Here is a 72089-nt window from a genome sequence, read left to right as displayed (position 1 = left end):
AAATGAATTAGCCAACAGTCTGAAATTTGTTTCAAATAGAGTGAAATATAGGGGGGGGCTGCTCCTCCATTAAAGGTAGAGAAGCGCTGTGATGTAAATTTAATTTAACCAAAGTAAAAATATTGCTTGGAAATTATAGCTCAAAAGTACATATAAATGGATAGATATAGTAGATCTAGATCTAGATCTACAATGCATGTAAAAATGCGTTTTTTGCATTGGCTAGCCGGTTAAGGGGGGCCCTGTGTTATATTCTTTCTGGGGGCCCATAATCCCTAGCTACCCCCCTGCACAGACGCATTATGCATTATGATGCATTCAAGATCATCATTATGTGTTCCACTGGCAAAACACTTGAATAATTGTCTTTTAAAGGAGAAAAATTCTTGAGATACTGTACAAGTTTTTGTTACAAACATTGTGTTATGTTTCCACTAAATACTTTAAATGTAGACCAATCAATCTTTTTCATTAATTAAAGTACTCATAGTGCAATAATATGAGAGTTTTATGGTTATATCACCTTATAATATGGCAAATTTTTTAGTTCAAAGAGAGATGAACCGATAAAGACAAACACTATAAAGGTTCTTAACTAAAACTGGATTCAAACTAAAGGCAGTTCATCTAAAGACTTAAACTGAGATTAATATATATTAGCTGCCAAAATTAACACTGGTGTGTGAATAAATGTGCACAGAATTTTGGAAGCTTTAAAAGCCCAAAAAATGCATGATGCATTTAAGTATTGAGCATGCACGCTTCAACAGGAAATCCATCATAAAGTCTGGATGAATCCCACATTGGGCCTTATAAGTTAGGGCTGCTCTTTGAATGTGAGGCTGAAGTGCCACAAAAACAAACTTCAGTCTGCCTTTGAAAGAGTTCAGACACTCAAAGATCCCCCCTCCTCCAAGAGGGAGGATAGCTTCAGGCCATTAGAGCGAAGGGCCGAGGTAAGATGGCTTACTGCAGGAAACAGCAGTTTTAAACCTCTGTGAACAACTAAATCCACAACTTTCTGTGTGTGTTTTAAGGCCTGAACTTGGATGATTATTGAAAGCCAAAAAATGGTAGCCATCATGATGCCATCATATTGATTGATTTTAGCAGACAGTGATGTTATAAGTCTGTCTGGTTTCTTTATGCTGAATGTAAAACCCAAATAAACGCGTTTCTTTTGCATGAAATGTGATAAATGTGGGACAAAATCACATTTCTTACTCATGGGCAGGCTACATTTTCTCTTTGGCATCGTAGTAAACTGAAATTACTGTACAGCTACAGGATCCATGTAGAGAAAATGTCTCAAAGCTGTGTTTATGAGTGCTGAGGAGTTTTCTCTGATGTGCTGTTTTGCCCCCTGCTGAGTCGGGTTTGTCTGATCTAAAATCTATAGGCCTGCTGCAGAGAGCTGCAGAGCTAGCTCCAGAGACTGCACCAGTTACTCCCCTGTGGATCATTTCAAATCAGATCTTAATGGGACATGAGTAGGATGTACTTATGAGGACCTCAACAAAGCAAGAATGTTATGAAGGCTACCCACGATGCATTGGGTTGAGTCTAACAGCCAATCTGAGGCTGTTTTCTAAACAGTCGACCAACCAGAGGCTCTGCTGATGTCTGTTTGTCAGACAGCCATACAACTTCTTGTATTTATGTTTTAATACATAGACTGTGTTTAATAAGTGTGTCTAAACCTTTTTCACTGAGGGCCACATACAGAAAATATCAGGATGACTGGGCTGCTTTGACATCCCTCACCTTTAATGTATTAAAGTTAAAAAAAAATCAGCCATCATCACAGCTTTCCATTAATGGCTGAAAAGACAAATAGCCAATCATTACTTAAAGATTTTAGAGTGGCCTGTCGGATTCTAGGGGGGTTCCAAGGGGCACGACATATCAGCTATGCCACCAATAAAAGAACCCCCCTAGTGAGTGCCCATAAAGACATGATGCATTCCAGGCTTTAAAGATGTTTATTAGCTGTAAAAATTGACATTTTATTACAGGCAGGTGTGCTGTACACAGCTGCAAAGCATCTGGGTGTGCAGTGCAGAGGTCTGTCCTATTTCCCACCAGACACAGCGGACGTTTTTACACCCAGTACTCATGTTTTCTAAACTGCATAGGTAGAAATGTTGAATCATTGTGTGAGTCATTTGAGTTATGGAGACTAGACTGAGTGTTTGCAGAAAGGTTTTATTCAGTTTGTACAGCAAATATTAATAGACAGAGAAGATGCCTAACCCATGGTCAACCTATGTGTAGCTGTCTAATCCTCTTTGTAAACTTTGCCTGGCTTTTTGCCCTGAATATGTGCCAGGAAGTAAGCAAAACATGGACGGACACGCCACAAATGGCTTTGCACCATACGCTGTCCCAATTTCATCCAATTCGCCCACTTATTTTAAGTTTCATAACTCACTTAGAGGCAGACTTTCGGTTGGATCAAGCATCATTTATCATGCTGTGTACAAAGGGTTATGACAGTCTGACCAGCTGCTCCAGACTGGTAAGATGGATTTCAGAAATGCTTTTAATTTTCTTTGAGCCCTGACACTTCCACAGTGAGAGCAGAGCCACAAGCAGAATCCTCAACTTTGAGGTATTTCTTTCCTTTGTACACAGTCAGACACCATCTTAAATTGGTCATGCTGTTTGTGTGTGCATGTGATCGAGGGAGAGAGAGAGAGCGAGAGTGTGTGTGGGACTTTTTCACTCGTAGTGTGAGTACTCAGGTGGTGCAGGGCCATCGGAAGGGGTTGTGTGAGCATATAAATCATGCACAATGCTCATGCGTCGTAAAGAATTCAGTTGCACAGTATGGGCTGATAATCCGCCAAGGCTTTCAAAGAGTCGGCTTGAAATTGTAGTGTGCCTGGCTTTAGGCATAGTCCACATTTAAATGGGTATTTTTGAAAATAGACGTTTTACTCCTTTATTTTAAATAATAATCATGTACACACCAAATGCATCCTCTTAAACATCTTTCTACCTTAAAATGTAGTGTTATGTGCTGTAAAAACCATGTCATATTAATAGTAGTGCTGGAACACGTGACCTGACCAGAACTAGGATAATAAATCACATTACTCCTGTTTTAGCCTGCACTGGCTCACTATATTATAAATTAAAATAGAAAAAAAAATTCTTCCTCTCACTTATAAAGCTCTTTATGGTAGATAATAAAAAGATAATAACTTATCTTTCAGAGCTCAAAGTGCCTTAACACCTTTTCCTAAACTTAGGGTCGGGACCCAAAATGAGTTGTGGACCAGTTTTTATTTGGTTGCAAAGTAGCAGAGTAAATTGTATCAAATTGACAAAATTCATAACATTTCATACAGTCTTTCTCCTAATGAAAATACTGCTAGAAATGGTGTTCTTTTTGCTCCACATGCTGTATGAAGGGCTGTCATTGTCGCTCACTCTCCTTTCATATGTTTGGCCAAAGACCCCTGCACTAAGATGAGCAGCAGTGACCTCTTTAGTCCATTCAGATGTCTCTGTTCATCAACATAGTGGATGTAGCACAATTTTTGCTCCATCTGCTGTTGAAAACAATCCCCATCTACACATAAGCACTGTAAAAGTGTTTCAACAAATCCTGGAAGGAATTTTCCAAAAGGTGTTTCAGTGACCTAAATACCATTTGTATTGTAAAAAATGCCAAAACACAGAGAAAAATCTCATTTTTCCAAAATACTTGTTCACATGTCTACTTTGCCTCAAACAGCATGCTCGACACTATCAAAATTGGGCAAGGATGCGTATGTGACTGCTGATGTTTCTGCAGAATGCCTCTAGTGGACATTTGAGGAACGGCAGCTTGTAGCATGTCCATATTGGCTTCATTTTTCAACCACAGAGGTTGCTGCTTGGTTTCGATTCAGTGCTTTCGTTTGTCTCTATATCTCATCTCACCTCTTCATCACACACACTCAGACACACACTCCTCCTGCTCTTCTTCCCTCCTCTAAATAATGATGCCACAAACTTAAATCTCAGCAGCAGAATGAGAATGAATTTGTGTGTCCGTCCCTGGAGATGGAGCCTTTCAGCAGACCGTTCTATTTATGTTCCAATCCAATCCAGCCATGACTCATTCTCACCATTACTCTTATTCAGGATTATCATCATTGTCCCCGTCTGCTCTGAATGCACTTTATACCTGGCTGAAGTTTGAGACCCTCTCCTCCATGCTGAGCACACGCCACTGCAATCATTTAGCTTTTAAAAGGGAGAAATGCTGGTATTACAGAGGAGAGAACTACGTGCAGCCTCACATAGGCCTATATATTTCTCCCTGAAACACTTCGATCTGCTTTGAACCAGCATGGTAAAAGCCTGTGATGTTAGATAACAAGGTCCAGTACTGCTGTGGAACTACAGGAAGTAAATTAAGTAGGTTTCGCATGACACATGTTTTACATGCTTTTAGATGTGGAGACACCAGAAAATTGTTGGTCCAAATTTTGGGCCCGATGTACAGGACCAGCAATGAGGGGGCCTAATTTGAAGCTTAGCAACCGACTATTAGTCCAAATAATCCTGATGTGTTCTTGCCCATCAGCTAAACTGCTTTGAGGGACAAGTGTGAATAAGCACATTGTGAAATTTTCCAGACTGCACGAGAGAAAGGGGCTGAAAAAGAGGTGCTTTCCACATGATTAGAACCTCTGTTTGGTTGTGATTTATTATTTTGTCTGAGTAGTTTAGAGTCATAGACTGTAGAGAATACTGGACAAAGCCTGGTGACTTCAGCCATCTTGTTACTGAAGAGAGCTTTTGAGGCTTTTGAAGCTGTCACTTACACTCACTTTGCTAAAGCTAAGTTAGCTATAGATAATGGAACAACATAGCTTAAGTATCTAAATACAGTAGCTAAAAATAAGATGACAAAGCAGCTATGCAGGCCACGTAGCTATGTTATCTATGTAGCTACATTAGCTTTGCAACTTGCAACTTGCAAAAGCTAACTTGGCTACATTGGCTTAAGTAATGCTGATATTTTTGCCATCGTAGCTATGCTAGCTTTAGCTGAAGCCCACAGGTAAAGCAAGCCACCATTCATGTAAGATGTATGATCATCCTTAATGCATCCTTTTCTTGCTTATTAGGAAAACTCTCAGAAACTTTGTTGATGACAGATTTAAGAAAAACCGTGACCACTGTGTACAGATGCTACATCTCCATATAGTTTGTTTATAGTCATTTCACTACTAAATGCTCAGTGAGATGAAGAATGGTTCCAGCTCTCCTAAGACATTATGTGTTTTGTATAACTCTTCACAGCCCCGTGAAGTGTGATCACGCTTCCCCCAATTACATGTCAGCCATCAGACGGTAGACGATCCTGCAGACAGAGAAGTTTAGCCCGTAGATAAGTGAATGAGTTCAGCCCTCACTCTTCTCCATTGTTTAACATGTAAGTTTTCTTTTAAGTTAAAAATAAATGAAGAGCAAGAAAGTGGAGACTTTTTCCTCAACTTTGAGTTTGACTGCACTTTTAAAGTTCAAGGCATGCATAACAGGATGGAAGCAAAAGTTCCCTGTAACTAAAAGAGAATTAAAATGACCCTCTAAGAGCTTGATTCAGCCTGATTTCTTTGACCCCCTACTCCCTATTTTAAGTGCTCCCCCTTTTAAGCGGGTGCATATATGAAAAAAAAAAAACACCTAACCTTAAAAAAACTCTAACAAAAGGTTTCTCAGCCATTTTTTTGTAGTATTAGGTGTCTTTAATAACAGTAAAAGTTTACCAAAGTTTGACCACTAGAAAGGTGTAATTTTCAAGATGGCATCCAAGATGGGCAGGAAGTCCTTAAAACTGGTTAATGCGGGAGCCCTTAGAATATCCTAACTCCTTTATTATTTGACCTAGCCAATCTTGGTGTCTAACCCCATGTTTTCCAGGTCTATGAATCCATTGGACTTGTCTAAATTGCACTGACATGATTACATACTTATGGAATACATGATTTTGTGAGATTACTGTAAGGTTTTATCTTTGTTTGGGGTGAACCAGAGATAGCCATCTCATGTAACTCCTACTTAGTACATGTTTTTGGACACATACCCTTTTTTTTTTGCTAAAACACAGACTTGAGATTCAATGTAAAAGTTATTGCACCCAAAACTAACTTTAATTGGAGTTGTGTAACGTTTGATCTTAATCAACTCTGAATTAGCCTGAACAGAGGCCTGTGTGTGAACTCTCTAAAATGGTCACTAATTTCAATTTGAATAAGGTGATAGATGTGTAATGCATCCTCGATAGATGTTTTTGAGTATAAAGGTGGCATTATACCAAACCCAACAAAACTAAATTCACAATTTTCAGCAATTCAGAAGATGTTGGAAGAGAAAATGACATTTGAAATTGCTTGCCTCATTGAAATGTTGCTGGCAGCACAGTATATACCATTTTGCTCAAACAAATTTCATCCTTGACTACTTACAGACAGCATTCCAGAAACTTGTGAATGGTTAATCAACCATCCAGTCCTGTGCAAATGTGTTTCTGCTCCTACATCAAGCAAGGAATGTCAGAGAGAACCATGGGACTAAGGCAATGGCAGTGTTGTTTGGTGGTAGGAGTACAGATTCACTTGCCTCTTTGTGCTACAACCTTTTTAGCAAGAAAATCGTTACAGCCAAATCATTTGTTACCCCAGAATGTCTGCCTCCAACTGAGTCCTCAACCAAATACCACTGCCAAAGAGTTTACTTCCAGATCATGGTGTGGATTGGAAAGGAAAGTGACATGAACACAGTGGATTGGGGATGGAAACTGGAGGACAACTGGTTCCTGCCAGTTTTGACCAGTAAGACTGCTGCCCCAGAAAGCCTCCTGCGGTTGATCCACTGTAATTGTACGACTGTCTGTCAAACACAACGGTGCAGTTGCAGGGCATACGGACTACCATGCATACCTGCTTGTGGACCATGTCAAGTTGGGAATTGTGAGAATCACTATTATCAACCTCTATGGGAGGAAGAGTGTGAAGACTAAGGATAAATCTAGTGAGGGTCACAGTGCAAAATAGTTTTAAAAATAAACCAGAAGAAGAGGAAACAACTAAACAAAATAGAAAAGATATTTATAAATAAGAAAAATATTTGAAAAAAAAAAAAACAAAAGGCAAAAATAGCATCGTAAAAAATATCTAAAAAAATACAACACAAAAAAATAAAAGGGGTTAGCGGTACTGAGCCTTCACGTGGCAGCCCTGTTTTGACTAATTTTACATTGCTTTCCACATTATTAAGCAAATGGCATATTTTTCTTATTTTCCTAAATATTAATGCAAATGACAGAATATTTTTCGAGTCAGCCGTTAGAGCATAATTCAAATGTTTTTGAACAAACTTCAAAATGATAACCATTATTTTTTTTAAATAAAACTTAAAAATGCACTGTTCCACATTATTAAGCACAACAGAGTTTTAAAAGATTTTATTGGTTGTAATGAACTGAAAATGGTCATTTGTTGAATTTACAGCATTGGGAGGTCATATTTACTGAAATCAAAGCTATTTCAATTAAAAACATCTTAACAAGCCAAGTTCCATGTTAACATAGGAGCCCTTCTTTGATATCACCTTCACTATTCTTGCATCCATTGAACTTGTGAGTTTTTGGAGAGTTTCTGCTTGAATTTCTTTGCAGGATGTCAGAATATCCTCCCAGAGCTGCTGTTTTGATGTGAACTGCCTCCCACCCTCATAGATCTTTAGCTTGAGGATGCTCCAAAGGTTCTCAATAGGGTTGAGGTCAGGGGAGGATGGGGGCCACACCATGAGTTTCTCTCCTTTTATGCCCATAGCAGCCAATGACACAGAGCTATTCTTTGCAGCATGAGAAGGTACATTGTCATGCATGAAGATCATTTTGCTACAGAAGGCACGGCTCTTCTTTTTACCATGGCAGAAAGTGGTCAGTCAGAAACTCTATATATTGTGCTGAGGTCATTTTCACACCTTCAGGGACCCTAAATGGGCCTACCAGATCTCTCCTCATGAATCTGGCCCAGAACATGACTCCGCCCCCTCCTTGCTGACGTCACAGCCTTGTTGGGACATGGTGGCCATCCACCAATCATCCACTACTCCTCCATCTGGACCATCCAGGGTTGCACGGGACTCATCAGTAAACAAGACTGGACCCACTGCAACCATTTCTTCTTGTGAGCATTGGTTGGGGGGGCTGAATAGTAGGTTTATACATGACTGCAAGCCTCTGGAGGGTCCTACACCTTGAGGTTGGTGGGACTCCAGAGGCACCAGCAGCTTACAAATACCTGTTTGCTGCTTTGTAATGGCATTTTAGCAGCTGCTCACTTAATCTGATGAATTTGTCTGTCAGAAACCTTCCTCATTATGCCTTTATCTGCACAAACCCGTATTGCTGAAGCCTGTTGCCTGCATAATAATGTGGAACAGTGCATTTTGAGGTTTTATTTAAAAAAAATAATGGTTATCATTTTGAAGTTTGTTCAAAATATTTGAATTATGCTCTAATGGCTGATGACTTGAAAAACATTCTGACTGTCATTTGCATTAATATTTAGGAAAATTAGAGAAAAATGTCATTTGCATAATAATGTGGAAAGCGGTGTACAGTACCACACAGTTCTAATGAATTTATTCTTTATTGGAATCAAAAGAATTGTTATGAACCACAAAACCACCAACACTCAGCAAAATGAAATGAGAAAGGTGAAATATGCAGTTACTTAAGGGAAACTGTACTTATTTTTCACATACATATGCTTGTAACCAATTGCTTTAATATATCATTCTACTTGTAATCACTTATCTATCATGCAAATATGCTAATTAGAACATTACATGGCCAAACATGTATCAGGCACCAGTATTCCTGGTCTAGGAGGAATACAAAGGAGTAATGGTCATTTAATGGTCTTTTTAAGACCTGAAAAAGCATCTGATTTCAAAAGTGGGGCACTTCCACTAGTATTTTATTTCATAGGAAAAATTTCATCTTTTGTATTTGTTTCTACCACAAACCTTATAACAGGCAGACATCCATCCATCCATCCATCCATCCATCCATCCATTTGTCTATCAATCCATTGTCCATCTCTCTATTCAGACATCCATCCATCTATCAGTCAATCTGTGGCTTCTTTATTCTTTGATTTTTCCATCTTTTCCTCCATCCTTTTTTCTTTTTATTTAGGATTATTTTCTTATTAATCAATTGAGATTCACACATTATTTTGACAGCCCTAGTCAAATAATATGTTATGACATAAAATGAAATACTTTTGTGATACGCTATATTATAGTGCTCTCTCATTTTTGATAGTGAATCCTAATCTGATCCATAATCAGAGTCAAACATGCTGCAGTTTTTGAATCTTCCCTTGTTAAATTATTTTACAAACTCCTGGAACATGTTTGTATAACTCAGAGGTGTTTCTCTCAGAACATTTTTACCTTCATGTGAATTTTTGTTTCTCTCCAAACACCTGAACTTACCTAATGTGCTGATCCGTCTTGTGTGTTAATTGATGGCGTGCTCGTTAAGCTAACAGTACAGACGTGGAGCTGGTTTCAGACGCTCCCTGCTCTCTGCTCCCTGCAGCTCCTCAACACTTGATGATTACAAGCTGTTCCTCCCGCTCTAATTATCTGATGGGTGGGATTGCTTTAGGCCATCTTTTTTTAAACGCTCCACTGTTTTGTTTTGTTTTTTTTTTTTGTCTGTTTGCCTGCTCCATTGTGCTAGGAACTTTTGATGTGTGAGACAGCCATTATTTTTACCCAACAAAAGACAGCAATTACTATGTATGCGCTGTAATTTCAGGCCTAAAAAAACTTGGGAATAATTTGATGCCCATGTAAATCAGAGCAAGAGCTGCTGTATGTGTGTGTGTGGAAGAGCAGTGAAGTGCATGTGAAGAGATGAGCAAGCTATAATCTTATTTGTGTGGTTAAGTCAGTTATTGTTCATGACTGTGAATATGGTTTATGTATCAGCACTCACTCTAGATTATTGTTTGCATTTGCGCATGCATGCTCACAGAAACACACTGAGTAACCTTAGACACTGCAGATGTGAATTCAAGTCAGGCATAAGAATGAAAAAAGATTAAATGAGGAAGATTTTCTTTAATCATGAATATAAGAAACAATGTAAAAATTGTGATTATAAAAAAATATATATGCCAAGAATTACATCAAGTCTGAGACTGTATTTCAATTCAATGTTAAAAAATGTGTTTCCACTTAGAGCAGCAGCATTACAGAGGGCAAAGAGCAGAAATCTAAAAAAATCAATGGTGATTATAAAAATACTGAAATATAAAGAAGAGATAGGTTTAAATTATATACGCATAAAATGTATGTCTGTAAACAAAAAAGAACACTATGAACACATGATTTTAAGTAAAGATATCAGATATTGACTGTAACGGCAGATAAATATATGCCAAGCTGTGTGATTATACTAAAAGATTAAAGCCAAGAATGGTTGTAGTGCAGAGACACAAAGATTTTGACCAGAGATAAATATATAAACAGTATCATGTGAAAATCAAAGCTGCACACTCAAATATCCCCGATGAGTTTTCACTGTTTTTTTCTAATATGCGCTGTGACCAGAGGCGTATTAAAGCACAGGCTAGCTGGTAATATGGCCAAGGGTTTCTAACTCCATTACTGCCTCATACATGAGAGATGTAAAGTGTGGCTACCACATAATGCAACAGCTGACACACCGATGGCAAGGCCTGATATTGACAGCCGCCGAATGCAGTTGGATTCCAGCATTCGGTGGCTGTCATGTCTCTCTCTCTCAGAGACTGCAGACTGTTAGAATATCTTTTTATTAACATTCCACTTCTATATTTTATTATGACAATACACCCCAGTGATTAAACATCAGTATATGAGCTCATTATCAAAACATTTGATGCATATGACGTTGTAGGAAATGTTATAGATTTAATGTATATTGATAATAAACCAGTCATAAAATCTTTTAAACCGTTATAACTGATCAGCAGGGCAGAGAGAAACAGAGGCAGACAGAAGCCAAAAATAGAAAACTCCTACAAGAGTTAAAAAGACTTCGACTGAAGAGAGTAAAGCTGTAAACTTCTCTGTTTTTATCATTTTATTCATTACCATTTGAGTGATCATCAGAGTAACTCTGTGACTGTTGAGTGTCATCAGAGTGACTCTGTGACTGTTGAGAGGTCATCAGAGTAACTCTGTGACTGTTGAGTGTCATCAGAGTGACTTTGTGACTGTTGAGTGTCATCAGAGTGACTCTGCAACTGTTGAGTGTCATTGGAGTAACTCTGTGACTGTTGAGTGTCATTGTAGTAACTATGTGACTGTTGAGTGGTCATCAGGGTGACTCTGTGACTGTTGAGAGGTCATCAGAGTAACTCTGTGACTGTTGAGTGTCATCAGAGTGACTTTGTGACTGTTGAGTGTCATCAGAGTGACTCTGCAACTGTTGAGTGTCATTGGAGTAACTCTGTGACTGTTGAGTGTCATTGTAGTAACTATGTGACTGTTGAGTGGTCATCAGGGTGACTCTGACTGTTGAGTGATCATCAGAGTGACTCTGTGACTGTTGAGAGGTCATCAGAGTGACTCTGTGACTGTTGAGTGTCATCAGAGTGACTCTGTGACTGTTGAGTGGTCATCAGAGTAACTCTGTGAGTGTTGAGTGTCATCAGAGTGACTCTGTGACTGTTGAGTGGTCATCAGAGTGACTCTGTGACTGTTGAGTGTCATTGGAGTAACTCTGTGACTATTGAGTGTCATTGTAGTAACTCTTTGACTGTCGAGTGAGCATCAGAGTAACTCTGTGACTGTTGAGTGATCATCAGAATAACTGTGACTTTTGAGTGGTCATCATAGTGACTCTGTGACTGTTGAGTGCCACCAGTCTTGTGATTTTGGCCTTTACTTGTAATTTAGATTTTTGGTTCTGAACATTTCTCCCTTTCATTTCAACTTTTTCTTCTAAGTTGGTTATCTATCATTGGTGTTTTACATTAGACTTTATCAGTCTCATTTCAACTTTTTCATGTAATTTTAGCATTTTTTTTCTCAACTATTCTCTCTTTTTGTATCATCTTTGCCATGTTTTTTTGCCATCTTATGTCAGTTTTTTTTTGTAATTTCCTTCCATTTTTGGATCATTCAAGTTTTTACTTGCCATTTATTCTTGTTTTTGAACCTTTCTCTTACGATTTTCACTTTTTTGTGTGTCCCTCTTGCTTCAGTACATTGATATGCCATTTTGATTTTCTTTCCTTTATCCTTTTTTTTTGGTATTACCACATTTTTTGAAATTTGTCTCTTATCATTTGAAGTTTTTCTCAATACCTCTTTCATCATTTCAACTTTATCTTGTCATAACATTTTTTTAACTTTGCCCCTCAACATTCCTCTTGTCATTTTAGCTTTTTGTGTCCTTTTGAATTTTTCCTCAACATTTTGACTTTTTCATATTATTCAATCTTTTCTTCTGTATCTGACAAACATCTTCTTGCCATTATTAAAATGCCTTGCCTGATTCTCTTCCGTGTGTGGAGACACGAGTGAGCTATAATCTTATTTGTGTTGTTAAATCAGTTATTGTCCATGTCTGAGAATATGGTTTGTGTATCAGCACTCACTCTAGATTATTGTTTGCATTTGCACATGCACGCACCCCCACACTCTCTCTGCACTTACTCGGCTATCCAGGCACACGGGCGTGTGTGTGAGCGCCTCACTGACTTGATGGAATCTGATTTAGAGAATCTCTTTTCTAAGTCGATTCGTGTTTCTCTTCCACGGCCTGGTGTGACGCTCTGACAGTCTGCCGACGGTGAAGATCATCTGCATGTGTGTCTACATACGTCTCGACCTCAACCACAGCAGACAGAGCCTGGGTGGCGAGCTGAGAGCACTGAACACACAGCAGAAGCTGCAGTGTGTGAGAGTGCAGTGCAGCAGTCATTCACAAGGGGGAGCACTTGATCTGCTCTCTCGTTCACTTGGCTGATTAATGACAGATCTGCTGTCACAGCTGGGGGCAGAGGCAGTTCAGAGAAAGACAAAAAAAAAGAGGAAGAGAAAATTTAGGAAGAAAAATGTACTTTGGATTAAAGAAGGGTTATATCTATTAGAATTAGTCATGCAGCTGATCATTTCAAAATAAAAGATGGAAATGATGAGGGGACAAATTAGATCCAGTCTAAACTGAAACAAAACAAACACATCTAGTCTGCATTGGTAGTCCCTTTTAAAAATACATCTATATTAATAAGAAACACCAAATGAAAGAGAAGAAAGCAAGGGTGAAAGCACCAGTCTTATTTATCTGGATGTATCATACCTCACCAAGCTGTTGAGGCAAATGCATTTATATAATCATATGGATGTCAGCTGGGCCACCGCTGTTTAAAACAGGTGTAAAATGTCTGAGTGGGCTCCATCTTGGAGAAGGCTAAAAAATGTTAGTCTGTGATCCTGGGGGGTCAGTCCATTCACATAAAACAACAGCAGAGTAACAAACAGTGCATTCATGTAGCACCACACATGCATACATTGCATGATTTAAATCAAAGCTTTGGACCTAAATAGAGCAAGACAGGATGATTTCAAACAAGAAGAAAACACATTTTCCTCATGCAGACAGCCCCAGACTGATTTAACCCTTGTTTCTACCAATGACAGTCAGTGATAACTTTACAGCCTTTATTCATTGATATTGAGATCGTAAAGAGATTCTCTTGTATCCTGATAACTAGAAACTGTGTGTTTCACACCTCTTATAATAAGAGTTGCCAAGCAGTCACCACCAGCACTCAGCAGAGGGTCATTTTTTTATTCTGTGTTACTGTTCAGTGTTGTCTATAACATTAGATGCTTTTGCTTTTAAAGCAAAACCGTTACAACGGGGACAATTTTTCCCTCAGTTACTGCATGATGGCTCAGCATCTCTGTGCCAAAGGGCCCGTGCATTTAGAGATGCTGTTTAGTCTGTACTTTAAAGAGAACATTAAACTCATTGAGTGAGGTTCTGAATAAATTAGAGTGCCAAAAGACTGTCTTTTTTACTTGTTTGCAATTTTGCAGGGTGCAAAAACTATTACAAAGTATCAAACTGTTTGGCAGGTTTTATTTTGATCATATGTAGGCCTAGCACCAATGACCCAAAGTGTGACACCTTACTCTACTGTGTTGCTTAATATGTGCATGCAGAAGATATGCATTGAACGAGAGCTTTCTCTGATTGTGTCCATCACATGTCAGACATTTGCCAGTAAAGTCCAGTTTTCTTTCCCCGATTGTTGTCACTTATTCTCATTTTTGAATAAGAAATTTGTCAGACTTGCCTTGTTTGTCTTTTTGTTGTTAAAAACCCTTCAAGTTTCTTTTCCACATTATTTGTTAATTCTATCATAATAAGCACAGGAGCTTTCCAAAACCATCAGCAGTGTAAGACCAAACAGTAAAAAGGGGGTTAAAAAAATGAGTTGTGTATACCTAAAAAAATCTCCAAAACTCTATTTTTCTGAGTTGACAGAACTCATTTTTAGTTTTGAGTTAAAAGCACTCAAACATCCATCCAACGTCTACACCACTTATCCCGTCGGGGTTCACGCAGGGGGCTGGAGCCTATCCCAGCTATCATTTGTTGTGAGGCGGGGTGCACCCTGGGCTGGTCGCCAGTAGATCACAGGAGATGGACAACCAGGCACACTCACACCTACAGCCAACTTAGAGTCATGCTCAAATAATCTAAGTATTTTCTGTCATTTTACTCAAATTATTTGACCGTCATCCCTTAATTTGCATAGTTTTACCAGAATACCCTTGGGCATTAGACTTTTTTGCACCATGAGTGAAGTTACCGAGAGGTTCCGTCTATTGGGAGTTATGTTAATGTTGATGTGAATATTAATATATGATGGATGACATACCAGACTTAAAGAGACATCAGCTACTGGCCCAGTGGGTCCCTGACAGCCATTGTTGCATATTGTTTTTTGTTAAAAAAAAAACAAACAAACATTTCAAACAAACGTCATTTCAGTTATTGATAATAAATAAAAATATTTTTGGTTGATATTTGTTTCCCTCCTTAAGCCGTAGCGGGACCAAATTTGGTTCTGCTCACCTTGATCCAAACAAACTTGCTCTGTGCATTCTAGTTTTGCACAAGAATAGTCATGTTACACATCAAAATAAACAGATGAAGCTCAGCTACAAGCCCTAATAAACCATTCTTACCTAAACCACATCCAACTAAAAAAAAAAAAGACTAAAATCAATGACCACATATCAAAGTGACCGTAGTGCAACGTAGCCAGACACTTCTGCCCCCTATGGGATGTTGCCTGGTACTACAGATACAAACATGGTCTCATTTGAAAGCCCAGCCTCTGCTTAAAATTCTAGCCATGTTTGTGCAGTTTCCATTTGTTTCAACAGTTTCTTTTAGTTTTCTGCACTTTATTTTTTGTTGTTTTTCATGCCATTGAAAATAGATCTGCTCCCCTTGGTGTCAAACTTTAGTTCCTTTGTAAGACTTCCTTTGAGAAGGAAATATATGGAGGTCTGGGTGATTTGAGGGAATAAAAAGAACTCCATGATGCTGTGACCATCTATAATGGCATATGAGTAAAAAAAAAAAGTTTGATACCTGAGATTTTTTCAAATGGCAGAGATAGTGCCAAATTGTGCCCAAATGGCACAAGAGGGAATTTCGCCTGGATATATATATATATATATATTAGTAAAATCTCTCTTATTTTGTCCTGATTACCCTCTAGTGGCATGAAATTTTAAAGTGGTACCGTCAAAATGTGGTGCTTTGGCCTACTGGAGATTTTTGGACTTCAACTGCATTATTTCTATGGCATATATGTGCTGAAATTGCAAAAAATATTAGGTGAAAATGAAATTTTTCATTTGCCAACTTGATTCTCTCTGATCCAGTAACATATATACACATATTTAAACTTCTTAACAAATTTCACAAGTGCCCTCTTCATTATTGTACCTTGATCATTCAAATAGACGTTACAGATGTAGTTACAGAGTTGTACTCATTTAAAGATGAGCTGGAAATTTTGAGCAGTAGCCTTACAAAAGAGGCTAGGGCTTAACAGGTTAAAACTTTCTGTGACTCCCTAACGAGCCCCAAGGAGCATCTGAACCATCAGGCGAAGTCAGGCAACTGGGACGTCCTGCTCCAAGGGGTCTCAAGATACAGTAATAAGACATGCATCAAATTTAAGAAAAAATTTGTAAGATTCCTTTCCATGGTTAAGATGTGTATTTTGGATGTTAATAAGGGGTGAACAGTGAATAAAATAGCCCCCAAAGTAAGGTCCAAGCCCCTCAAAAGCCCCCAAATGTCTTCATATTAAGCAAACACGTCCACCTTTAATAGGCTTTATTGCATGTGCCACAAATTTCAGAAACATTAGATTACATTTGTTCATCATTTCTGTAGATGATTAAAACCACTCTCTTGGTTTAATTAAGCATAAATGATGATAAACATCGTTCACACACTATTTATGGTCCTTGATGGAAATCAGATTCAGGGTGAGTTTCTGCCGCTAGGGGTCGTATGTGCTCCGTGGATGTGATGCAGTCCCTGCCTGTGCGAGTGTCTCTCTGTCTCTTTCTGGATGAGTGTGTGAAGATGTGTGATGTGTGTGTGCAGGAGAGTTAATAACGTAACTTCTGCTGGCTGTAATTATAGCACACAGCCTTAAGAGCAGCGCGTGAATGGCGGATGATTCCAGCATACATATCACAACATTTGCATGCATTAACCCGGTTCGTCCAGCCGGTCCCGAGGCCCACAAAGACCCGACACCGAGTCAACAAGACCCCCAACCCCCATCCCCAGCAGCCTCCTCCTCACTTTAATCACACTAGGCTCAGTAGATGATGCTTTTAGCAGGTGATTGGGATACAGCAGAGGAAGGGTTAAAGTCATAAATGTCCATCTCTCCCTCTCCGTCTCTCTCTCCCTCTCTTTCCTCGGACGGAGGCAGAGAGACACAGACAGTGACAGGCAACCCCGTCGACCAATCAGGAGAGGGCTCTCGACGTGATTTACAGCCGCGGGGGCTGCGAGGGGGAGGCGCGATGCGGGAAAAAAGCAAACAGTTGAGTTTGGAGCGTCAGTGTGGAGAGGAGAGGAGGAGAGGAGCAGCAAGAGAGGGAGCAGGACGAACCACGAGGAGCTAAAACTACTGAATGTGAGAGCAGGGGCCGCTTAAACACGACATGCAGCTCTTTTTTCCTCTCTATGGATTATGATTTGTGCTTTTCCAACTCTTCTCCGCGCTGCCTCCATCACATCTTTCACTGGAATGTGCGCAGCAGCTTGTGCAGGACACGTCTGAGCACTAAGAGGAGCTAAAAAGAAAAACCATCTTTCTATTATTAGAGAAAAAAAATCATTTTAAATAACAGAATGTTTGTTTTGTAACGGGACACAATACTCCAGCATCTCCAGGCCACGTCTGGGCACCAAGAGTGGAGCTAAAAGAGAAATAATCATCCTCATCTTATTTAAAACTCCTCTAAAATATCACAATGTTTCCTTTTTATCGGGACACATTTATATAGCTTCTCCAGGACGCAGCAAGGCACCTAGAGAGGAGCTAGAAGGGGGGAAAATCATTTCTAAAACTCTGAAAATATCGAAATGTTTCTGTTTTAATGCGACACTTTCCCCAGCTTCTCCAGGACGCGTCTGAGCACTCACAGCGGAGCTAAAGGAGACAAATCAGCCTCATTTCAATCCAAAAGAAGACCCTTAAAAACAGAAAATGCTTCTCCTTTAATGTGACACACTCTTTGGAACGCCTTACATGATTCTGGAGACTTTTACGCATTTTTGGAGACTTTTACGCATTGTGGAGAGTCTGCCTGCGCACTGAAATGGGTGATGGAAACTGACATTCTGTGCGCCAATAGAGGATAATAATCGATCATATTTTTAACCAAAGTGCTCTTGTTTTCCCGGCGATGATTGTGCTTCTGTTCGCGCTTTGCATCACGGATGGAGCGCTCTCTCAGATTCGTTACTCTGTGCCGGAGGAGGCGGATCACGGCACCTTGGTGGGGAATATCGCGGAGGACCTGGGACTGGACCTTACCAAACTGGCCTCCCGCCGCTTCCAGGTGGTGCCCAGCTCGCGGACGCCGTACCTGGAGGTGAACCTAGAGAACGGAGTGTTGTTCGTTAACGAGAAGATCGACCGCGAGCAGATCTGTAAGCAGAGCGCGACCTGCCAGCTGAACATGGAAGTGTTCCTGGAGGATCCTCTGGAGCTGTTCCGCGTGGAGATCGAGGTGGTGGACATTAATGACAACCCGCCCAGCTTTCCGGAGACGGACATCACGGTGGAGATCTCCGAGAGCGCCACTCCGGGAACGCGCTTCCCTCTGGAGAGCGCGTTTGATCCGGATGTGGGCTCTAACGCGTTACGCACGTACGACATTACCACGAATAACTACTTCTACTTGGACGTGCAGACTCAGAGTGATGGGAACAAGTTCGCAGAGCTGGTGCTGGAGAAGCCGCTGGATCGGGAGCAGCAGGCGGCGCACAGGTACGCAAAGGCGCCTCTAGGAATCATGGGAACCAGGCACAGGCAGTTTTACCATTATGCAAAGGTGCACAATCGCCTTGGGCCTCATTTACTAAGGGTCCTTAAGGCATAGACAAAATAGATGTGCGTCAAATGTGAGGTATGAATACAAAATTAGTGCAACTATTGACTTGAATAGTTAGAAAAAAGAGTGAGTAAAATAGCTTAAGTGTGATAGCACACCTAGGTCTTATAAAAGCCCTGCAAACCTACAAAGAAATATCAAATCCATTAAAAGGTAGATTACTTGTTGGTAAAACGGCACAACATGATTTTAAGAATTGTCTAAAAACACTGTAGACTTTACACTTAACGGCCACTTGATTAGGTACACCTTGCTATCACTGGGTTGGCACAGATTTACCAAGGTGTTGGAAACATTCCTTAGCGAAGTCAGTCCTTATTAGTCCTGATAGCATCACACGGTTGCTGCAGTATGTGGCTGCACATCCATGATGTGTACATCCTGTTCTATCACATCCCAACATCCCATCATAAGCAGCCTGAATCGTTAAAACAAGGCAGGGTGCCAAACACTGGCCGTACCGTTCCAGTGTGGCTGCAGAAATCCAGCTTCATGAGGCCAAACAACGTTTTTGCAACCAGCTTTGGCCTCGGTGCTGTTCTTAGCCGTAAGGAGTGGCACCCACTTTAGCCCACTTGCTCATAGATTCAGTATATTGTGCGTTCAGAGGTACTCCTCAGCATACATCTGTTGTGACGGGTGGTTAAGTGAGTCATTGTTGCCTCTCTATCAGCTCCAACCGGTCTGCTTATTCTCCTCTGACCTCTGCCATCAAACAAGGCATTTTGACCCAGAGGATTGCTGCTCGCTGGAGCAGCCACTCACTCATTTTTATCTTACCCACTCTGTAATTCCTAGAAATAGATGTGAAGGCATGAAAATCACAGTAGATCAGCCCCTCAAACCAGCTTGTTCGAAGCATATTGAATAAATCCCCTTTTCTGCCCATTCTGATGCTCTGTTTGGCCCCAGCACATCATCTTCACCATGCCTACATGCCTACATGCATTGCCTGCTGCATTATTGAGCAGTTGAGCAAATGTACCTAATAAAGAGGTCGGTGAGAGTGTATTTGGTACTCGCTTGCTGATATTTGATATAGTTTTGCGGTACTTCTTTTTGGAACAGGATGCTTTAAATATTTTCTTCTCCAGCTTTGATTGCTTCAAGAATGGAGAAGGGCCTTACGTTCTCCATTGCCTCTGCCCTTAAAATGATAAAACCCCTCTTGGCCCAATAAAAAGATATTGCTGTGGGCCCCACCATCAAGGAGGCTCTATTATCATTACACAACATGTGGTACAAGAACAAAATAAGTCAAACAGGCTCCCGATTGAGACAGAAGTACCAAAATAGAATAGAGTAGAAAACACAAACCACAGCCTAAACACAGTGCTTCAACCACACCTCTATCATGCCTGAATTATAAGTTACATCCTGTTTATCTACATGCCAAAGATCCCTGCTAGCACAGTAAAGATTGGGTATTCTACCTCTGGTTGGTGATGTTGGTCGATTCAAAATATCCCAGGAGAAGAACAGACGACTGTGAGTTTAATGATCTGGTCAAAACGGAAACTGAGTTCTATGTTCTTTTGCACAGCACCCAATTAGATGATATCTAAGAGAGAATTACTGCCTCATGAAACCACTTGTCAAAATCCTAAGATACTGCAGCTGCCTGGTGAGCATAAGCTAGAATGGCTGTTTAAATCTGATGTGTTAAGGCTCGCTAAAAGTCTGGCAAAGAAGACACGATATTTCGTTTGATTAGTCTCCTATTCTGTTCCATTACAATGAGACGAGCTACTATGTATGCTCTCCGATCTCCGATGGATTTGCTACATTTTTGTTGCCATGTAAGCCTATGTGGACTGAGCATGATTGTATATAAACTTCAAACGTATGCCAAACAACATGTTAGGCTTAGATTATTTTAATTTTGGTGCAAAAGACCACTTTATAAGCTTATCTTATGTCACTCCTGGCATGCAATGTTTACCAGACTGTTCTTTACAAGTGGTGGCCCACCACCCCCATCACAGACCCCTCCTTTCCAAATAAAAGGCACAAAATACTTAGAATTTGCATTTTTTTCCCCCATGTTCCTCCCAAGGTAGTATTATCATGCAATTCATACATTTCCTCCACAGTTTTCATTAATGCAGCACCAAGAGAAGTTATAAAGACACTTCTCTATAACATTTATAATACTGAAACAGCCTTTATTCACCAGTTGAATAAATGATACACAGGAGTATAGCACACTGCTCTAATAGTGTAAAAATATATGCAGGATGTTGATAAGTACATGCATGTTTTATAACACCATAATTTGAAAGAAAACCCCCTCTTTTTGATGATCTGGATTAGGGATGGGCAACTTAAGATGCTAAGTGAGCGGTACAGAGCAGTCTTAAACACATACGACTGAACAAAATCAGCAAGTATATAGCATTCAGCAGAAATGATTGGAACAGAACTCAATTTTTGAAATTCAAATGCTTACAGAGGCTTAATTTATTGATCCAAACTGGAGCGAAAGCTCTTTATTCTTCTTTGTAGTACAGTGAAAATATAGTATTATCTTACTAAAAATCTATTTTTTTATCACATTTATCTGGTATTGCAAAAAAGGTCATACAGAAGCAATTACAGTCAGTTGTATGAACTATTTTCTCGCCAAAGATTTTAATAGATATAGCTATTTCTCAGCTCAGTGGTTCACATCGTGTCTATCCACAGGACCCACCGCCTTCTTGTAAGAAATCACAGCCGATGTTTTTAAAAATTTTCAACCACTCTGATGTATATAATAAAAAATGCTGCATTTTAGAGCTTGGATATAATTGAATGAAGAGACAGAATAAAAAAATTAAAAAGGCCCTGCAGGACATGCATGCATGCAGACATTTTATTTCAGAGCCTTTCCCTTGATAAAATGCAAACTGAGGTTGTTTTCTTTTTTTTTTTTTATTTCTATCATACTGTATTTGTTTAGTGCCAATTCATAACAAATCTGAAGACACAACCCAAAAAGAGAGTGCTCTCTTTTTTTTTTAACATGAATCCCCTGTTAACTCTGCACTAACGCCCTTTTTCACACATGCATCGTCCCACCCAGAAACTTTCCTGGTGTTTTTGCTCATACTTGTCCCTCACTGCAGGAAGTTTGTCTGCAGTTTGTGTGTCAGCAAGGGAGGGTTGGGGAAGAAGAGAAAAATTCTCAATGGGCAAGCAGGAAAAAAGCCAGATTTATACTTATGTATTGAATCTACGCCACAGCTTATTCAATTGTTTGGCATAGCCCTGCTTAAGCACATAGCCAGCATGCCCCTGCTTCAAAATGTAACCATGCATTGAAACAACACAGACCACTAGAGCTGTGATTGGTCTGCTGGGTAGCACTGAGTGACTGCCAGTCTCTTAGTAATGTCTATGGGTGTGTACTCTGCTGTGAGATAAATGGCTGCAGATGGCAATACAATTAGTCATATCTACTCACTATCATCTGATGTGCATTTCCTCATCCATGTCTCTATCAGTGGCTGAATGAAAAAGAATCCCAGCATCCTCTACCTCAGCTGATATCTGCACTATAATCAGCTTCTAATCAGTATTTTTCCAGCTGAAACTCCAACGTGATATGCTGGCTTTCATTTGCCATGGTATCCTGTACACAAGCAAGCAGGAAATGTGGCGACAGGACAGGGAAAATGCATACAAATCAGACTGCTGAATGGCAACTAGGAGGAGTATTGCAGAGCAGTGCAGACACAGCAATGCACTAGTATGTAGTGCTCACAAAAGTCTAGATCATACCATAAACCAGGCCTAAAGTCGGGGTGAAAAACTGAAATACTCAGGATTTTTGGGAATACCTTTCCGAAGTTACACTGGCCAGGAAAACCTTCATTTACCAGGCGGAAACCTGGAGCAAAACCAGTCCCATGTTGAACAGCTCTCTGCCGAGGCTGTGTGTGTGTGGGGAAAGGAAGAGAGTGACTGGCAGAGACAAACAAGCAGAGCACCAACAATAAAGATACATTTATGGCTGCCCTGGTCATAAAAGAAAATGAAAATAAGACAAAGAAGAAATCCCTCAGTGCATACTGCATCCAAAATGAAGAGGCATAAAGAAGAAAAACATGTCTGCACACTAGGAAGCTCCCGTCAAAGGATGCCAACACTCTCTTCCTCGGTTTGAGAAAGAGTGTGCTGGCTCAAAATGACACTTCTTGTTGTTAAAAAAAAGGAAAATGAGAGCTTTCTGGCATGTGGACCTGTTTTGGCTTCTTTACGCCCTGGCCATAAATCCATCTTAATCTGGTTTTCTTTTTTAAGACTGCAATGTTGATAATAATGGAAGCAATATGTGTATTTAGCGTGATAATGGCTGATCATTCTAATAATAGCATTAGCAACTATTATGAAGGTATAAAATTTGCATTTCATGAGAAAACTAGTTTCCTCATTCAGATAATAAAATGAATATGTGGAGATCTGTTGAAAACAATCAAAATAGATGTGTTATGATGGCAGAATGGAGTAAAATAAAATATGTGAATGTATGTTAGCTTAGGGCTTCGTTTAAACATTGAATGCAGCTGGCAACCCAACCCACCAGATGAGAACTGCTACCACAATGATCTGTGCATGGTGATGTATTTGTAGTGTTGGGTATACCGCTCTATGGCAGACATGTCTTTTGCTCTTCATGTTTAGAAAGTCATTAATTTTAAGTCTGATCCTGGGGTCACAATAAATGAAATCCTTCCTGATCTGGATGTGTTGATATTGGTTAATATTTATAGCATATTTAGGATAAAAAGTTGAAGACTAGGTGTTATAAATTGACTTTAAATTGTCCTGATGAGCTTGTCCCATCAAAGCAAATATGGTCATGCTTTACAAGGGGGGAAAAAGTGCTTGATCAGCAGAATCAAGCCATTTAATAGAATCGTTTATCATTTGCAACAACAAGAATTTGGTATTTTTATTAAAAGAATTAAGACATTCTTCTTTCATTGGGATAAGTTGCAAAAAAATACTAATGTTGATATTTTGGGGCCCCTGTCATTGTCCTTTAGAATTTTACTAACCTTTCTCACTCTTATGGCGCCCATGCAGGTACGTTCTGACAGCAGTGGATGGAGGTCAGCCCCCACGCACCGGCACGGCTCTGCTAGTGGTCAAAGTGCTAGACTCCAACGACAACGTGCCGGTGTTTGAACAGCCGGTCTACACCGTGAACCTGGCTGAGAATGCACCAGTGGGAACGCTGGTCATCCAGCTGAACGCCACCGACCTGGACGAAGGACTGAACGGCGAGATTGTTTACTCATTCAGTAACCACATCTCAAACCGAGTCAAAGACCTCTTCAGCATCGATCCCCGCACCGGGAGAGTGGAGGTGATTATTGATTTGATTCTAGATTGTTGTGCAGGAACTGTAACAAAAGAAACAAAAGAATATAGAAAAGGACAAACAGGAAGTAGGAATTATAGATGTGGGCTATGTGATGAAGAGTCAGGATAGTCAGGATTCACATTCATATAAGGCTTAATATCAAGGATTTTTACTCATGATCAATTATTATTATTATTGTTTCATTATAATACGTTATGGTGTCTTGTTACCTTAGGTGCGAGGGGAGGTGGACTTCGAGGAGAGCAGCCTGTACCAGATCTTTGTCCAAGCCAAAGACTTGGGTCCAAACGCCGTGCCCGCACACTGCAAAGTGCTTGTGAAAGTCAGTGATGTGAATGACAACGCACCCGAGATCACCTTCAGTACCGTCACAGAGTCCGTGAGCGAAAAGGCGGCCCCAGGCACCGTGATCGCTCTGCTGAGTGTGACGGACCGGGACGCAGAGGAGAACGGACAGATCCATGTGGAAATCCTAGGAGATGTCCCCTTCAAATTAAAATCCTCCTTCCGGAACTATTTCACCATCGTGACGGATGGCCCGTTAAACAGGGAGCAGGCGGACTCATACTCCGTCACGGTGGTCGCAAGGGATAAAGGCACACCCTCTCTGGCCACCAGTAAGTCCATCCGGGTCCAGGTTTCTGATGAGAACGATAACGCCCCCACTTTCACGCAGTCCATCTATGATGTGTATGTAACAGAGAACAATGTACCAGGGGCATACATCCATGCGGTGACCGCCCTGGATCCGGACGTGGGTCAGAATTCTTTGATCAGTTATTCTATCCTGGAGACGGAGATCCAAGGCATGTCTGTGAAGACGTATGTGTCCATCAATGAAGAAACAGGCTACCTGTATGCTCTGCGCTCCTTTGACTACGAGCAGCTCAAAGATTTCACCTTCATGGTACAGGCCCGGGACGCAGGCACCCCTGAACTGTCATCCAACGCTACAGTCAAAGTCATCATCGTGGACCAGAATGACAATGCCCCACTTGTCCTCGCACCCCTGGGAAAGAATGGTACAGCCATGGAGCCGCTCCCACGTTCGGCAGAGCCAGGTTACCTGGTGACCCGTATTGTGGCCATGGACGCTGATGACGGTGAGAACGCCCGCCTATCATACAGCATCCATCGAGGAAATGAGAATGGGATGTTTCGGATGGACTGGAGGACTGGAGAACTTCGGACAGCCCGCCGGGTGTCCACCAAGAGAGACCCCAACCAGCTGTACGACCTGCTCATAGAGGTCAGAGACCACGGACAGCCCCCCATGTCCTCCAGCGCCAGTGTCAAGGTGATGTTGGTGGACAGCGTGGCTGAGGGCCGGGGCAGCGGGGACAGGGGGGGTGCCACCAAGGCCAAAGAGGGCACGCTAGATCTGACTCTAATTCTGATCATTGCTCTGGGCTCCGTCTCTTTTATCTTCCTGCTCGTCATGATCGTGCTCGCTGTGCGCTGCCAGAAGGACAAGAAGTTCAACATCTACACGTGTGTGAGCAGTGACTGCTGCTTTGGCTGCTCGTCCTGCTGCTCCCGTGGGGGGCGTGCACGCAAGAAGAAACTCAGCAAGTCGGACATCATGCTGGTACAGAGCGCGGGTAACGTGAGCGGGGGTGGCACCGCGCAGGTCCCAGTTGAGGAGTCAGGCAGCTTTGGCTCACACCACCAAAACCAGAACTATTGCTACCAGGTATGTCTGACTCCAGAGTCGGCCAAAACTGACCTCATGTTCCTAAAGCCGTGTAGTCCGTCACGGAGCTCAGACACGGAGCAGTGCGGGGGCGGGGCCATAGTCACAGGGTACACTGACCAGCAGCCTGACATCATATCAAATGGCAGCATTTTATCCAACGAGGTAAGACTCCCTCTGTACATACCGTGTACAACCCCCCTCCATCTAGAGACCCTCAGCATGAATCCCAATCATACCTAGAACACCCTGCTCCTCCAACCCCTCAGTCTTACAGTCGCCCCCCTTAATCTGGTTTAGAAGTCTCCCCATCATTCAGGAGCCATCTCATCCCTAGACTTTTCTCCCTCTGTTCAACCAGTGGCATGCAGGGCGACTACAGCATGCTGCAGCCGTCTGCAGTGGGAGGGGGGGTTGAAAAAATACAGTGGTGAGACAACTGACATGCTTCCTCTGGGGGGGCTGAAAGAGCAGAGTGCATGTTTATGTTCTGCTGTCAGTCTCTGAAATGTTGCAAAGAAAAACAGGACAACCAACAGCAACCAGATGCTGCTGATTTCTGTTGCTGTGTATGTGTATTTCAGGGAAATACACATATACACACACACATACTGAAGAGATGGAAAAACCCTTAGATTCAGCACTCTAAAACATGAATCTGAACTGTCTGCTTTATGCTAACACATAATAGAAATAAAACAGATAGTATTTCAGCAGTGGTAATTCCCTTAAAAAATGATCTGTTGACTTGATGAAACCATGTTAGAAAGATAGTTTAGCAGATCATTTACATAACAGTGTTACATAATGATGTCATTTCTGAAGTCCAGAAAATCAAAGTCTGTTTTAAAGCATCACAGCTGTGCTACTTTCTTCTTCTTCTTTTTTTTTTTCTTTTTAAATGGCAGTTAGCAAACAGCTTTCAGATGCACTACAGCCACTGCCTGGTAGTCGTATCCATGCAGCATCCTTTGATGCCAATGCTGAAGTGTGAGAGAACTGCATTTCCTGGAGTGTCCACTAGAGGCTGTCTGCAGAAGTAGCAGAATTCACATACACACCCAATATTGAAATGCCAATTTTTACAGCAGAAATAAACACATTACAGTCTGATTTGAAAAGTGATTTTAGTTGGAATAGTCTATATCCTTATAGGTACACATTTTATGGGATTAAACTGTTTTATAACACATCTGTTTGGCTTTTAACCCTTAAATCCACAAGCTTTTTTTTTTTTTTTTTTTTTTTTTGCTTTTTTGTCATTATTTTCTTTTGACAATGTAAACCACTCAGAAAATGTTTACCATGCTCATGTTGGGTATCATTTTTTTCAGCACAACCTCAACTTTATGAAAAGAAAACTATTTTTAACCCTACTGTATGTATTACATATACAACCTCCACAAAACACACAAAGAAAATCCATAGCAAGTTTGTAATAATTATTTACAATTATATATAAATAGCAAAAAGTAAAGAAGTGTTAATTTCAATAGTTAGAAATTTAGAAGATGTAAACTTGAACATAAAAGTAGTACAATTGCATATATAAAATGGAATCTATATATATATTACACAGAATACATTTGTTTGCATAGGTGGGTTTGTCTAATAATCAGTACCCCAGCTTAAAATAATTTTTGTATTTAAGTACACACAGAAAAAAGTGTCAGGTTTTGCATTCCAAGACTTTGAGATATTCCCATACAAAAAAAATTAAACATAAAATAATTACTAAATGAATCTAAATGCATAAAAATACAATAATATTCAGATGATTTTTTTCAAACAATTACAGGGAGTATTAGATTATTAGGACAGCATTTTTACAGAATGAATGATTAACAGATACTAATTTATTTTATCCTTTAAAAAAATTACCACTGCCTGTTCTGTACTGTATGGACAGTCCCTTATATGTATAATGATAATGTTTCCTGTTCTAATTGACCTACTGACATAAACAAAAGAGAGCTTAAAACCACAATTTCTATACAATGTGATTGCAATGCAAAATGTAGTTTTGTTTGTGTACTGTCACATGACAAATATAGCACATGATGACATTAAGGCAAAGTGTGATCCTGGATCGTGGAAGGTTTTAAAAAAAGTTATGCATAGTTAGGAATGTGGCTGATATCGCTACAAAGCAGTATTTTATAGCTGTTTGTCAGGAAGTCTCTTTGTCTGTTCCAAGGCTGACCTATAGTTAGTTTGAGTCAGCCTTTTTAATTTGGCATCCACTTAGGCTGGCTGTAAAAGACGGCTCCAGCGACCAAACATTGAAGTCACTTAGACTTCACCCAGCATTTTCTACAGTTTGTGATGATATCATTTTACAACTAGGCCCTCTTGAAGCCTTAGATTTTTCTAAATAAGATACAGACTGTTCTGATATTTGAAAGTCATGCCCCATCCATAATTCTCCACTAGTAATTTCACTGAATAACTTTCACATGTAAGGCCGAGTAATGACCAAAAGGCTCTACACTCGAGTTGCACACTTTGGAGACCACAGGTTCATCCTGCAAAGAAAGGCTGTTTGAATATCAGGGTCAATGGCCTGCATCCGAGAACACTTGACCCCAATGTCGCGTTCATTTGATTGGTGAATGCAAAGTAAAGGGTATTCATGAAGTAGAGTTGCAGAGTCAATTCTACTCTACTGTCCCTCAAAAGAACTCTCATAAGCATCATGGGCCCATTTCATCCTCTGAGCTGCACAGGATGTGGAATCTTGGTCCAATGAAAAAACAAAAAACAAAGCCTTTATCTCTAAAGACCCCCCGCTCCCAGCATTGGCTGTGATGGACGGCTGTTATAATCATCAAGCTGTATATCTGTTTTGTGTTTCCTCTCTTGATAATTTTGTTACAGTCAACCAGCTTTGACAGTGATTCGTTCTCTTTCAGACCAAACACCAACGAGCCGAGCTCAGCTACCTGGTCGACCGGCCGAGACGTGTCAACAGGTAAATGTGTGGTGATTCTCTTGGGATTTTTGAGATTTCTCGCCGCATGATGCTCAGTGTTTATCTGACAACGTCCTCTCTGTTTCTCTCTCAGCTCGGCGTTCCAGGAGGCCGACCTCGTCAGCTCCAAAGACAGCGGCCATGGCGACAGCGAGCAGGGGGACAGTGACCACGACGCCACCAACAGAGGCCACTCCTCCGGTAAGAGATGCATCTCCTCTCACTGATGTGTTTGAGCTGCAGGTTCAGGGGGCAGATCCATGAAGGCCCATGTGTTGTTGGAGTCTTCACGCTCTGCTTTGGCACATTGTGCTCGATGGGAAATGAAGGCCAGTTTTAATAACATCCATCATGGCTGGAGTCATCCGAGGCCTCTCAGCGTTTCCAACAATCAGTCTTTATGCTGATGCTGCTCTACTTTTACATGGCGCTCTCTCTCCTGTGAGGCGTTTTGATTCATGGCTCAACCTCCAAACCGAAAAACAAAGCAGATAAAAGACGGAGCACGGCTTCAAAACAAGTCTGTTATGTTCATCTCCGTCTCCTCTGACATGAGACGGTTTGATGTTGGCGTGTGGAGAGCGAGCCTCGGTGCTGTTGTGTGTCAGTGCTGTGGAGGATCCGGCTCTCTGGGAGCTCACTGACTCGAAGTTGGAGACAACTCGGTGAGACGTGCGGAGCTGTTTAATGAGGCTGGGCTCGCTCCGCAGAGCTGGGAAGGAGACCAAATAGGTTGTGGCCGTCGAAAACAAAACAGGCGATTCATTCGTTCATTAATTTAATTAATGCATTCATTCATGCAGTTACTCTCTGCTACCCCCCGTGCTTCGTCTTCCTTCCCCCTCTCCTCTCGCAGCACATTCCTCCTCACCCATCCTCTTCTTTTTTAATCTCCCTGTCCTAAAGGAACTATCGCAGCTCCACAATAGGGCCCTGCTGAGTTATGAATGCAGGTTTTATGTCTTCATTCAAAGCTGCTCTCTCTCTCTCTCTCTCTCTCTGTGCGGCCTGTCATCACGTCTGGTCGGCCGTGGCGGGGGCGCTCGTCGTGCAAAAAAGTAACCCTCCCCCATCAGTGTCAGAGATGCGGATGGGTCACAGCGAACTCAGTAAACAGAAGCATAGCGACCTCACGGACTCAGCCGCCTCATGTTCACCACCGTGGGAGGCGGGTTGATCGTAGCAAGGGCTGGCTGCTTTTTAACTTGCCTTATTTCCTCTGCTTCGCATTTCATATTGCCTCAGACTGGGCAATATGTCAAATTAATAGGACCAGGGCCTCAACTAACAGTTGCTTTAATAATTGATTAATTTGCCATTTAATTTTTTCTATTTAACCAATTAATCAGTTACTTTAAACAAAAATGCCCATCCCTTTATTAGAAACTATAACAAAGACATCCCCAAGCTGTTGAAAAAGTGTGAAATTGTGAATTATATATTTTTTTATTTAAATTAACTTAATATTGAGGGGCTTAACTGCATCACACATCTTTAAAGACATCTTACATATATGTGTGTGTGTGTGTAAAAATGAAAAATATTGACTATGAATGTGTAATCATTGCTGTGAAGTTTGGTGTTGATTGAAATCAGCACTCCTGAGTTACAGCGATATATATTTTTGGCACAAGGCCAACAATTTTCGTTGAACTTTGGCATCTTTTGAGGCCCCGCCCCTTGGTGAAAACTCAAGCTTTTAGTAGATTATGTACCTTTTAAATACCATTTGAGATCTCCAACTTGTCTTGAATGAGGGAAAAACATTTGGGAGTCAATTGAATAAATCCCTTCGTGGTTTATGATTTAAATGTGACACCTGTAAACAGGCCAATGAAGACCAAAATTTGACCTTTATCTGCTATGAACTTACGTCCTGAACATTTTACAAGATGGTCCCAAGAGGAATTTTTTGTTTGTCCTGCCGTGATACAAATGTGCACCGATTTTCATGCTTGTAGGTCAAACCTGTGGGTGGTATAATTGGGCAGTAATATGGTAATACTGCATACCGGGGTATTAAGAAATAGCCAGAGTATTGCTTTGAATATCATCACTGAGACACAGCTGTGTGATGAGTGAATATTTATTCATAATATGTGATCTTTTCCATGTGCAGCACCACTGACTGTGTGTGAAGATGCTTTAAAAGTGATGAAAGAACTCCTGTTCATGATATCAGGCTAGTTTGGTGAACAGTGAACGTGGCCATGTAGACCAGCACATTTATACTCGTATGCCATGTCCTGGCACAGCTCTGGTACCGCGCTCTGGTCCTCTCTGGACTGCTGCTTATAATGTGATCCATGGCAATGCGAGTTTAAAAAACTTAAATTCTTCTTTCTGGGTGTAGATCTGTGATGAAAAAGGTATGATAAGGTTTATTAATATCCACAGGTGCTGCATCCTTTTATAAGCTTTCTGTATAAAATAAACTTGGAACAGGACAGAACTCACCATCGAAGCACAACGTGGAAATATTTAAGTCCAATTTTTATGTGTTTAAAAGCACACTGAACATGACTTCATATTCCCAGATCCTGTATGATAATAGTTGATCATTATTTCTCATATCACCCCAGGAAGGAAGTGAGGGAGGAAAAGAGAAGTGCATATGTGTCGTTGATAGAGAGGAAAAAGAGAGAAACATCATTTGATCCTCTGTCCTTATGTTTCTCATTTTACTTAACTTTAAATCACTTCCATCCTGACCCCTCGCCTCGTGAACATAGTTGTTTTAGGCTTGTAGCATATTGTCAAAGGGTATGAATGAATTGCTGTAGGGGGTCTTTGCTTGCTGTGATTGGGTGGGTACACTGGAAAGCGCTTATATGGTGTGGTAATACCATAAAATTTGAGGAGGGTATGACTGTTAAAAAAAGGGAATACTGCCCAATCCTAGTGGGCAGGGCTCCTGATTACCAGTTCTAGGGGCCCCTGTGGGGCAATTTTTTGACTCATGTCCACAAAACCACAAGAATTCAAAATGTTTTACCAGGAACTAACAAGCTGGGAAATTTGTTGAGTTTTGGGGTATGTTAAAGTCCCCAAAATAAACCTCAAAGTGCTGAAAAAATTATGATAATTCCTTCAATTGCAGTGCTTAGGCCCTAGTAATGTTGTAGATAACACAAAAAATATTTCAATGATGTTTGGTAGCAGAAATGCACAGAAATCTAGATTCTGGTCTATGCTGTGCCCTAATAGGCCCAATTATTCCTTCTTAACTTTTCTAGTATCAACACAGAGCTTTGGAAAAAAAAAAACAAAAACAAAAAAAAAAAAAAACAAGCAAATCTCTTGACCCCTATGAGGTCTGTGCTGCACCCTAATAGGCCCAATAATGTCCTCTTCTTTTTACTCATCAAGAAAATAATAAACCATATAGTCAGCTCCCAACTAAATTCTTTCATTCAGTTAAATGGATTTTTTGTTTTAATCAGTCCTAACATTAGCATGTATAATTTCATATTTTTGTCAGGAGGATAGTTTATAGTTAAAAGTACTAACTGTAATTTTGCTAAATGACCACAGGTTAATCTATTTGAAAGCTAAATGGGATTTATCATTTTTTTATTTTGATTTAAAGAAGAAGTACTTTGATTAAAGTAAATTTCAAATGGCAATATAAACATACCATTTTAAAGTAAACTAACTAATTCAGTATGTCTGTTGGTATCTACCTAACTACAATTAGCAATATTAAGACATGTAAAGGCTTTTTGAGGGGCTTGGACCTCGCTGTAGGGGCCAGGGATTCTTGCCAGGGACATTTTTGGAAAAGTCTATTTTGATGCTATTTTATTAACCATTTAAAGTCATTTTAGAAGTTCACCTCATATCTGATGCTCACATATTTGGTGTATATCTTGAAGTGCCAGGAGCATAAGCCCCCTGGCAGTTGCCAGTTGGAAAAATGAATGGATACAGAAAATGTGTTTGCACAATTATGCCACAATTACCCTACAATATCAGAAGCTACAGCCAGGGATATGGTGTGTGTACATGAGCTGTACTGCAGCTGTATTGCTGAAACCAATGCTTATACTGAATTAATATGGCATTTACAAGTGCCATATTCATATTTAAAGTGATCAGAATCAGAGATAATCCTTTACATTACCTTCATTATGCTACATGTCATTGAAAATAAATCGCGTATGTGGAGGAGGGATTTCATGCTTTTTTATCTGCTGTCGATCCCATCCCTCGCACCAAACAGAGCCTTTATTCTTAATGCAGCAGAAAGAAGGGAGCTTTTGTCTTATCATCCTCATGTTCATTAATAAATGACGTCACTATGTCGCTGTTTGTGCTGTTCAGAATTGGGACAACTTGCAGGAAACGCCAGGCAACACGCCATGGAGAGATTGCTGCTTGTGTAATCATGTTTAAATTGATCTGAACAGTGAAATACAAGATTTTCCAGATTTGAGGGATGTAAAAGCAGAGGAAATACTCTGAGAAACAGCATCTTAAGAAGGGAGAACACCACTGTAAGCACTGTCAGACATTTGTAATGCACAGTTTACTCACATAACGCCTTCACTCAGTAGATTTCCCCGCAGCTTTAAACACATCCAGGGTCACTAATTTTTGCTGTAGGAGCAGAAAAAGTAAAAGCTTCTCTTAACAATACCAATTGAAGAAAACAAACTGCTTAATGTGCAGAGAACAAGGGCTGTTATTTCCATCCTGTAGGGATAGACAAGTAAGTTAGAATTTAGCACGCAATGGCTTATTTAAACACATAGTATGTGAGCCTGCCAGTAGGGGGCTCTCAATCAAACAACAAAAGATGGCATGAATCATGTGTTTCTTGTTCATTTGCACATAACAGGAATTTGGGTGACAGAATGTGCAGCCAGTGTCAGAGAAAAATCACGGTCCATCACAAAGTACAACGGTTTCAGACTGGTTGAGTGACAGCTGGATTTTCATTTCAGCGTGGATATGAAGAAGTCAAGGCTTCCAGATTGCCATGTGAGATCATGCTGCAAGAGAACTGTATCTAAAGAGACTCTAGAGAAGATTTATTATTTTTTTATGCAAGCTGTGTATCTCTAGAAATTCAAAATGGGCATTTTTATGGTGTTTCAGTTCTCGTTTGAAGTGCGTTAAACAGACTATACACCAGGAGTTTTATACTAACACAGTGTATTTGACTCTTGTGAAAGTTGCTGTGTCAGATAAGGTGATCACAGCGCCATAAATTTGTTCCACCACTCCACAAAGGTACCTGACCAATCATCACAACCATTATGATGATGTTAGAAGGAACAGAGTTGGGGCTAGCTGACACCTGGGAAAAAGACAAACATACTGAATTAACTCAGGACGCTCTCCGATCCGCCGTTCTAATGACATTATCCATGCCTTCGTAGCCCTTTCAGAGGCTTCTCTGGCAAGCCTGGAACCTGGGAGACTAGTCGGGATCTTGAAAGATAAAATCCAGGCCAGTAACTCTGATCTTGTATGTCTTCTTATACATTTTTTAATCCAGTTTTTATTTGTGTCTCATGCTAGTGGCTAATGCTGTTCGCCACATTGTTTGTTTTGTATCCCACAATGCATTGTGACTGGGCTGTGACAACTAATGGCAGGCTCTCCTGTTGTTGCATCATTCTTTGTCAAACTGTGCATGTCAGAATAGCTCATAATGGTGAGAAAAAGAGACAGAGAGCAAGTGACGTGGCCCTCTGTGTCACTGCAGACAGGAACTGCTTTGAATAATGGCTCAAAAAAAGGGAAAGACAAAGAAGTACAAGGACATTTTTTTTTTAGTAAATATGTAAATATTTGAAGACTTTTTGTCACAGGATGATTATTTTTTCAATTTTTGGTCCCCAAGAGATGGGAGAGCAAGTTTGTGCAAAATAAGAATTGGTCATTATTGATTACTGTGTGCCACACATAAAAATCTTTGAGTTTTAATTTCCATTTAGTTTTCTCTCTCGTCTTTTTAGTCCCATAACTATTTAAAAAAATCAGGTGACATTGCTGCAGCACTCATATTCTTAAAGCCCAGGTTGTCCTGAAAAAAAAAGGATGTTTAAAGCTCGGCTGTGCACCACAGTGTTGATGTTTTACAAGCTTTTTAAGACAATAAGTACAGGTGAGACAAACTGGTTAAAACAGCTTGGGGCTCATAGGGTTAAAAGTGAATTATCGGTATCGGCAAATATGAAAGTTATGGCTTTAAAACTGCTTATATCAGCTGTTAATATTGACAGAAGGAACAAAAAAGGTTACTGGAGTTTTAGGCTGGTCATTTTATGTATTCGCCATCATTCCTTAAATTTTAAATTCTGTGTTTTGAGGACTGTAGTTTTAGGTCCGAGCTACATTTAAATCTTGGTATCATCTGTATTGGATAACTTTATTTTGTAAAGATTGGCATATCAGATATCGCCAAAAATCCAACACCGTGCATCCTTGTCACCATGGTTACAACATGTAGTCTGACCTTGGCATTAAATTTTCACAGCTGCAGAAACGAGGTTTCAAAAACAGAATTTCAGGGTGTTAAATTTCCTTCTTTACCATTCCCCTGAACACATTGCAAGGAGAAATGCACAAACACAAACAACATCTTCTTTAAGAGTGAATTTAAGGAGTTAAGGAGTAATTAAAATAGCAAAGAAAATGATGATTTAAGTTTGAATGTGACCAAACTTTAAATGCCAGCTTGCAGTTTGGTCTCTTTTTATTCAATCCAGTAGAAAAACAGAGGTTTACAGCTCATTGCTTTTGTCTTTTTCATGACACTGGATCATTTCTCTTCCTCCGGTCTGATACAGCCGGCTGTTTCCTGCCCTATTCTTGGCGTGTTGTCATTTCACGCACTCATATACAGACTGTGTGTCTGGTGTTGATGCAGAGTGACTTTGAGTTGTCTCACGGTGGCAGACAGGATACAGTAACCCTGCTGCAGAGCTGTAAACAGATTACTCACTGTGCAGTAAGTCTTTGTTTGATCAGGATAATTGATAGCATAGTTTAGCTTCCTAACAGTGACAGGGATTAAGTCTGTGTGTACTCCTTAAGTTTGTGAGCTGCGAGCACAGACTCGAGCTGAGTCATTGTCTCGAGTTAAACACAAGTCCACATCGTCCATCGCAGCGCTGTACTAGCTCTAACAGTTAATACCTTAGCTATGGGGTCACAATTTGGTTTGTACTTTGTTTTTTTATGGTCACAATTCAGTTTGTAGACTGGTCACCCTCTTTGGACTGGTTTTACTCACATGACTTCATGCACCAAACCATGACGTCCAAATTGTGATGGTTCAGGATGGAAACAGACACCATTAGACACCTAGTTACTTCTGTGTGTGTGGGGGGGGTGGGGGGGTGAATGTGTGTGTGATCACAGTTCTATGCCATTTTGAGTTTGCAGAACAATGAACTAAAGCTTTATCTTTAAATTCAGGCTCCGAAATCCTCAATGAGACCAGCATAAACCTCAAAGAGGAGCATGCTGCTGCTCATTGATCATCTCTTTGTTGTCATGCAGTCATGCAGGTTGTATTTTTTGACAATTACCAACACCTGCATGTTCCCTCTCAGATTTCTGCTCTTTTTATTCTGCTGCTGCGTCGTTGTCGTCGTCCTGCCAACATTTGAGGTAGCTCCAGGCTCTCTGCTCGCTCGTTTCCTGATCAAAGACGAGCTAAAAGAGTCACAAAGAGTCAGAAATCACCTGTGACGAACACGCCAACAGGATTAAAACATCACAAATGCATTAATGTTTAACATTTTACAGACATTATGCAAAACAGGAAGGATGTTTTTGTTCTATTTGGGCCTGCTGGGTTCCGTTGTGGTCAAATATGTGGTGCAGAAAATTCTAAGTGATCAGTTTGGAGATTATTGTAGAGAGACAGAGAAAGGATGAAGATTTGCTGTAAAGGTCAAAAGTTGGACTCACATTACCAGCTGTTAAATGCTGCAGTAGTGTGTGTATATGTGTTACAGCAGTGATGCAATGATTGTGCCGAAGCAAGATTACTCCCTCCTCCCTTCCTCTGCTGGTCTGTAACTTGGACTTTTTCTCCTTTCAGATGCATTCCTTATGTGACTGCGTGCAGAAGACCTGCACAGTTTATTTTTAACATCTGCCCAAACATTTGGTCAAATATGACAAAGCAGCAGCCTTTAATATATCTTACTGTCTCACTGTTGGACTACACAATGTTTGTTTTTAAAAGGAGGCAGAAAGACCGGAATACCAAACAGTAAGACCTAGTGTTCAGTATAAATTGTCATCTAAGAATGTATTCTTATCAAATAGTACTTAATATTTTAGATTAAGTCAAGACATTTTCTCAACAAACTGCAAACTGTTCTTTCACTGCTATTTAATTGTGCTTCTATGATTGTGGTGATGTCAAAATTGTGATTGTGATTAGAATTCAGTAAGTTGTGCAGCTCTAGCATGCACTGATTTATGACCTGAGTTAAGAAAGAGCTATAACTGTATTAATCAAACCAGTTTTTTCATTAGAAAAGCAAATCCAAACCTAATCAATATATCAATTTCAGGACCCCATCCTCCACTGGGGCCTTGGGTATCAGTCCCAACTCCACACTGCCCAAGATCATGACAACGACACCTTGAAATGCACGTTTTCTTTATGAATATAATCGCAGTGGAATTAAAGTGCTCCTCACTCTCCAACACAGCGGCCCCAAGAGTCTCCTCAGGGGCCCAAAATCAGCTCTAATACATCTGTAAGTTCATCTTATCAACACAGGCAATGTCACACACTCTGAGGAGAGCGAGGCGAGGCGCTTATCCACTTTACACCCCCTCAAACACACACTCCCATCTCTCCCCCAGCCTTGATGAATTCCTCCTCAGGCCTGCGGTTCACGTTATCACCGTGGTAACAGCTCGCTGATCAGTAATTCATTTTTCAGACCTCTGCATACCAATTACCAAATGAAGGTTATTACGGAGAGTTTGCGTGCGCGGCGAGCAGAATGTTAAAGACGAGAAGTTAGAGGGATGAGGGTCAGCATCACATTACACCCCTCCCCGCTACCTCCCACAGCCCCCCGTCTGTCTGCAGTGTGTGCTTCAGGCTTAGAGCGAGACATGTTGACACACTTATTCCTCATCTCAGGCTGGAGTGTGTGAACATGTCCTCATAAGTTGACTGTTTGCTCGGAGAAAATAGTTTGAGAGGAACACGTCAGAGTGATAAAGGCATTAAGACAAACCTTATTTACATTTTCAGCTCAGCTCAGTGCGAGTGTGGACAGGGATCAAAAGAGGGGCGGTTTTAGTCATTTGGAGGTCCTTCTCTGTTTTTGCTCTCATAGCTGGTGAAGAAAAACATTTGGAAGCTTCTCTATCAGTTAGGAAAGGCTTACAAAATATACGCAAATGAGAGCAAGTAATACGCGGTCATCACTTTGTTTAAATCGAAGTTTAAATTGTTTAACATGTTTCAAGGAGTGACTTGAAAAATGAAACAATGCACACTGCATAGTCACACCTTTACATAGTAAACAAGTGTCATCAGAGTAACTCTGTGACTGTTGAGTGGTCACAGAGTAACTCAGTGACTGTTAAATATTTATTAGCTAAAAAGAGCCCTCATATTGCTCTTTGCCTAGGTCCTCCAATGACTGAAACCCCTCTTGGTTGTCATCCATGCTAGAGTAAGTGTTGTAGCTGAAGCAGCTCTGTTGCAAACTACAAAGCGGCCACACTGGTATTTCTTTTAATATATCTCATTTATGCTGTTTGGTCCAGCAGTTTTCTTCAGCCAACATAGCTTTCCATTTCACCTTGCACCTCCCTTTGCTCATAGAGTACTCGACTCATCATCTTTCTGCTGAATCATGCTGTCTAAACAATAGAAATCAGTTCTGCTCTTACTTGACCTTTCCACTCTTGCTGTGAGGGGACTGTGAGAGAAAAAATGCATTACAATACAAAGTTAAGCCAAGCTCAGGTGGTTTTGCTTCATCAGTAATCGTTTCTAATTAAAAGTATTAATGAGAAAATTATGATATCAGCATTTTTAGTGTTTTACATGTTTTTTTTTTTTAATCACAGACATGATAAACCATTATGAGTGGTCTGAACAGCTCACAGGGAGGCATCACTTTAGGCATTTGCCCACTTTCCAGATGGCCAGTCGCTGGTGGGTGCATGAGCGTGTGCAGTGGACGGTTTTAGTGTTCAAGCTGAGATGTTTTTAACCTCCTGACTGGACTGAGCTTGTCTCATGTGCCGGGAGAACTTCTAATTTCCCCCAAATGTCAAGAAATATCAGGATGTGTTGATCTGTCTTTGTGGCTGAAATTACTCTCCTCATCGCTCGCCCTCTCCATCTTCTCTCTCTCTCTCTCTTTGTTAGCGTGTATGTGAGTGTGCATGTGAGTCTTATCTCTCTGACAGAGCCTAAATGCCACATTTTCTTGTCCCATTTTGAGAATTAACACAGCATCCATTTTGTAAAGAAAGCTTCTCTCCGTGTCCTCGTCTCGTCCAGGTGCTCTCACTGCATGTGAGTGAGCTCCCAGCATGCTCTCTGCTCCCTTTCCCATCATGCCGTGCAGTGATTCCTTTGGTCCTGTGTTATTAAAGTGTAATGTGCGGGTGTATTTATGGCGTGTTGGTTAATATTTAATAAGAAACCCTCTCGTTAGGAGTCTGGGCACTTTTCCAAGCTGTTAGTGACGGCGAGCCAAATTAATCCGCTTTGTAACAAAGCAAATTCCCCCTTTGCTGACCGCTACACAGACACACAACAACACAAACACGCACAGACATACCCACATACACAAGCACACACTCAGTGCTTACCGGGACGGCAGCAGTCTTAGCCTAATCAGTCTGTATTCAGAGGGATTAGCAGCAGATAGCCTAGCTGGACAGTTCAGACAGACTCACACACAGGCAGATTTGGTTTTAGAATACATGCATACTCAGGATCTGCAGCAAAAAAAACATATGGGCCAATAAAAACACAATTTGGCTAAAGGCTTACGCTTGGCCTAAATAGCTTAGCAGCTAACACACAAGCTAACATAGAATCTAACAGTTTAGCTAACAGTCAAGCTAAAGCCTGATTTAGGGTGGTTTCACACAAGAAGAGAACAGGTCTATACTGTACTGTTTTTAACATTAACTTTGACTGAATCCTGCCTTTCCTCTCTTATTCCTGTTAGTAGTGATGACTGTTCCTCACTCAGTCAGCAGCAAACTGGCTGAGGGGCTGCAGCTGCTGCAGAGACAGTGTTCTACACTTAGTTCTTTTGCAACATAGCTACTATTAGCAAACAGCTTATCGGTGTTGTATACTCATTTATATGTTGTTATAAATGCTATAAAACCTTACAGTTCATTGATTTGATTAGTAAACTTGAATGGTTTGCATGGTTTGAGTTGTGTTATATGTTGGACATCTGGCTCTGCTAGCTTACCTGTGTCATCTCCAACTGATCAATTAGCATGCTTGGCTGTATAAGCCTTTAAAGCTTTCAATTTTTGTTGTTACTTTTTTTCTTTTTTACCAACATTGCCCTAGTTATGATCCATTTTTCCCCGCTTGGTTACCACCTTGACTGTCTTGGGGTCAGAGGAATTAACGATTGACAAGGTTCACGTGAAATTATCCCTCATGAGTGGAGCCTGTGTAATGCCGCTGTATAGCGGCCCTCCTGGCCCAAAAATAGCCCAGCCCACTGGAAAATCTCCAGTGTAGCTGTAGAGTTTCCAGTCTGATGGACACGGACAACCCTCCTTGCTCAACCAAGCGCTGAGAGAGAGACAGAGAGTTTTTTGAGGTGAAAGACTTCAACAATGAGCGCTCCTACGTGTCTATCCCTCATGAGTGCAGCCAATATAATGCCACTATAAAAAATAGCTTGCCCAACGGGGAGTTCTCCCAGTTCTCCAGTTTAGCCACTCTGGGCCTGCTCATGTTGACCCAGGCATGGTACAGCCTTACATCCATGCTGCACGGCCCACTTCATCCTCCAGGCTTCACCATAGATATGGAAGTATGAAGAGGATGGTTGTTAGTGTCTAAGGCCTAAGGCTTCTGTGTGTTTTGGCCTTTTTTAAAGGCTATTAATGGCTATTTTGTCACAGCTTCACGTTACGATACATATCACGATACAGAGACCATAATACCGGTGCACGCCGATTTTCTTATCCATATCAACAGCAGTTTGTTTTGACCTGAAGCAAGTAATCATCGTGTAGGTTATGTGAAAATGCTTTGGTGCGAGAACAACTGTAAAACCCCCTGTTATCCCCACGGGGGTAAAGAAAAATATTTCTGTTTCTGAGTCATTACTGTTTGTTAACTTACATAACCGTTGAGTTTACGTTTTAAAGATTCTAAGAATGCAAAACTTCTGAAAATACTCGCAAATATAAAGATTGCAAAAAATATCCCTGAAGGTTCCAGTGGACTCATTTCCCAGCAGAGCTCAAACGGTTCCGTCTTAAGCTCGATCTCACACGTCCACAAGTCTCCATCAAAGTGTTGATGCAACCTGCTCTTTGATTCCTCATGTAAGAGCTTTATGTCTTCCTGCTGTTATCATGAAAGCTGCCTGCATTATTGATAGAAAACCCTCAAGACACTTCTAAAACACACACACACACTCCTGGATGCTCTCTGTAAAGGTTTATATCCTGATATACATTACATAAACATAATTCAGCTGGATATTTTAAACCCAGGCTCTGATTTTACACATTTAACTGAAAATCCACATTTACACAAAGAGGATTTCATTGGAAAATTGATAACCATTTGTTTGCTGTTTGTTTACATGGAAACAGCTTTTCAGTCAGGACCATTTTGTCATAAAACACACATGATTTAAGCTTACAAATATTTCTCTTCATTAGCAGTTATTAATTAGCACTTATTGCTGTTATTTTTTGGCTTACATGAAAAGCATAAAGCTGGAACAGCACTCGTTCCTGCTCTTCCAATGCCCATGAAGAAATCACGAGGCAGGAAGAGAAGCAACCAAACACTCTAGGGGCAGAGCAAGCATCAATGACTACAGAATGACACTGATTAAGTCAGAAACAGAATGAAGGAGGAGCTGGGGTGGAGGAGGGTTGTAAGAGCAGCTGGTAGAGAGAACAGCAGAGCATAGCTAGGCAAGAGCAGTCTAAATAAGGGCGCGCTCACACTAGGCCATCCGTACCATGCCTGGGCCCGTTTCAGCCTAAAGTCTGGTACGTTTGGCCAGTGTGAGTGCAGTCATTCCGTGCTTCGGCGTGGCATACTTCGCGGCCCCGGCACGGGGTGGGCGAAGGCACAGCACGGATGCAAATGAAGGAGCACAAGCACGGGAATGTGACGTAGCATGAAGTAACAATAAGAGGAAGCCGCTTGAGAACGCAGAGAGCACACACAGCCACATGCTAGAGACAGCAGGATCCCAGTCCAGTCCACATTTCTACCCAGTTTCAGGCAAAGTCAGGCTTTAATGACTGTGAGAGGTTTTTTAGTTTGTGAAATAAAGCTTCTTCCTTTGATTGAGTCACAAACAGCAGCTCACAGGATAACACACACCTCTCATCCTCTGTGCGTAAAGGAGAGTGCCAAATACGTGGACAAGTGTGTGCCGGGGTTAATCTCACGGCTGATTTAACCTCTCTTATTGTAAAATTAGAATGCCAAACTATCATCCACTGAATTAACTTACCTCTAATTCTATATCATGCCACCAAGAAGTGAAATTGTGATCTTGATCACTGACGTTTGAACGGAACATCATTAATCCTTAGGTGTTTCCACCTCCAGCTCTCATTAGATGGTTAAAATTGCTCTCGTCACGGTGTAAACAAAACTTTTAACTGAACATTTTAATCCTGCTCTGGACACAGGCTGTCCTGTGACATGAGAGCTTGTTTGGTGTGGCAGGCATCCAGAATTACGCATAGAAATAGTACAGTTTATGACGCATAAAGGAATGCAAGGGGGATTCAGATAGTATACGGGCATGCAGAGGAATGACTGTGGGGGTTAATACGAATTAAAAAGTCAGGGTTTTATTCAGCAGAAGTGCCTGGAACTCTGATCAGGCCTCAAGATTTTATGATGTGAGCAATAATTCTCCGCTATGAACCATTTTCTCTCTCTCTCTCTCTCTCTCCTCACTGTGCTCTGTATAGTTAATATAGCTACTGATCCCAGGTCAGCTAAAATAACTCAGGTGTCAGATCAGATATCGTACAAATCTGTTGCTATTTTACAGTCTAAAAAACAATACATATGCATACTGAGTCATCAACACGTACAAATTTATCAGCGATGGATGCTTCATGTGATGATGTTGGAGCGTGACGTATCCGTGCCCAGGCCTTTGATGCGTTGAGTAGTGTGAGTGCGGGCCAAAGCGGGAACAGGGGAGGGGATCAAATGGACTTCAGCACGGTTAGAATACGGCACTGTATGGATGGTCTAGTGTGAGTGCGCCCCGAGGCAGCATGGGAGCAATTAGCCAGGGAAATGCTGCAATACAGAAGTTTACTTGCAATTTGTGACTGATACATCCCCCTCCTACATACCTCTCTTATAAAACAGATGTTGTTTTTTAAAGCTCCGGCACTTACAAAAGAGTTTTAGAACACCTGGCATCAAAAAAGTACTCAAGTATCAAAATGTTCTGGCAACCTTGGTGCAGACTTCGTCAACACTTGGCACATACTAAATGTTGCCAATGTACTGTTGCAGTTTCATCAGTGCTCTCTCTCTCTTTCAACCACAGCAGCTTTTGATTTAAATGACTTTTTTAAAGTACTCATCATTACAATTTTATGATTTTAAAAGACCTCGTGTCATACACTTAAGTTATTGAAATTGCACTTCAAATGCAGCATTTTTTAATGTTAAATTTCTTTTCTGCCTCCTTTAGCATCAGCCAGAGCAGCAGACACTTTGTATATAAAAAGCCTTAATAGAAATTTTACATTTCAGCAAATGCATTAGCAGCGAGGAAGAATTGAAATGAAAAACATCATTCTGACATTTATTTAGACTCATTCAGCTCCAAGGCTGACTCTCCAGAGGAGAATTGTCTCAGCTGATATTTGAGATGCTGTTACCTCACCTTATTGTTTCTGTAAAGTGCCAGCGTTTGTAAATGAACAAAAACAAAGTCACGCATGACATGACTGTTAAAGATCAAGACTTATTGGCTGAAAAGTTAGCTGCCGAAGTCGAGCTTACAGACACGTCGTCTGTTTTAAAGAAGCGATTCAGTTTTAGATTCATCAAAGAATCCCTGTTTGTGATGCTAATGAAGTCAACCAGCAGAAACAGGCTCTCACCCTGGGACACACACACACACACATGCAGTGTAGAAAAGTTAATTTTATCTAAATAAACCTCGAAGGGATTCAAGGATCTGTGACGCAAATGACATCCTCTCTGCTCGGGAACTCGTAAAAAACTCCAAAATGCTTCAAAATGTCAACAAAAACAGAGATTTTGTTTATGAAAACAAGAGACAACTGGAACAACCTCCTCAAGGTCTATACAGTCAAAGTAGAGTAAGGGGTAGATAAGAAGGGCTGGGGTTAGGACTGTGATAAAAAAATATGGCAGTTTATCAATGACCTAACCCTGGGCAATGCAACAAGAAAGTCACTCAAAGTGTTCTTGAGTTATCATATCATTGCATGAGTGTTGGATCTGGAGCATTGGTGCTAGCATCTTGGCTAAAGGTTTGCTCATTTTGGAACTGAAAAGTGTGTCAACCTATTATTGAGTCTGATGTTCAAATTATTTATTTTTGCACTTTATAACCTTTTTCACCACCGTTTCTGCCAAACCAGATTTTGCAACTTTTGAACCTTTTTTATACCTTAGCCACCAATTCTTGCCCATTTTAACCCACTTTTGCCAGTTTTTACCTTTATTCAGTTATCTTCCCCTTAAGTTATTTTAGTTCCTTTTACTTTATTCTTTGGCTCCTCAAATTTGTTCACATCATGGCTTAGCTATGAAGTCTGATAGTTTAGCCAATGTAGCCATCTACATTGTTAACATTACTAATAAGAAAGTCAATTCTGTTTTTCTAAGCTTTCACATCTTGAAAAAGGCTACACTTTTCTACAACATATATAAATTAATAAATAAAATTATTTTTTGTCACTTTGATTGGAGTGGTTATGTTGCATTCCATTTACCTTGGAAGTCAGATGTCGGTATTGGGAATGACGTCACACCAGAGTTGAATGAATTTGCTATGAGCTCGTTTCTTGGTGTGATGAAGGTTACTCCAACTTATGAGTTTGAATTATGAGTTCAGGTTGCGTGCCAACTTGGAATTTCCAAGTTATGATGACAAATGGAAAGCACCATTATTATTCAAGTTAAATATAAAATATGGTCATCACAGATTAACTTTACAATGTACCATGATTTTGCTGACCTCCATGGGCCCCCATTTGCCTGGGCTCCAGATAGCTCTCCCCTTATCCCCCCTTATGGGTGGCCTTGGTCATTCACAACATTTAAAAAACAGATGCAACAACAAAACTCAACATTTCATCTACAAGCGATATTTTGAAATGCCTGTTTGAACTAAAAAGGACAATGATGCATTGAAACAACATTAAATTATGATATAAGGCTGTGGTTGTAATTTTCAAGTCTTGCCAATGATTTGCAAGGCATTCTGGGAGATGTCCCATAACACTTGGTCAGAAGGATCATGTAGACCTTGCACTTTACTGTACACCTCCATTCCAACAAGGACTGTGACACCCTACCACTAGATGTGAATGAAGGGACAAAATTAAGTCAAGGGGGCAAAGGGGGATTGAGATTGAGCCACAGATACCCAATAGTGGAGAGTTTGTTGTTTTCAGTTGTGTAAAATATCCAGGCAAAAGCGCAGGAGTTATTTTAATCCAACTTAAACACTCGGAACATTCGGAAAAACATGAGAAACATGCAGTACATGAGATAAAACATGGTACATGGTAATTATTTAATCTGGATTATTTTGTTTGCTTTTGTTTAAACTCACTTTACTGCCTGAGCACTACCTATAAATATGGAAAATTTGGATAAAAAAATGGAGAAGAAATGCACATGAATAGGCCCGGTCACTGGATGTTATAGTTAAAGATTCATGAGCAAAAAGAGGAATATATAAATGATGTAAACATTGAGATGCAGGATTTTTAAAATTCTGTTGAATCATTTTTGGTTCTCTGTAAACTGAATTCCCAACAACTTCATTAAAATTCAGCTCAAGCCTTTAATTGCAGAATAAAAACTCCCTCCAGCTAAAAAAGACATCACAAAGTTCTCCAAAAATCACTGAAGATATGACCCTTGAGGAGGTCAAGACCTCAGCGCTGATTAATCCTTATGCAGAGATCGCCTCAAACACAGCTTGGCCTCAGCGGCTGGCCTCAGCGGCTTCAGTCGGATGCTAAACAGTGCAGGTCACTGGTCGAGTGTGTGTTTGTGTGTTTGTGTGTGTAGCTGCAGGTGATAACATGCACTAACATGCGTGTGTAAGAAGGCGAGCTGGCGGGGTGCAGAGGTGGGTGAACTCTTTCAAACCTCCGGTTGGCCTGGCATCAGATGAACCAAAACAACAAACTCAATAGTGTTTGATTACCCACAATGCCCCTGTCCCGGCCTCACTCCCACCCCCTTTATGAAACCTTTTGTCCCGAATGAAAGGCTGCAGGTAAAAACCGGTCTGAGCGCGCTCGCTTTCATGTGGGTTAATTATTCTGGCAGCTTCTTAAGACCGTGAGAAAAGAAGCTTTGATGAGAGAGCAGCGTTAGCTCCACTATTAAGCTGGGTTTCTACTTTGGCATGTATGCCTGTCCACACCATCATGACCCATGCCATTGTGTCCTAATTGATGGTGATGATGACAGGCCTCACGTTAATGATTGGTTGTTTCATTGTTGATGTTTATCACTTAAAAGATAAATAAATGTAATAAAGCTTCTGTAAACCATGTTCATTGCCTCTAGCACTGCATGGCAGCTCCTGCATCCAGTGGGATTTTAAGCACTGTGTGGCACTTATTCATGTTGTTTCCTCTTGTCTAGATCTCTACTTGTGTTGTACTTACTCTCAAAATGACATCGCTTTGGACAAAAGCATCTGCTAAATGATACTGTAACCTAGATAATCAGCTAAATGCCTAATATCAGCCCCTGCTATAGAAACACAGCACAGGTACTATTTTGTTCAATAATATATTTTGGAATTCATCCAAATCAGTTTTAAAAAGGACCATTTGAAAACAGCCATGCTTTATTTATTATTATAAAACAGCCATAGTTTATGATGACTTATTTGATAGCAGTCTTTAAAGGCTTAAACATCTTTCTCCCTCCTCCTCCTCTGCAGGTGCCGATCTCTTCTCTAACTGCACGGAGGAGTGTAAAGCTCTGGGCCACTCGGACCGCTGCTGGATGCCGAGCTTCGTGCCCTCCGACGGGCGCCAGGGCCCGGACTACCGCAGCAACCTCCACGTGCCCGGCATGGACTCGGTCCCGGACACAGAGGTATTTGAAAGTCCCGAGCAGACGGCTGATAAGTCGTTCTCCACGTTTGGCAAAGAGACGCCTCTCAGTCACCTCCACCAAAACCACCAACACCACCTCAAAAACCATCATCACCTCAGCCACCAGCACGGCTCCATAGAGAGGAAAGAGTTGGAGGCATTTCTGCCTAGCTCCAGAGCAACTTTTAACCCCGCTTATTTAAGTGAGTATTCTTTCAATCTGGTGAAGCGAACAAAATAAAATCCAAATTTAATCTTCTTCAACTAAGAAAGGAAAGAAGCATGAGATTCCTCTGGGTCTGACCCTCATCCTTCAGAGTGTTTCACTAACTCTTCCCTCTTTTCAGACATCTCCATTTCTCTCACTATGATGATTTTATCTCCCTCACATCACTTGTTTCAATCCCCTCACACACTTAGACCCTGTTTATACAATGTATTTACAGGGTTTTACATCCAATTTGGGCATTCGGATGCCAATCCATGAAACTTTTTGGGAACAAACCTCAAAGTGTGCTAAAGACAGTTTGATATCAGGTAGCTCAAACTTTATACAGAGGTGGTCTGGGTTGCCTGCATCCAGATTTGATGGACAAAACATGTACTGGCACAAATTGAAGAACGTCAACTAGGGTTGCCACCCGTCCCTTAAATTACAGAAGTGTCCCGTATTTGACGTTAAATACAGCGTCCCATTTTGAATCAGTTACGGTATGCAAATTGCATACTACTCTGCCACTGATTGGTTAATTGTTGTTGCATTTGTTGGTTAGATTGGTCAGCTAAGACAGAACCAATCAGAGACAAAGTAAGGCGGGCCTTTCCCTTGCAAAACATGCAAAGGGAGGGAGGATACCAGCTAGCAAAGTAGGAGCGTTTTCAGATACACACAGGAGTGAGCAGGATAATTAAACACTTGATTGGACAGCATCGGTGAAAGTGAGTAAAAAGACAGGTGCTTTCAAGTGTTTTTCAGTGGAGCACAGTGGCCTGGCAGACATAATAAAACATGTGTCCAAAGAGGGACTCAGACACAGGACTTTATTCCCTAAATATCTCCAGAGACTGATACGATAAGCCCGTTTTAGTCTAAGTCCCATTCATGGGACATCATGAATCTTCACAGACTCCATGAGTCGTGATGTTTTTCTGCCTGTCAGTCTGTGAGCTTATCTTGGTTTGAGAGGAGAAGCAGCACAGCAGCGGGGTGGGGCTCTGGGTGGCATTTGTCCTCAAGTGAAGAAAACAACTGTGATACAAGCTAAAGCCCCTGTTAAGTGATAGAAAAAAAAAATGTAGGTCTGTTGTATGGCAGGCCACTGTTATGAACCATCAGGTCAAATTTCCGTCATGAAAAACATTTCTAGATTTATGAAATTAAGCTTCAAAATGATGAAAAATGAGGCATTAGAATCTGCTCTATGTGTGGGCGTGTCAGTTAAATGTCCTGAAGCCACACCCACCCATGAGAAATACAATCCTCTCAGATTTTAAAGAATGCTTCTGATCACAGAGCAGCCTCCTGGCTCTGTGCCAGAGCAGAGAAACAGAAGTTGGGGATTTAATTTACTGTTTTCTGTCTTCATGTGTTTACAGCAACCTTATTCCAACATATCTAGTGTGTTAAGACACAAAATTTGGATTCCACTTTACAGAGACTTTGATTACAACATGACCAAACAGGCAGGAACACTTGTCGTACTTTTTTTTTTTTTTTTACCATTTTATTGCAAAATGGATACGCAGTTATACTTGGTGGAGAAGGCTTTGACTTTCCATAGAGCGCATAGCTAAAAAAACCCAATATGGATGGATACATGAATGGCAATGCATACTGAATACAATAAATTTAGTTCAAAAGCAATTAATACATAGTGGCATGAATCTAAATATGAGGGTGCAATGGGCTTTATGCTATAAAGGAGGAGGCTGGGCTGGAGGAAGTTTAGCACACTGCAGCAGCAGCATGGTGCATCAGCATTAATGCAAGCAGGGATTAGTGAGAAGTACATCATATTTAAATACACTGCTGTGTTGAGAATAAGAGCTGTGATTGGCTGTGGGAGCTTTGAGGCGATAATTGGGATCAGCTAGCCATCAGCTGATCACGGCTGAGCGTATAACCACTGTGTCCTGCATGAACTTACGCTAGGCTTCATTTAATTACAACACTGACAGACATATATGCAAATCAGAATGACATAAATTTGTAAAAATGTAGCTAGGAGAGAACAGAAATCTCCAGCAACACTTGTAGTTAAAAAAAACAACTTAATCTGGTCTAATAAAGTTGTTCTTTTAACTACAAGTGTTGCTGGAGATTTCTGTTCTCTTCAAGACCCTCCTCATCCTCCATGCACCTTGGGAGTTGGTGAAGTTGTGCCAGATTTACCCACTTCAGATCTAAAAATGTAGCTACAAATCAAAGACTGGATGAGGACATATCTTATGCAATGGGCTTTCTAAAATTTCAGACCTCCCACAGGTACAGTTAAGACTTTATAAGACCTTTTATGGCTCAAATTTCAAAAGTCCAATTAAAGACTTTTTAAGGATTTGCAGCAACCCTGTGGTTGCATGGACACAACACGTACTGGCACGCATTGAAAACCTTCAACTGACTTGATCTGTGGTTCTGCAAGTGAACAAAAGCACGGCTTTATTTATGTCCATCCAGCCTCGTTCAGACTGACGGGAATTACGGCTCTTTTTAGAGACTTGGGTTGTTTGTCAGTGATAAAGACTCGGTCTTTCAGCTCCGAAATGGATCTTCACGTGGTATTTTTTTTTTTTTTTGCCTTATTTACATCTTTATCAGATATCAAACTGTTTTCACTGAGATTAGTCCACACAAAGCATTAAGGAGGTGTTAGCAGGACCTCAGCCACACACACTCACACACTGAGACCTTGATGATCTGCCTGTAAATTAACCAGAAAAAGCAGGAGATTTTCAGTCATGCTGCCTCGGTGTGGGTGGAGATGTTAGCATTAAGGGTGCTCGCTTTCATTGTAGGAAAATGGCTGCCGTAACATAATGAATGCCTTTTTTTAAACCACAGAAGAACAGAATGAGGCAGTGAGCTTAAATTCTCCTCCGACGTCCGTGCATTTGAGCAGAGGATAAAGAAAAGCAGTTAAAGATAAGACAGGAGGATAAAAAGGCGTATTTCCCAAGGAATGACTGTTTCTGAGCTCTCATTCAAAGGCCACAAAGAGAAACATCCTCAATCAAGGCAATTTGGTGATAAAGCTTCATTATAATTTAGTCAAGCAGCGCCTGAAGAGGCCTGCGCTCTCATCATCTACACAGCCAGCTGAATTATCAAACCGTCAGAGCAGAGCGTCCTCTCAGACTGCAGCGTGCTGCTCCAAACAGCAGGAAAATCTCTACTTTTAATTAATGATTTATTCATTATGATTCTTCTTTTTATGAGATCAAAAAGTGAAGTCAAGCAGACTACCTACTGTTCATATCAGAAGGAAAATACAGTTTTATTAAAGACGTGTCGATGCACAGCGTGTGCACAGAATCCGCTTAAAGATGGCTCATGATGAAAAGGAGGAAAGCAAGGATGGTAAGAAAGAAGAAACATGATCATATATTTCAAAATGATTTATAAGGAGAAAAAAATCTGCAAACGGTAAGAAAATTTGACTTTCTAAACTTGCAAAAAGTTTTGCCCGGATTAGCAGCACAAACAAAAACAAGTAAAATGTACCTAAAAATGCATCAATAAAGGCAGAAGAATCCCTCAGTTAATTAGGATTGATTTCTTGCAAATCATGAGAGTAGTGTCTGAGGCCTGCATGAAAAATAGAGCAGCCAAACACTAACCAGCCCACTTGTCTGCCTCCTCTTCTACGCTGTACTCTCTATGTCGTGTTGTGTGTGTTGTATGCAGTTTCCATGGATGTGCTGATTATGTGCTTGTGATGCAGCACTCGATGTGAAGAGCTCCCAATATCTCCACGTTTCCCACGAAAAGCCACTCGTTCCTCCTGCAAAGTAGATCACTGTGGCCCTTATGCTAATGAGAGCGGGGGAGGTAGCTGGGGTGGGCTGGGGGGGGGTGGGGGGGTTAATGGCACAGAGGGAACAACAGTCAGAGGAGGGGAGCAGAGGGGGGAGAGGAAGGGATAGAATGATGATACCAAGAGGCTGAAGCTCCCTAATCTGATCAAGTCACTGATACACAGAGCCTCTTTGTCCCTGAAAGGGGGGGCAAGCCCAGGCCTGGGGTCGGGAGGGGAGACAAGAGGGGGGCAAGGAAAGCCGCATGATCACCGTCATCAGACGACATGATAGCAGGGGGGCAGAGGGGTGGGCAGGGCGGGCCTGTTAAATCTCCGTCTTTGTTGTTGTCCTGAATAAATTGGCCACCAAATAATAACCAGCTCCCCCTCAAGGCCAATTTTCCCATAACCCCCAACCCAAATACATACACACAGCACATTACCCATGAGCCATTTCACACGACTGAATTGAAACAAGCAGTGAGACTTCCTGCCCTTGTTTTTTAATGTGTGAATCCTTAAATCCTGTGTGAATGAGGCCAATGAAAGAAGAATCACAGTGTTTCAAACCTCAGCCATATTTTTACATTTTTAATGTCTGAATGACTCAAATGCACAAGACGGTATAGATGTGTCCTGTAGAGGAATTTATCCAGCAGCAGTGAAACAGCCGGCGTTGTCTTCAATGTAAAAGCATGCCTACAAAGATCCAGCTCTTTTTAAAAGATGAAGATGATTTAGCCACAATAAGGCAACATAGAAACTTACTTACTGCATTTGACTTATAAAAAAAAATCTAATTTCACTAAATATAAGCCAGTTATAGTCATCAGACAGATCCAGGACTAGTAAACAGCCGGGCTGCTTTTCCAAAACAGATTCATAGATCCCAAATAAAAAAATCAAACAAATACAAATAAAAAAATAAGACTCATAGTAAACAATATTGGGTAATTTTCAATAAAAGTTTCAGACAAACTTATTCGACTGCTGTTCATGTGGAACAACTCTCCACTTAGGCCATCAATATCACAGTCTGCCCAGGCCTGCACTCATGTCCAGACCCTTGCCCTAGACCCCCATGCTCATTGCAGCAGCCCTCCTACTCAGAATCTAATTGCATTAACTAAAGCCACATTCCTCTGAAAAGTAAAGGAGCCATTTCCACCAACTTTTCCAAAGACTGCCAACATATTTAATTTAAAATAAGCACTCTCTTTTGGTAAATTGGTTTGAAGTAAAGAAAAATAGATACCAAAATCTGCGGATACCATTTCAACAGGAAGAGGGATTCTAGGCATTTCTATTGAGTAGTTTATTGTTTTCAAAGATGAAAAAATAGTATTGTAACTATTACTTTTGTACTCAATTAAGAGTACAGTTACTCTGGTTAAAATGCACTTAAGGTTCCTGTCTATAAATTTACTCAAGTAAAAGTAAAAAGTATCTGAGTAAAAAGAACAGGAGAATAGGTCTCCAACCAGGTTGTTCTATAATAAAGTAAAATACATAGCAATGGTGACTGTTAAACTCATTTAGAGTTAAATATATCACTTTAAACGTTTTAATATGTGTCCTAACTACATATAGTTAAACTACACTTTTGAAAGAGTTAAATATTTTACAATATGACAGAGCTGCAGTAACTCTTGTCTCCTCTGGCAAGAACAAAGCAGAGCATCAACCTCATAGCAAGGCAGTTCAACAGATTAAGCAGAGGCACTATGTGTTTTTTTATGAACACCTAAAGTCAGAGGTGGGAGCACTAACCCAATGGATAACTTTAGCCATGATGCAAAAGTGTCTCACATAAAAAAACATCAATCCAGAAGAACCCGAACAGGGATCACTGTACAACAGGCAACATCCGAACACGACTAAACACGTCTAAAACACAAATAAACTCTCTGACCAAGAGCATGATGGGGAACTCTGTCATAAATCCCTCCAGATTTGAAATCACAGTGGGTAGGGTTTAGATCAGCTGACTCTTTACAGTGGAGAACTAGCCCTGGTGGATCAACACTGTCAAATAACTACAACACTGAAGACAGTTTCACTCAGATTGAGTTAAAATTACACTCAGATAACAACATTCCAGTTTTTGCTGTTTTGGGATGTGATATGGAATCATTTTTTCTATGTGTTACATGCAGTCAACAGAAGTGGAAAAAGCACAGGAGAATTGCATTCAAGTAAAAGTACAGTTACTATGGTTCAAAGTTAAGTAGAAGTAAAAGTACTGATTTCAAAATGTACTCAAAAAGTACAATTACCCCATAAAACAAATATATTACAGTAATTTTAGTAAATGTAATTGGTTACTTTCCAATGCTGCTTGTTTTTAATCATCACAAATTGCAGGAAAACTCCTTTTTTTGCACAAATATGTTGGCAACATTTCATCCAGGAATCATTGTTGATACAATAGGCCTACAATTGTATGTCTTGGGCAAAGCATTTAGACATGCAATATGCGTGATTTTCCTATTTTTTGCCAGGCACAGTTGTCATTTTTACACTGTGTGCCCACATTGTTTGTCATCCCCAGCCATTGCAAATTTTGCCTGTGTAGACACCGCTTGCCCTCTTTTGGTTCACAGTATTACTGTGCAAATCAGTACTTCAAAAAATAAAAATGATTGAAATAACAGACATTGCCTGAAGTATTGGCAGTGTTTTTGTTCATCATAGACAGTACTTTCCCCCTAAAAGATCATTCTTTTCTTAAAAGCATCCAGGATACTTTTGATCATAAAACAAGAGATTGCATCACTTCAAACCTTTTTAGGTACTTAAAAAAAGTTTCTATGCAATTTCCATTTGTGACAGGGCTTCGATGCAGCCAGAGGATGCTCACCTCTCTATCTCACACTGTCTGTTTGCAGAGAGCCTGGTGCTAGATGACTCGCAGACAGCCTGACTGGGTCAGAATTTAATGCATGGCAGAGCAGCAAACTCTTGAAAGTCAGCCCTCGATCAAAGCTTTGTGCCAGAGTCTGGAGCCTCTCTTAAACATCAAACTTTAGTGGACACACTTTTATCCTTTGAGGATTATTCTGCAGACATTACAGCATGTCTACCAGCTGCAGGGGGAAGAAATTAAAATTTAAACTCATTAATACACTGTGTTTGTCATTCACAAATTACAAAAGGCCTTGGTTTTACACACTGGTGTTTCACTCCCATTTCTTGTCTGTTTCCCATTTTGGTTGTGTCATTACTGTTCATCTCAACAAACACACAAAGAAAAAAAGTCAAAAAACACATGTACACACAAAACTAACCAATCTTTCTTTCTTTCCTTCTTGCAGCGAGGAAAAGGGTTTGCTAGCTCCTTTCGCGTGGACATACCAGAGACCGCGTGACTTTGCACAATCACTCCTCAACGACTAAGGCTATAAAAAAGAAAAGCATCAAATTTCAGACCTGTATTACCCCAGTCCACGCTCACCCTCTCCCCCCTCCTCACTGAGGAAAAAACTACCAAGAAAAACACGTGACTACTCACAAACTAAGGAAGTAAGAGATCCCTCCATCCTGGACTTCCTTGGAGCACTGCCGGGCTTCAGAGGCACCCCAGCCTTCAGGATTTTGGACTTTATTTTGAGGTGGGGTGCAGGCAGGTCAATGGATAGCCTTACTGGGAGGAAACCTCACTGTCTCAGCCGGACTGAGAACCAAACAGGAGGAGGACGGACTCTGATGACGGGGAGATGAACTGATCTCTCTGAGCTTTTCCAATCTGCGTGTGCCTGTTTACAGCACTGAGGAGAATCAAACCATACGAGGACTGCTAACGTGTGCCGAAAAATGACTGATCGATGCGAGAGCCACTTGGAGAAAACCGCCACTGAGCCCTTTAGGCGTTTGTACTCGCAGAGAGACGCCAAATTGTACAGGAGAATCTTTGTGCATTTGAAAATGCAATACCACTGTTTTAGATTTTTCTATTCTGTTCGTGTGGTCGAGTGTCTCTATTCCGATCAAACTTTGTAAGAAAAGATTGTGGGCAGGATATTTTTTTATTTATGTTTTTCTTTAATGGACCATATTCCCACGCTGGCCATGTTCATGTGATGTCACGCTCAATATGGAAAGCTCAAATGTTGCATTCTTGTTGTGCCATTCTTGTAGTTTGTTGAGATTCTTAAAACTTTTTTGAGTTGTTTCCTGATCAAAAAGTGACTAAAAAGACCATGGATATTGAAAATCCATAAGGCATTTGATAATCAATTCTAAGAAAAAATAGTTTTCAGCAGCTGCAGTTGGACTGAAGCTAAACACCCTAAATAACATGAATGTTTGGTAATCATTGATATGATTAAACAAGGGAAAAACTGAGGGAAAAAACACTGGATGTATTAAAACTTGACATTAGTTGTGTAACACTATCACCAAGCTACACTGTAGGTTTCATGTTACATGTTTCATGTTCAGTGCAGTCTATGGAAGCTTATATCCACCATGCTCCGCCTCTTGCTGTAAGCATTGCATTTTTGGCTCACTAACGTGGAACTAAAGTACACAGTTGCATCACAACAATGCTTCTTAATATGGTCAGCAATTACTCAGGGCTGTCAAGATGAATCATATTAATTCATGATTAACTATAATTCACAATTGCGGCCCTGAACATTTTTTAATCAGAATTAATTTCCTGATTTATTGTCTCTTTCAGCACTCCTTAGTTAGGCCACTGCAGCCTCTCCCTACAGTGATGCAAAATAAGCCCACCACTGCTCCTTATCCTCATTTCACTTTAAAAACTCACAGATAACTCTGAAGACAAATAAAATGTCATCTGAACCTAATACATTTTTTAACCTTTCAACTGCCTCTTATTTTCTTTTCAATCCATGACAAGTTCGTATTCTGTGATTTAGTTTATGTCATATGTTCAGTTCTATAAAAGTAGTTATATATCCAAACAGGAAGTCAAGTGACCTTTAGTTGAAAATGACAATAACAATTTGACATGCAAAATAAGAGAATTTTCAAATGTAATGAACAGGGTGCAATTAATCGGGGTTAAATAAAAATAAAAAAAATCATTTTACAGCCCTAAAATTAATCATTACATTGCAGGCCTGTAGCCAGCCTGGTGGCTGATAAGTAATCAAGACCCAAAGGCCCCTCCTGTTGGTATTTTCAGAATTCCCTCGAGTTCATGAGTTGTGATGTGTAAAATTTTCAGAAACAGCAGAACCATTGATGTCAGTTTTTAGCCACATATGGGGTCAGAAGAAGCCATGGCAAGTGTTCATCATGATCCTCATTTTTTGTGATGTCTCTTGCTACTTCATGTGGCAAGAAAACACAATTAATTACTATAATGCTACACATGCACTGTAAAATGGAACAAGTTGAAACAGCACAAAAAAAAGTTTTTAAACTGATTATGTCAAAGTTTTTAAGTAGTGTAAAGAGATTTACATTTCTGTTGGATTAACTTGATTTTTACAAGTTCAACTACACTGTGGAAACTTCCCTACACATAATAATTACACCACCTATTCTGAAGTTTAGTTGCTACCTACAAATGAGACTTGTCTAACTCAGTAACTTCACACATGGTGCAAAAGTGTGCAGTGCCCAAAGGCATTCTGGTAAAACTCTGCAGATAAAAGGATGATTGTCAAATAATTTGAGTCGATAACAAAATGACTTGGAAAGATTGAGTGTTGTTTACTTTAAACTAAAATTATTTTCAGTCAACTCGATTTTTTATTTTTACTTAAGCCCAACTCTTTTTAAACAACTTTCAACTCTTATGTCCTACAGTGTCGAAGGCCAGAAGGAGAACAAGCCATCTTTTGGCATTCATGTTGCGTGTTCTCATGGGGTAGCCTTTCCTATATACGACTTTATCCAACCATTAAAAAGCATCCGTCCATCTAGATCTCTTTCTAGATTCTAAGTATTTGTTGTCTTAATAGTCTGTATTCAATTAGGAGGCAAAAATCAGCTGTCAGAATCTCAGCCGCAAATGAAAAACAACCAGGAATGTTAACAGTGCTACACGATAACAGCAATTGAGTTTTCCACTCTGACGTAACATCACAAGAACATGGCCGCCGCAGGACTACAGTCTACTTGTTCTTTTTTTGAATGGGGTTTGGTTTGTTCACCTTACTGCGGGGTTGGACGCCGTCCGTCCCGCTTTTTTCTGATTCTGAGGTGTCGAGTAGTTTCTATCATGTGTGAGAAGTGTTTACTGTACTCTTTTAAAAGTTTCAAGCTGAATATAAAACTCTATATATAAATCTATCTATATCTACTTGTTCTGAAGGCGTGCTATCCGTTTGCTGGGTTCACATTCTGATTCAGTGGTTTACGTGCCCTGAAGGAAGAGGCTTTTCGTTTGACGTGAAGAGAGACAGAACAGCCTTAGCAGATGTAAAACTCAACTTCTCATTCTTTCACATTATTTCAGTACTTTTTTTCACTTTGGGATATCGATAAAGATCATGTCTATAAATAAAGCGGAGGTGACGAGTTAGATCGACATTCATGGTAATTTTGTGTCATTGTAACCAAAACTTTAAGGGTCCATTTATAAAGAAACAAAAAGGCCAAAAGCAAAAGGTGTTGTACGCGCTGCCGTGGGATTCAGTATACACACACATTACTTTCTCACACATTACAAACACAAACACACCAATATGCCAACAATAAACTGAAAATTGGAAAATCAACGTGTAATGTGCTTTATTGGTAAATCAAGGTGTCTCTCAGTGTCCACAACCAGGGATGTAGGGCAAGGCCCCTGGAGGTATAACCATATAGACATTGTGTTTAAAAATTTCAAACTAATTATTTTCATTTACAGTTAAAAAAAAAAAATGACCCTTTTAAATGTTTTAAATTTATGATTTAAAATCAGAGAAGTTGGGACTCCATCAGAAGGAGTACAATAATTCACACTCGAGGATTATTGAGACAAGAAAACATCAAGATGTCACAATTTTGGCATATTTAGAAAATTCAAATGAGGAATATAGTTTATATTCAAATCAACACCTTAAACTAAAATTAATGGGCTTAATTCATCAATACCTTCTTCACAAAATTTGTTCTTAAAAAGTTCCTTATGTCCAGATCAGACTACACAACTTTTTTTCTTTTTTAAATTATTTTTCAAACTTTTTGCCTTTATTAGATAAGGTAGTTGAAAAGAGACAGGAAATATGGGAGTGGGGAAGACATGCTCCAAATATCACCAAGACTGTCAATCTATCCTGCAACAAGTGTGTGAGAACTTTAGACTGGATGGGCACCTGTCCTCTACCAACTGAGATAGCCCACAGCTTTTTTGTCTTTCTGGATGGCACACACACACAAATCTTGTTATGTCTTGGCTAACCAACTGGCAACAGTAGCAGCGTGATCCATCATCATGACGCTGTGCACAAGTTTATGAGTCACTGGCGAGGTGGGCCACAGAGAATTGTGGCTGCAGCAAAGACGCTGTGTGTGACACTGGCAGTCTTATGAACTGGCTATCGTTTAAACAGAACATGTGCTATAAATGTGATGAGATGTAAAGAAAATGAGCCCAGTTAGCTTAGTTATGCTAGCTTCACTGTATGTAAACAGAAACGGAAAAAGATTGGGTCTGGGAAATTTTTTATCGCAAGAGAAAATTAAGTTATGTTTACCACAGACCACAGATCTCTAATGTCTCCCCTTGCAGACCACAACTGTTAAGCAACGCCTCTGTCAGAATGGAAGTAGCCTAATAGAATTTGCTGATACAATATATTTCAAATGTAATTTTTTTATTCAACATTATTCATAGAGAAATTCTAGCAGGTCCATTCGTGAAATAACCACATTGAAAACATGACAGACTAAGCAACATTTAATGAATAAAACAGAGAAAAAGATCAGAGGTCTAATCAATGATTAAGTTATGTAAAGACCCGTTTTCAAAGTGGCTCGCTTTGGCTTCGTTACATAGCTTTGTGACTTATGTAGTTAATGTTACAAGGGGTGCACAATATTATTGGCCTGATATCAGTATTGCCAGAGATAAGCTTAAAAGGCATCTGTAGAAAACAGAATTTCTGAGGATTTTTAAAACTGATGTTTTGGCTGTGAACATCAGCATATAGTGACTGTAAATTTTGGCCACTTAAATTATACGTTTGTAAAGTTTAAGGCTAAACAAGCAGACCTAAACCGGTTGAGGCCTTTTTCTTTATTCATTCTCAATCTTTAAACTTCAAAGTGTGTTTAAATATCGGTATCAATATCAGCTAAAATTAATCTGTGAATATCGGCATATCAGATATTTGCAAAAAATAAACAATACAGTGTATCCCTAGTTACTACGTAAGCCAATGTAGCTATGCTCACTTTAGCCATGTTAGCTAATGCTAACAAAGCCACAGTTTGCATAACTACTTCAAAAACTGGTCTAGCTCAAGCAATTTTAATAAGTTGCTTAATTGCTTTAGCTACGTTAGTTATGTAGTTACCTACATAGTTTATTTAGCTAATGTGGCTTCTTAAGTTTTAGATTGAAGTATATTAGTTATGTTACCTATACAGCTTATGTAGCTAACATAGCTTCGTTAGCATTAGCCTTAGCTTTGTTAGCTGTGTTAAGAGTGTTTTCATGGAGGACAATCATTTCTCCTGTATACAGTAGGCTATATTTACTATTGAACATTATGTAAGGCAAGGCAAGTTTATTTGTATAGGACATTTCAGCAACAAGGAAATTCAAAGTGCTTCACACAGAACATTAAAATATATTGACAAAGGGAAAAAAGAAACACAACTGAAAAATTTTAAACGAAACATGTAAAAGGTGATTAAAAACAGCAAATAAGATCCACAAAAGATAAAAACCTGGGTTCCTCTCAACCTTGGTCCAGAGACCGAATTCTGTCCCAGACAGTTTCAGGTTTCTGGCCAATACCAGATCCTTATCTTAACTTAAAACAATGTAAAAGAAGAATGTAAAAGGTGATAAAAAAACAGCACATAAAACCCCAAAAAGGTAAAAAACACACATATAAAAGTTACAGTGCAGAGTTTGAGCAAGTTGGAAAATTTGAAAAGTGATAAAGTTTTTAGTCAAAGGCAGCAGTGAACAGGTGTGTCTTCAACCTTGATTTAAAAGAACTCAAACTCTCAGCAGACCTGATGTTTTCTGGGAGTTTGTTCCAGATATATGGAGCATAGTAACTGAACGCTGATTCTCCATGTTTGGTCCTGACTCTAGGGACACAGGGCAGACCTGCACCTGTAATTAGGTTTCACAGATCAGGTTGACTTAACTTTTGATAGCTCAACACTCACCTTAATTGGGAAAATTGTATTTTTAAAGTTTTAGTGTGTGTTTCCACTCTGACTTGAGTAGTCTGCAAGAAGGAGTGTCTGAGATCTGTTGTCTAAACCACACATACTTGGCTCATTGGATCAGGGGGTAAAACTAGAGAATGAAAGACAAAATCTGACTGAAAAAATCAGTCTGGTTGGGTTGTGGGTTATCTTAAATGCATTGTAGATTTTGCTACAATACTAGCCAGTTTGTCATTCCAGATATTCACATTCAAGCCTAATGTTGGACAATAGCCTGTGATACAATCAGGTCAAAATCTGGCTAAATTCAGTCTGTTCTGGCCTCCAGATTGACCTACAACAGATTCATGATGTGTTCTAAAACTGACGAATTGTTCTCTCCTGTGTCCCTGTATTGATGAATGTCATCTCTTAGGTAACTAGAAGCTTGTGTTTATTGAAATTAGCATAAAAACAAGCCTCTTTAATGCCCATATAAGGGCATGAGACTGCAGGACTGTGTGAAAACTCAAATGGCAAACAGAAGTGGGAAAAAGATGTACCAAGTTATGTCCAATTTAAACAAACCACAACAATCTGGACTTCAAATATAGGAAATACTTCAATATTTCTACGGTGGATGTATTACTGCTCCAAATGAACCCCAAAAAGACCATTTAATTATATATTAAGTTGTAGCCGATTTCAAATTTTATGCTACAAATACATAAATCAGGTAGTATCACTTATTCAGATACTGTTGTCATCAGAAATGACATGCATCTTACTGTAAAAAGAAAAGGAAGCCCCCCGATAAATTCACCAATAGTTTAATGAAGAGAATATGTTTTCTTTTGTTTTTTTTTTTAATGAATTGATTTGATGTAAGCCTGAAATTATGCTAAAAGCAGATGCTGTTCATTTATGGCCCATAATTTAAGCACATTTAAATACCTGCCAGTGAAGGTGGTTTACCTTTTTTTTTTTTTTAAATTCCAGTAGTTTATAGTCATAATTTTACATTCTTGAGTTGAGATCAAACATTTCATGGCTAAAGTAAAAGCTGGCAATATTTAGGTCATGAATCAGTCATAATCATTTACCATCATGTTAGAACTCAAATGCAAGAGTGTTTTCTCGTGTTGTTTGATTTTGTTCTTAGCTAAAAACAAATCACAGAAGAACTTGGTGAGTATCAGAACCTTCTTACTGCTTAAAGCAGTGCTTCCCAAAGTGTGGGCCGGGGCACACTGGTGGGCCCCAGAGGTAGTGTAGGTGTAGGTGTACAATAACTAAAAATAGTTTTAGTAATGTCAATTAAAAAAATAATAATTACTTTTTAGTGATCATAAAATATTTGATTACATATTATTTCAAGTCTCGGAAGTATCAAAACATGGCCAAAAAGAGGTATAGATCAATTATATAAAGCAAAAGAGCTTTATATAATTGATCTATACCAGTGGTTCCCAAACTTTTAACAGCCTGTACCCCTTCAGACATTTGACCTCCAGCCATGTACCCCCTACTCTCACGCACTTATAGCCGCTAGAAAAAGAAATGTGTCTGTAAGCCTGTCGCCACCCCCACCTCCCACATTTTGCATGCATAACATACAAATAAAATCTCTTAAAGTGAATAATTTCTCACAAAATAGATTTATTTACCAGCATTTTCAGTTAGCAACTTTTGAAAAAAGAAATTTACATTTTTAGAACATATTCAGTTATGAACTTGAAACTGTTAAGTACAACTCACCACAGTTTTAATGAGAAGGGTGTCTGACTGAACATATGTTATTGTAAGAATCTTGGACAATTCAGAGCAGGTTTCCTTCTCCAAGATCAATCAGAAAAAAAATCACGTTTTTATTTTTATTTTTCGTGTACCCCCTATGTCACTTTGAGTACCCCAGTTTGGGAATCACTGATCTATACAACTGGTATCATGGGTTAACTGGTGCTGAGTCAGCTGGTGACACTCTGTTAAACATTCTACTATGCAGCTCACCACCCGATTTTGCCTTAAGAGACATCAGCGTTACTTGGGACAAGTTTGCTGGGCCACAAGGTATGTTTATAGAGACAAATATTAAAATTCAAACGACCTTTTAAATGCATAATTAGAACAAAATAAAATAGTGGTGGCTTATTAACTGTGACCACAAAAACACTTTACAGGTAAGTTATTGCATCAAAAAGTAAAGCATTTGGTTTGAAATTCCCTGTTTATGAAACAAAAATATGATAAAATATAATAATAATATGATACATTTTTGAGTCTCATATTGTGGTTGTACACAGGTTTTTTTTTTTTTGGGGTTAAGATCCCAAACTCAAATATAGTTTTTTTTTGACAGAGATACTCTTATTATTTTTAAATTGTGATGGGTTGCCGCGTCTTGTCAATTATTTATATCATGACATTGTTTTAGTTGAGAGCTCCCTGCTGGCTGAATTTTTTACATATTGTGTTTTAGTATGTTTTTAGATCAAATTTCCTCTTAAGAAGAGATGAGGCCTAAAGATTTGAGAAGCATGGATCATAACTGTCATGCATGAAATTAAAAACATGTATACAGGTGCTGTTTTTATCTCTGCAAGATAAAATTTACAAGGAAAAAACACCTTTAATGGTAATTTCTTTGTTTTCCCTGCAGATGCTCCTCTGGGATATTTGTGACAGTATAAAAGAAAAATAGCATGTTTTAACTCAGCAGCTGTTGCCTTAAAAATAAAAATATGTATTCTTCTTCTCATCCACAGGAGTCTATTGATCAGGCTGACTGATAAAAGATTTCCAGCACTAATCTGAGCGTAAAATGAACATGATTATGCCCTAAAACATGTGTTAAAGTGCGAACATGACCTCAATACGTCACACTACAAATGAAGAAGAAATCCGGATGTGTTGACAGACACGGTGTAATCCAGCCGCTTGCTCCTCGCCACAGACAGACATGTAGATTTAGGAGATCTTGTGTGCTTTTATCACTCTACAGTCGATGTAATCCGAGGTAGATTATGGTATCTGCAGATGGTGATGAACCAATAACATGACACACACACTCTAAACCATGTGTAGTCCTCTTTAATCTCTGAGTACACGCTGAATATTCATCGATTTGTTCATCAGAGGCGAACAAAAGCCTTTGTTGGTATAAATATGACACTAAACAGAGGGAGGAGGAAGAGGAGGAGGGGTAAATAGCTCTGATGAAATGTCTCTGTTTTTCTTATTTCCACTCTCTCATTCTGATGTTAAATATAGGATGACAAATAGCGAGCCACGGCCCTTTTGTTGCAGCGTAATGAGGGCAGAGCTGTCGGAGCGGCTCCGTTTAGATTGAGGACAAAAGTTGAGCGGAGAGCAAGTGCAGAATAATCATATCTATTTTCTCGTTAAATGGAAGCCATTATGTTTGACCTCCACTCGACGCTAATCTCTGACACAAACCGAAAAGTTTTAATTTCCACGTGCACGCCGGGCTGCAAATGAGAAAACCCAACAGAGGATAATGAGAGACGATTTAAGAACAAAAAAAGGGAGATTTATTATTCCCCAAACAAACGCAGGGTTTAAACAAAGAGATGGACGCTGACACAGACAGCCGCGTCTGCCTGGCTCACTCGCTCGCTCTATTTCCGGTGAGTTTGAGATAGTGAGTTTGAAAGTCACCCCCGTCACAAAGGCAAAGCGGATTACAGGAAGCTGAACTTTTCATGTCAGAGCTCTCTTCCACCATCAGACACAAAAAAGATGAAAAATAAAAAAAGTCATCACGGTGAATCGAGGTCTGGATTCCCGGCTGATCAATGTGGGAGGAAATAAAACCTCAGGCATGTGTGGACGGCCTGTGTGAAGGTTGATTATAAACTCTTCAGATGTTCACGAACAGCTTCGAAGAAACCTAACAAAGAAAGATAGGAGAGGAAGGTTCTGGAGGAAACTGTGAAGATGATATTCTGGTTTGCACGGAACATAAAAACTGATTTTCAATCATTTCATAAGAAAGTCTGAGCGGCTGAGGTCTGTAGTGTTTGTATTTTACTCTGGGTTGAAGGGTTTCAAGGAGCAGAGATGGAAACAAGGACATCGACATTAATGTGCAAAATTATTCAGAGCCACACGACCTCTGTACCCTACATTAACAAATGTTACAGACACCCCCCCCCCCCCCCGGACACACACACCCCTGTGTTTCTTAACTGTTCCTTTTGGAGTGTTCAGTGTTTGTGTGTTAACGACTGGTGCATTTTCCCAGGCTAATGCTCTCAGCCTGCTGGTGCTGTCTCCAATGGCCTGCAAAATTTGGTATCAATGCAATGCCAAGTAAATACTATATATAAGAGAGAGAGAGAGCAATTTTTCCTATTTCCATTTACCTATTCATTTTATTTTTGTTATGTAATAGTCTGAATCTCTATACCAATCCACCACTAGCAACATGCCCTGTGACTTATGCTTGATAGTTTAATATTCATGTTTTTAGGACCAGGGGTGTCATACTGTCCAACTAGTCAGCAGGTTTCATGCAGCCTCAAACTCTCCATTTTTCATAAAATTAAGCACAATTTCAGTAAAACACATGCACACAAATCTATCATGGGTCAAAATATTGGTAAATTTGGCTGATAAAAGGATGATGCCAAAACATTAGCAAAATCAAGAGCTGTCTCGGAGCCTAAAGAGCTCTTCTGAGCTGAGCCAAATGATCTAATCATTAAAAAGAGCAGGAATTCTCTTTACTTCAAAATAAGTGAAGATTTAACTCATGCCTCCTTTCTATCATTTCTCTTGATTGATGTATAAAACTGGTGTTGAGTCAGCTGGTGACACTGTTAAGCATCCTACTATGCAGCTCACCTCTAACCTTGCAAAGCAGATGGATTTGCCTGTTTCTGTGGTTTTTTTTTTACTGGCAAATCCATCTCGCAAAGCTCCCGTCTGAACCGTTTGGGCCTGGTTAGAAAGTGACAGGACCAATCAGCGATGAGGGCCAGTGCTTTCGGGTGCGGCGGAGTCGTGATGTAAGCAAGCAGTGACGAGAGGCCTGTGCAATAATGGCGGAAGAGATAAGTGTGGATGCTGTTTCAGTGTCAGTTTTTTCAGAGCTTGACGACATTTCTTTGTTAAAAGAAGACCAAAGAACAGCAGTGAGTTGTTTTCATTTCAAAAACGAGAAAAGTTATTCACCATGGCTCACATTATGCAGTTCTTTATGGAGTCTACTCCCCGGTAGTGGCTTCGTCATGTGTTTTGTTGCTCTGATTGGCCTGTATAGATATGACAGACAGAACGTTCATCCAGTCACCCTTCAAGTTTTTTTCAAAGGCTTTGCCCTTTCCCAAACACTGTCTATGGAAGGTTTTCCAAATGGATATGTGAAACAAATCCATCTGATGTGTCAGGTTAATAGCAGAGCACATTGCTCCCTCTCTAGTCAATCAGAGCAGTTTTACTGCCAGAGCTCAAGTCTGCCTCCTCCCAGAAGCGCCACTCTGCTCCACTTGGTTGGAGATATGCAGCAGTACTGACTGCCGCCAAACTGCATCCATCCACGTAGAGCAGATCCAAACAACTGGAAAAACATGGTAGCTATGTGGTCCTTTTCAAAATATAACACAATGCACGGACTCCCAATGGTAAATCATCACTACATCAAAATCATGGCTTATTCTGCAGCACGAGGAAAAAGTCATCAGGAGGAAAGTTCACTTTTGAGGTGGAAAACCACAGAATTTTACTGGAAACCACACATCCTTTGTAGAAAACATAAACCTTTTAACTTCATAATGTACTGACCCACAGCAGAAAACATAAATTCATTGAATCATGTTGAAATCAAATCAGTTCCAAATAGACCAAGTTATCTGCTGTACTATTCCTGCATGAACTCAGTTCTCCCTTAAGTTGTTCCCCCCTTTTTCAAGCTGCTCAGTCTACATTGTGCAGTGCTCCAGATGCGCTTCCAGTAAGCAAGGTCTCTTACCTTTGGTCGAAGCAAAACCACTGCGCTGTGAAGTGCAGCCGGTGTATGTGGAAATTACGAGTATGCTACAGCTCACCAGTTGGTCAGAGGGATGGCCAGAAATTATTAGAGGTGGAATACCACAGGCTTTTATTTGACACCACACAGCATTTCCAGAAAACATGAACAGCAGAGGTGAACAGCCTATCAACCTCAGAAAAAGTAAACTGGGGTTGTAACGCCAAAGACGTGCTAGGGATGGTACTAAAAAAAGATGAACAGCAAAATATAAAAAATGTAATTTTTATGAAGTGAAACAATGCTGCCAAACATCTCTATTTCCTGAAAGTTTTTCCAAAGACAAATAGCTGTCTGATGAAACTGTATTTTTTTAAAGACTCCACATCCAAAATCTGAGTGATGTGTGGCCTATTTAACACACATACACACACACACACCCTGAAGCTGAACACGTCCTCAAAGATGTTCGACACGCCGCCCCGAGCAGCCCGCTCCTCCCTCCCCTCCCCATCACAGCTCTGTGTGTGTGTGTGTGTGTGTGGATAATAAAGTAGAATACAAAGATGTCTCCTTGTTGAGGCCAGAATGAAGAATGTGTTCTACTTTCTTCATGTGCATTTTAATAAAGATTTGTGATGTTCATCTGCAGCGACTAGGCACAAAGTATTAACACAGAAATGTGTCACAATGCAGGCAGCGGGAATCTAACAGGATCATCTTTAAATATTTTTGGGAATTGGTACTTTAAAAACAAAAAACAACCCTTTACCTCTCATTTCCATTTAGTCTTCAGTAAATCTCCCCAGAAATGACTTGATTCAACTGGTAACTGAGACAAGAAAATTTCAGAATAGGCTTTTACTTTGAAAAGCACATACAGGATGTGAAACCATGCTGTGTTTATCCCAATTATTATCTGCAATTATCTAAGTCTTCATCAAGGGGGTAACTGAGCTCGATTGAGGTTCTTTGGAGATGTCTCACCTCTCCTCCAAAAGGATTCTTTAGCTCTAAAGAGTCTGGGGCCAGAGCCAGAAAATATTGCCTCTGTTGATCATCTACATGCTAATGATCTCAGTCTTCACCTGAGAGTTGCTGGCAGAGTCGTTGACCTAGTTTTACCTGAGGGCGTGTCTTCCCGGGCCTCTTCAGATTTGCCAGGGGCACATGATGTTAGCTCATGTGATCAAGTGTGGAATGGAATCCGAGGCTGCATTGTAAGAAGGGGACAGGAAGTTTCTTAGTCTGCCATCTCTTTTCAAAGATTTTTTTTTTTTTTTTTTTTCTGGCTGCTGTCCTCAAAGGAATGCCCAGTATCCTGTAGATGTAAGTGAACAGCCAAGTCCTGACTAAATGAGTCGGCTGTCTTGTGTTGGGTCATGCGATTGTGTAAGGGTTGTTTCATTACCCAGATGTAAACAGTCTTTGCTATTCCTTGATCATTTTATGGCGTACGCCACTACTTTGTGTCTGGGTGTTTTGTCCACAGCATGAAACAATCTCAGTGTGTTGGTGGGATCCTCCTGAGTTTTTCCAATGCACCAGACAGGTAGGGAATAACAACACTGTGACACTTGCTGCTCTCTCTTTCCCTGTTAGTGTTCTTTTTCTTGGAGGACTTAATGATAGGCTTAAGCAAAAATAGCTTTAAAACAAATGCTTCCCAAAATGTTACAATTCCCAAAGTATTTAAAGTACAGTTTATGAAAACTGCAAAGCTAATTCCCCCAAACAGCCAAAAGAATCCCTAAAATCTCTTTGAAAATTCTGGAAAAAAAGCTATGCAAATTTCCAAAAGATTCCCAATTAAATTCCAACTCTCTAAAATATAAAAACATATCCTCTAAGAATTCATGTGAATTCCTCCAACATCCAAAGCAAATTACTTAAACTTCTATGGAAATTACAGACAGTTGTGTCAATACTTCTAACAGCAGAGTTTATTTCTATGATGTAGAAAAGCCAAAATGTAATGTCCTCATGTGTGCATGCAGGGTCTCAGGAGGTGAAAGTGCTCAAGCCTCATCTCACTGTCTCTTCCTTTGTTGACAAAAACCAGTCTACTGTCTTTTACTGGGTCACAAGCAGTGTTGCCAACTCCTCTGTAAGAAAAGTAGCTATTGGCTATCCTAAAAGTTATTAGAAGTTGCTAATGATGTCATCACCTCATTTGCATAAATGGCCATGTGCATGTAATTGTAATAGATGCCATAGGAGAAACCCTAAATCCCAAATATCTTTAGAACTACAAATTAACTTTATTTTTTCATATTTTTTCAGGTGTGGGACTGGCAAAAGTGAACAAAAGAGGCACTGTGGCAGAGTTACTTGGGTTTTTTTCTTTTTTCTTTCTTTCTTTTTTTTTTTTTTACTTAATTTAATGTATTTATCTATTTATGTATTTATTATTTGGTCTTTAAGTCTAGTTTTTAAAGTTTTGGTTTGCTTTTAAACCTTGTGCTTAGGAGCCTACAACAAGCCACAGTAGAATGAGAAGATTTTTAACCATAACATTTTTAACATTTTCTTTGTATGCAATCTACAAAACAATATAAATACACCAAACAGAGATGCTAGGAAAAACTATCAAGGCGGCTTTGAGGTGCGTTTCATTTGCAGTCTGGATGTGTCTGGACATTAGTGGTGGGCGATACTGCAAAATTTAATATCGATCCGATACCAAGTAAATACAGGACCAGTATCACCGATACCAATACTCGATACGATACTTTTTACTTAAAAAAGCAGCAGTATACATAATTATTAAATTGATATGAATAAGGCCAATAAAAACTCAAAAAACATAATCTATCATTTATTTATCAGTCTTAATAAATAGAACAAATTATTTTCCAAATTATCTTTAACTATCAACTAAGTATTTGGGGTAAAACATGTTTCAAAGCAGGATTTTAACTTATAATATATATTTTTTGTAATATGGGACTTGATTTTATCTTTTTTGTTTTCCCACTATACCTAATGGTTAGACTGTTTAAATTAATTAATCTGTGGACTATTCACTGTGTGGTTTGAGAAAATGCAGCAAAAAACATTCTAAACTTTGGAAAATGCCATCAAATTATAGGAGAAAAAAAACTAGTAAACAATAATGAAGAGGAACACATTTAGAAGTACACTCTCAAAGTCAATTAAAATTAATCGTAAATGCATCAGAGTCAGCTACAGAATTTCTTTCTTTCCTGGTTTTTATGACTAACGGCACTAGCTGTGGCTTTGGCTCAATGAAAAACACCATCAATGTCTTTCGTCGGAAAGTGAGCGGTGCAGATTTGTCACGAATCTAACATCCTCTTCATGCATCAGTTTTTTATAACTTTGAGATAAAAACTTATTAGACACTGGAAATGCTGACTCACCTTTGCATTTTTGTGGAAAGTTATTTCACAAAGCTGCAGCAGCTAATTTCTGCCATTCTCTACAGTTTGATACAGACATGAGGCCTCTGAATAACCGTGTGTGTGCCTTGAGTGTGTATGTGCGCGTTTGCTCTATCTGATTGGTCGCCAAAGTCACGTGACACGGGAACCAGCGCAGCAGCAGACCTTTGGCACAACAGACAGATGAGAGCGACTGCAAACATACAGATGGGGTGCATGGTTAGACGTTTTTTTAAAGTACTCATTTAATATCGATACTTTTAAAAAGTACTCGATACCAAATGAGTACTTTGTAAATATCAATATATCGATACTTTAGGATTGATACGTCCACCACTACTGGACATCTCCTGTGTTGACTGCAGCTGGGAGGGCCCGCTGCAAGAGGACTTGGTCGCCATGTGGAACCGGGGGGAGGGGTTGCTATCTCAAAAGTCTCCAGTAACGCCAGAAAAGTCTCTAGATTTTTTGCTGTTTTTTTTTTAAGTTGCTAGAGGGGTCTGAAAACGAACTAAATAAAGCAACAAAGTTGCTAAGTTGGCAACACTGGCCACAGGATTCAGCATGAACAACCTCTTCACCCACCGTTCTTTAACCACAACCTGATAAATCATAAATATTACATTGATCCAGGATGGACGTCTTGTACTTTGCTTTTTTAAATTTTTGTACTGTTTAATGTTCAAACACAACACCCAAACAATCACAGGCATGGAACCGCAAACTGGAACTGTCACTACTGCCAGTTCAAAAAAATCGGTTTACATCCAGGTCTTCTTGTTGAATTTTTCCAGTTAAACCAAACCTGTGTTGAACTGTGTGCCCTAAAACTGAGGTACAAACCATCCTTTGACCTCTTTGAACCCCTCATAATGTGCTGCTTTGTGCGTGCAGCTGCAAATCTGTATAAATGTTTCTAAGTTTAGTTTTACAACATAATGTGACTTTTTTTTTCTAAAAAAAAATAGTAAAGATGTGTTTTCCATTTATTTGCACTCTGCAGGGTAAATTATTTGTACCGATATGCTTTAATTTTAGACTTTCCTTGTGGTGTGACATTTTCTATTGGCCCAAACACAGCTCAGATTGTTAAACATCAGCCCTTGAGGGAAATTTACACGTCAAACTTTTCTTAAATCTGACTTTTTAAAGCGTCTTCATGGTGTGAGAGCTGACCCTACAGTTGATGCCCTGGGCCATGATTTTATCTGAGGGTCATTCCCAACCTGACCCTCCTCCCATACATCAAAGACCACACACTCACTCTCTCTCCCTCTTTGACCCCATGTGCCCGTCTCGCCCTGCTCTGCTCTGGCTCCAGCCGACGAGCCCTCAGGGGAGTCAGTAAGGGGGTGGATCCACTCAGGATGGAGGCTGCTTAGTGTCACAGTGATCACCCCCCACACACACCCACACACCCACACACAAGCAGTGATAAGGACCGTCTTGTTGGAGTGCCGTCGTCCTGCAGAGCATTGTGTGGCTGCAGGCAAAGCATCAATGCTGCATTTTAGTTCTCTGGTTTGATTTGATTTTAGAGTTCACTTTGTCTTGCGTTGTTTCCTTCGGGCTTTAACAGACTTTATTTTAAATCATTTTATATAGATAAGACTTTCAGAGGGAGGAGTGCATATTCAGAGAACATCTGCAGGGAGAAACTCAAAGAATTTCTTTTCACCAACCCTAGAAGTGCTTCACTAGTCTTCATTTATTTTTTTCTTTGTTATTTTTTGTTAGGATGAGACAGGACACTAGCCTGAAACATCAGACAGACCATACCCAATAAAAAAAAAACAGGTAAATTAAGATTATATCCACTTCTTCATGGACCACTACACCACTGAGGCACACTATTTTTATCTTTGGTAAACCTTTATTTATAATTACAGTCCGACATTTCAATTTGAATTGGCCCATAGCAAAACATGAGTTACTAAAAGAAACAATTTAGTCTACAAATTATATTCAGTGCCTATAAAATGGCATGAATGCACGTCTTCACGTACCGATGTATGGTAGCCTTGAGTGGACATACATTATACATATAAATTTACTTGTTCT

The 72089-nt window shown here is 40.1% G+C and overlaps 1 protein-coding gene across 3 annotated transcripts; it reads left to right on the top strand.

The window, feature by feature from the left end:
* Positions 1 to 17226: 17226 nt before the first annotated feature.
* Positions 17227 to 57621, top strand: pcdh10b (protocadherin 10b). 3 transcript variants are annotated; one of them, XM_041796901.1, is made up of 7 exons: positions 17227 to 18629; positions 23824 to 24106; positions 24339 to 25817; positions 28730 to 28788; positions 28883 to 28989; positions 47169 to 47528; positions 54656 to 57621. In XM_041796901.1, exons 1-7 carry the CDS (start codon positions 18043 to 18045, stop codon positions 54673 to 54675), a joined length of 2895 nt encoding a protein of 964 aa, XP_041652835.1. In that variant the 5' UTR covers positions 17227 to 18042; the 3' UTR covers positions 54676 to 57621. The 3 variants fall into 3 exon arrangements, with proteins under 3 accessions (XP_041652835.1, XP_041652836.1, XP_041652834.1); XM_041796902.1 differs by having other exon boundaries at positions 24339 to 25982; positions 47169 to 47326; XM_041796900.1 differs by having other exon boundaries at positions 24339 to 25982.
* The last annotated feature ends 14468 nt before the right edge of the window (positions 57622 to 72089 follow it).

The sequence above is a fragment of the Cheilinus undulatus genome, linkage group 10, assembly GCF_018320785.1.
Source record: "Cheilinus undulatus linkage group 10, ASM1832078v1, whole genome shotgun sequence".
In the NCBI taxonomy this organism is placed as follows: domain Eukaryota; kingdom Metazoa; phylum Chordata; class Actinopteri; order Labriformes; family Labridae; genus Cheilinus; species Cheilinus undulatus.
This window is presented reverse-complemented; position numbering and strand designations above follow the sequence as displayed.

What these genes read in the sequence shown, in the direction of transcription:
- pcdh10b (XM_041796900.1), top strand. Translation starts at nt 18,043, where the DNA reads ATGATTGTGCTTCTGTTCGCGCTTTGCATCACGGATGGAGCGCTCTCT. An exon ending in GCAGCATTTTATCCAACGAG is followed by an intron (nt 25,983 to 28,729) that starts GTAAGACTCCCT and finishes GTTCTCTTTCAG; the next exon opens with ACCAAACACCAACGAGCCGA. An exon ending in TTTTAACCCCGCTTATTTAA is followed by an intron (nt 47,529 to 54,655) that starts GTGAGTATTCTT and finishes TCCTTCTTGCAG; the next exon opens with CGAGGAAAAGGGTTTGCTAG.